The sequence below is a fragment of the Pistacia vera genome, unplaced genomic scaffold (genome assembly GCF_008641045.1).
Source record: "Pistacia vera cultivar Batoury unplaced genomic scaffold, PisVer_v2 Contig1002, whole genome shotgun sequence".
Lineage (NCBI taxonomy): Eukaryota > Viridiplantae > Streptophyta > Magnoliopsida > Sapindales > Anacardiaceae > Pistacia > Pistacia vera.
This window is the reverse complement of record NW_022195031.1, coordinates 378,906-450,994: the sequence shown is the minus strand read 5'-3', so window position 1 is coordinate 450,994 and position 72,089 is coordinate 378,906. Positions and strand designations below refer to the sequence as shown.

The 72,089-nt window shown below is 33.2% G+C and overlaps 7 protein-coding genes and 1 pseudogene across 7 annotated transcripts in view; 7 read left to right on the top strand and 1 right to left on the bottom strand.

The window, feature by feature from the left end:
- Positions 1–5,038, top strand: part of LOC116136064 (AMSH-like ubiquitin thioesterase 1) — a 6,171-nt gene extending 1,133 nt beyond the window's left edge. The window contains exons 3-14 of the mRNA XM_031421808.1: positions 1–6; positions 109–288; positions 539–633; positions 1,282–1,387; positions 1,473–1,519; positions 1,791–2,139; positions 2,363–2,452; positions 2,537–2,599; positions 2,693–2,767; positions 3,894–3,956; positions 4,146–4,198; positions 4,284–5,038. The exon at positions 1–6 is cut by the window's left edge and continues 70 nt beyond it. Coding sequence (XP_031277668.1) covers positions 1–6; positions 109–288; positions 539–633; positions 1,282–1,387; positions 1,473–1,519; positions 1,791–2,139; positions 2,363–2,452; positions 2,537–2,599; positions 2,693–2,767; positions 3,894–3,956; positions 4,146–4,198; positions 4,284–4,458 — 1,302 coding nt within the window. The 3' untranslated portion in view covers positions 4,459–5,038. The remainder of the gene's footprint in view (positions 7–108; positions 289–538; positions 634–1,281; positions 1,388–1,472; positions 1,520–1,790; positions 2,140–2,362; positions 2,453–2,536; positions 2,600–2,692; positions 2,768–3,893; positions 3,957–4,145; positions 4,199–4,283) is intronic.
- Positions 5,039–9,909: 4,871 nt separating this feature from the next.
- LOC116135506 lies at positions 9,910–10,650 on the top strand. The gene has a single exon (XM_031421238.1). It carries the CDS (start codon positions 9,910–9,912, stop codon positions 10,648–10,650), a length of 741 nt encoding a protein of 246 aa, XP_031277098.1.
- Positions 10,651–12,573: 1,923 nt separating this feature from the next.
- Positions 12,574–20,886, bottom strand: LOC116137003 (zinc finger protein BRUTUS). The gene is made up of 14 exons (XM_031422716.1): positions 20,499–20,886; positions 18,807–19,016; positions 18,239–18,433; positions 17,766–18,148; positions 17,360–17,588; positions 16,884–17,052; positions 15,546–16,784; positions 15,184–15,355; positions 14,486–14,707; positions 14,275–14,412; positions 13,823–14,057; positions 13,644–13,703; positions 13,443–13,514; positions 12,574–13,040 (listed from the first exon to the last, which is right to left on the bottom strand). The coding sequence occupies exons 1-14, from the start codon at positions 20,778–20,780 to the stop codon at positions 12,906–12,908; spliced, it is 3,741 nt and encodes a 1,246-aa protein (XP_031278576.1). The 5' UTR covers positions 20,781–20,886; the 3' UTR covers positions 12,574–12,905.
- A 6,597-nt stretch (positions 20,887–27,483) lies between these two features.
- On the top strand, positions 27,484–31,014 carry LOC116136829 (AP-3 complex subunit delta). The gene has a single exon (XM_031422524.1). It carries the CDS (start codon positions 27,666–27,668, stop codon positions 30,600–30,602), a length of 2,937 nt encoding a protein of 978 aa, XP_031278384.1. The 5' UTR covers positions 27,484–27,665; the 3' UTR covers positions 30,603–31,014.
- A 1,851-nt stretch (positions 31,015–32,865) lies between these two features.
- On the top strand, positions 32,866–34,717 carry LOC116135418 (glycosyltransferase BC10-like). Its single transcript, XM_031421153.1, has 2 exons — positions 32,866–33,566; positions 34,055–34,717. The coding sequence occupies exons 1-2, from the start codon at positions 32,991–32,993 to the stop codon at positions 34,715–34,717; spliced, it is 1,239 nt and encodes a 412-aa protein (XP_031277013.1). The 5' UTR covers positions 32,866–32,990.
- Positions 34,718–36,338: 1,621 nt separating this feature from the next.
- On the top strand, positions 36,339–39,780 carry LOC116136913 (glycosyltransferase BC10-like). The gene is made up of 2 exons (XM_031422620.1): positions 36,339–37,385; positions 39,098–39,780. The coding sequence occupies exons 1-2, from the start codon at positions 36,792–36,794 to the stop codon at positions 39,740–39,742; spliced, it is 1,239 nt and encodes a 412-aa protein (XP_031278480.1). The 5' UTR covers positions 36,339–36,791; the 3' UTR covers positions 39,743–39,780.
- Positions 39,781–42,288: 2,508 nt separating this feature from the next.
- Positions 42,289–46,783, top strand: LOC116137752 (protein SAR DEFICIENT 1). Its single transcript, XM_031423476.1, has 7 exons — positions 42,289–42,494; positions 42,625–42,700; positions 43,046–43,595; positions 45,130–45,290; positions 45,391–45,585; positions 45,691–45,787; positions 45,879–46,783. Exons 1-7 carry the CDS (start codon positions 42,406–42,408, stop codon positions 46,112–46,114), a joined length of 1,404 nt encoding a protein of 467 aa, XP_031279336.1. The 5' UTR covers positions 42,289–42,405; the 3' UTR covers positions 46,115–46,783.
- A 1,396-nt stretch (positions 46,784–48,179) lies between these two features.
- Positions 48,180–49,416, top strand: LOC116134010 (annotated as a pseudogene).
- Positions 49,417–72,089: the final 22,673 nt, after the last annotated feature.

The window sequence follows — 72,089 nt, the reverse complement described above, 5'->3', positions numbered from 1 at the left end:
AAAAAGGTACTTTTCTTTCTGTTATGTTTTTTGTTTTTAAATATATTATTTACGAGAAATCCATAGTTATGGGTTAAGGTTTTGGGTGCTATTTGATTCTTCTTGCAGAAATTATTGAGTGCAGTGACTGAATTAGAGGAGTTGCAGCCAGCTGTGCAGCAGAAGATCAATGAATTAAACAGAAAGCATACATATCAAACTAATGGCTGGGGCAATGTTGCTCAAAATGATTCACTAGAGTGGCCTTCTGTCAAAAAGCAGACTTTGACTAACTATAATGTAACAAAGGTATGATATTGCTCAATTATCCTGGTAAAAAAGGGTTCAGTATATTTGTAGAAGCTCCTAGTTCATTATATTTCTTGGTTCTCTGATTGATTAATTTCTTGGTGACAATTTGGTATTTAGTCGGTAGCATTTTCACTTCTAATAGCTTCTTAGAATTAGGTCCACCCTTTCTCTTCCAGTTGTCACTCCCATAATACATTTAATGTGAAGAAATGATAGTTCCATGTATATACTATTCTACGAATGACAGGCATTGAGACCACCTGCTCGAGAATTCACGTATCAAGGTTCAAGGACTCAACAACTTTCTTATGCCAGGCCAGTGGATGAGCAGTTTCGTAGAATGTAAGTGCTCTAATACTTTCAAGGTTCTTAAGTTGTTCCTCAGAGGTTAATGCCTTCTAGATTATAATGATAAAAGTAGGATAATGGTTGCTTTATATTTTTCTTCTATTTACTGTGGAATGTTGTTGTTTTAAAGTATTTTTGTGAATGTTCTATTTAGAGGCATATCATTAGAATAATGCAAATTTATTGGTAGACGAGCAGCATGCAGTTCAAGTTAGTCATTGCAATAAATTTTTTTATTGACATAACAACGCATAGAAAAGGAATATTAATGATATATGTATGTATGTATCTATTTATGTCTTTATGGATGTTTAAGATAGTGAAACAAGTTTTCTAGCTGAGAAAACGTGAAAATATTTTTTAGAATACAAAACTATTTTGGAAATAGGAAACAGACATGCTCTTATGTTGCACACAATTTTGTGAAAATGATGCCAGTCTTAGAAGCCCATGTGGGAGTTATGGACATTTGGCAATTATTAAAATGGATGTTTAGGTTTTCAGCCACTGTTATATGTTGGTTTCTTGATACTGAGTTACAGTTCCTGGATAGACATGACCATGAAGAAGAGCATTGATTCTGAATTATACATGTCATTAGTTGGCATCTTTGTTAAGCCTTTCCTTGTTTGCTTGTTGTAGGTCTCTAAATTTCCCTCGTCCAACGGCAGAAACCCTATCTAGACATTCTATTTTGGGCCCAAATGGTCTCCATGGCCGGTGGCAGCCACCAAAGAGCAATAAATTGGTATGATGGTTTAGCTTATTTTATTTTTCATGAAGTAATGATGCTGACCTTTGAGTTTTATTTTTTATCCTCTTTACGGCTGTAGGTCAAGTATCCAATCAACATAGACCTGACTCCAGTGGAATTCCCCAGGTTAGACTCCTTGTTAAGTTGTTGGAAATACTTTGTTTTTGTGCCTTGCTCGTGCAGCTCAAGATAGAATTTAATCTGGGAAGTCAATTAAAATGGTTTTCTCATGTCGGTCTGTGATTATATGTTGAGGACTTGAATTGTTTGAATTCTGGATCCACAAGGGTTCCTTGCCCTAAGATATTGTTATTATTTTTTCATTTTCTTTTTGCTTTATCTTTTGACACATTAATGTTTTGAATTAATTTCAAATGGTGGTTTTATGGGAAAGCAGCCTTCAGCAGCCTGTAGAAAGTGGAATCACAACAAAAACAGACAGTAGCAATGTTGCACCTGAAAAATCAAGTTTGGAGTCAATTACTATTCCAACTGATGAAATTGAGAAGCGTCCGGCTGAGGAACCTTGCTCCATGATTTCCTTTGAAACAGTTGAAACTCCTGTTTCTACAGTTGAAATCCCTGTTTCTACAGATATTATTAAACAACCTTCTCCTCCACCTGTACTTGCAGAAGTACAAGATTTGATTGCTGCAATGTCTCCACAAGTTACTGAGGCAGAATGCCGGAATGAGAATTTAATGTCCGATGGATTTGATCGAACTGAGCCCCTGCAGTTGCACATTGTAAGAGTTTTGAGAAAAAATATCTCTCAGAAATTATATATATATATTATTAGTTTCATTTGCATTTAACTGTTTTGTTGTGAATAATGTTGTGAGGCACTATCTTTCTAGTGATTCATGGTTTTAATGCATTATCATGTAATTTATTCTTAGGCGGTTCTAGTATCATCTTAAACTGTGAGGTGAGATGATCCTTTGTCCTGACAATCATTTTCCTTTGCAGTCAACCACATTGATGGATAACTTCATGAAGCTGGCAAAGTCAAATACTGAAAAAAATTTAGAAACTTGTGGTGTCCTTGCAGGTTCACTTGTAAGTGTTGTTGGTTTAAGACTACTGAAGTCAAATCTTAAAAGTGTTAATACTAATATGGGTAGCAATCTTTCTGTTCTGCAGAAAAACAGAAAATTCTATGTTACTGCTCTCATTATTCCAAAGCAGGAATCAACATCAGATTCAGTATGTCAATTTCTTTATGGGCAAAGTTTTCATTTCTCTTTCATTGGTTGCATTCTAATTATGCTTGCTTTAAATTTGTACCACATGAAACAGTGTCAGACCACAAATGAAGAAGAAATATTTGAAGTGCAGGATAAACAATCTCTTTTTCCACTTGGGTGGATTCATGTAAGTATTTTTGCTGTGATTTTTTTCATGTTAAATCCTGTATTTAGTGGATTGCTTGTTCATAAATGTTGTAGATTTCTTATAGAATTCTAATCAAATTTTTGTTTCTTATAAATAATGTTGACTTATCAATAATCACTGATCAAAATATTACTTGTCAATCTTTTGCTTGTATATGAACTGAATTGAACTAATTTTAAGCTTCATGCCACTTATATCTATAAGAAACATGTTAATTGGTTAGGAGAATTTTAAGTCTTATTCCATTACTATGAGGCTTGCAATAATGTGTTCTTGTTATATCTCCCACTCTTTCTTGTACATCACTTTTTTTTTTAACTGATTTTTGATTTTTTCTTGCTAATGATCGACAACTCACATCTATTTGATATCACCTTGCAAAGTTCTGTACAAATCTAATGATTAAATCAATTGTCCATATCAACCACCATCACACGTTGTGATCCTTGTTTCACACCTTTTTCTTGTCTTTACCTGCCTAGATCTTCATTCTCTTATTTTGATGGAATTTTAATTGTCGACTCTGGTGTTTTTAAGTTAATAAGCTTAAAGAGAAGTGTGACATTCTACTTAAATTTTGTGATTCACTAGTTTTCCACTCTTTCTTTTAAGATGGTATTGATTTATTTGACCCTTTTGAGTGATAAGTGATAATCAGCTTGGGATTGAGATTTCTTTTATATATCTGTAAAACAAATGTGATCACTGTGGAGGAATTTTGAATTGCCATGAAAGACTTGTGCTTTCTTTCTATTGCATGTATGTATGTTCGGATTTTACATGGCAGTAACCCAATGCTAAACCTTATCGTATATGAATGAACTTATATCTTTATTCTGTCAATAGAGAAACAAAGTGTAAAGAGAAAATGATATAAAGAAGGATTTTTTTTTTTTTTGTGAAAACTGATTTCTCTTAAAGAGAGTCATATACAGATGAATGTCAAGTGGGGATTGTTTCTGCATAGATCTGTTCCTCTCATGTAACTGATAATTATCCAAGTATGGTTACATGTGGTTCAATGCATAGATTTGTGATGTTTGAAGGAGCTTATATATTATGTAATCTTTGTGCTGATTAATTATTATTTACCATGCAATTTCAGACGCATCCTACACAGTCTTGTTTTATGTCTTCGATTGATGTTCACACCCATTACTCATATCAGGTATGTGCCTCATCCTGTTATTGTGAAAATTATGTGCTTCTTTACTTTGGGTTCATGATTAGTTTACAATTAATGCTTTTTGTCAGTTGAGTGGCTATATTATTTTATACTTTCTTATTTTCATTTATTCTTGCTATGATTCCTATTTTTACGTTAATTAGTTATAACTATGCCTCTTTTTTTTCTCAGATTATGCTGCCGGAATCTGTTGCTATTGTTATGGCACCCAGAGATAGTACAAAGTAGGAATAATTCTGAGAATGAAGTTTTCAGTTTTTGCTGTCATTTATTGTTGGATGACTTAATTTTTTTAATCCAAATCTGCAGAAAGCATGGAATTTTTCGGTTGACAACGCCAGGCGGCATGTCAGTAATAAGACAGTGTCAACAACGTGGCTTTCATCATCACGATCCACCTACTGATGGTGGACCCATTTACAAATCCTGTACAGATGTATATATGAATTCCAATCTAAAATTTGACATCATTGATCTTCGGTGATTACAGTCTTGCCATATGGACAGGTAATTTTTTTGCAATGCAATTATTTATTAATCATTGCTATACAATTAGTTTTGTGTTTACCTACCATTAGAATCAGCCCCTAAAATGCAAGACTACTTGTTTGTATTATTCTCTGGTCACTGTATATTCTATGCACTATTTCTTAAAACCACTTTGGTCATGACTTGGGACGGCTACCTGCATCTTGATGGAGTTTGGGAGTCGTATTTTTGTCATTCGTCGGTGTAACGGACGAGACTATTCCTATGTTCTAAATAATTCCAGATTATAATATTTTCAACAAACCCGTTATTTCGTGTCAAGGCATTGTAATTATCAATATATTGATGCTGTTGTTGGTGGATCCCCTTATTAATGGCATGATATTTAAAAATATGGGGTGATTAGAGCTCTATTTAGCTGTCATTTATATGCCGATGGTGTTTTCGAGTTCTTTCTCTATTGGGCAGATATCTCGTCAAATCAATGGTTTCTGAACTTTGTAAGCACAGGTATTAAGGATCAAGAAATTCTGTTTCTTTTTCCTGGTATGATAAAATTTGATACTTTCTTGATGTTTTTTTTTTTTTTTTTGCTTCAATAGATATAAAAGTTTAATTAATTGTCGATATATAAATTATGATCTCACATGAATAATGATATACATGAGATCATCAAATATCAAGTTTAGATTTTTTTTTTTTTTAAAAAAAAAGTCTACAATTCTTTCGTGTATTGCTCAAGTATTAACTCAATATGAAGAAAGTCTAGTTTAGAAAGTAGAAGCCGAACATGGAGAAATCATGAACGGATCAATTGCTTATCTCATCTTCCAAATAAGAGACAAACCCATCTAATCCTACATGAATGGGCTTTTGATTTTTCAAGGTGATGATAATGGGAGTGACGTTGAGAGTAGCTGTGTTTTTGTCATGTGGGGTTTGGTCAATAAGTAAGACTGAGTCAGAAAGAGTAGAGAAATACTAGTGTAATGATGAGACAGAATGAAACGAGAAGCAGTCTGAGTCTGCAACTCTACCTACTACTATCTGAATTTTTAATTTTACTTAATAGAAGATAGCGTGTGTGGTAGAAGCAACATCAACAAGAGACGGGGGCGCCCCTTGTTTTGCTGCTTTGAGATTGAGAGTGAGTAAGCAGCAACTTTTCTTTCATATGACTGACATGTACCTTCTCTGCTTTACATTATGTAGGCCGGTGTTTGTAAAGAAAAAGGATTTGTGACATTGTAACCCCTCCCTTTAGGTTTGGACTTTGGCGTGAAAATTTTTACCCCCAATTTTGAGAAAATAACACCCTCATCCCCAAATAGCATTTAAGTGTAAGCATAAAGATTAGTTCACAATCCAATCTTACAAATTTTCTTTTACAATCCCGACATAACGGTTCGTAATTAGGCAAGTGAGACTCATAGCGAGTAGGCAAAGATCTATTTGCGAGCTTTCATGTTGGGGTTTATATATTTTAAATAAATGGTTGGGATAAAGTTAGAAGTTTAAGGCAATAAAGGGTTATTTTAACTAAAACAACTTATTTCAAATGTTTTTTCTACATTTAATTACAAAATCTCCAATTCGGACTTGAAAGTGATAATATTAGTTTCTCAAAATTAGGTTTAAATTTTTTTACGTCAAACCTCAAGGTGATAGTGTAATTAATTATCTATAACAAAACCACCATTGGATGGTTCAGCTGTTAATTAGAACTCTTGAGTGTATTATTCAAAAAGTTATGAGTTTGATCCATTTGGATTGCTAATAGAGGTGATCATTGAAATAATTTATCTGACTTTATGACTCCGAATGATTAATTGAGGTGTATGTAAGCTAATCTGAACATCCCCAATTACCCCCCCAAAAAAAAAAAAAAAAAAAATTATCTGTTAACAAATCTTTTACTTAACTTGTTATAAAGTCACGTAAAGGTGGTACCTTACAAGTTACAACAACAACATCACACCACTAGATATTGCCGCAGACTTTAAGATTTGTTTTGCCACTACTTGCCCCATTTACAACACTACCTTTTTAACATTCACACCTAATAATTATACCACATTCCTTGTTAACCTTCACGCCTAAACACTTTCTTATGTTCTGGATGACATATTTTTGCCTATAGATTTCAACTACCCCTGAGAAACTTAAAGCCGAAGGTGACACTTTGAAAGTATCCTCTTAGATACATTCTCAACAACCTCAGGTTCCAACAAAATACCCAAGGGAGGATTCTGTGGCATTCTCTCAATATGAAAGAAAAACTAAATTTATATTAAGATATACTGTCATGTTTCTTGGTTTTGGCTACTGCCATTTGTTTGAAACAAGCAAGAGAAAAGACAAACCAAGGGTACATAAATGGGCAGGTGTCATGTGGGGTCAGGGGTGGTCTTGGTCGCAAAGAATTGACCTTTTATTTTTTTTAAAGTGATAATAATTTCTCTTTAGTATCTCCTATCCTTCTTTTAATACGTATGCAGAAGAGAAAGAAAATAATATTTAATAATACAATAAATTTACTTTTTATATATACATATATCTCAAGAGAAAAATGAGTTGAATAAAGAATAAAGTTTATTTCATGTTATTGTTTATAGCTTCTCTTTTTCAGTAACGGGATGCAAAATTGAGACCTCAAGAGTAATATCGGTTTGATTATAGGATGGTGAGATAAATAATATTGATATGACAACAGAAATTTCAACAATGTAAATATAACATCAACACTAACAATATATACAACAATATTTATTAACAAGAACCTTACATGAGGAATAAAAACCCCAAAATAGAAGTCAAAATCTAGATTTTCTACTAGATTTGAAAATGAATAAACAAATATTTTTAGTTTTTTTTTTTTTTTTAAATTCTAATCCCATTCCACTAAACCCAAACTTTTCATACTATTTATGTGATTGATTTCCTGTAATCTAATTTGAATTGATTAAACTTTTTTCATCCATCGCTATTATACTTTTTATGATTTCACCTAACTCTTATTAGATTATGAAATATAATCAAATTCTAAAATTTAAATAATTGTCAAACCTAATACAAGATCATATAATATCTGCCAATCATTCATCTTCTCTAAGATTTAGGTGAGTCAAATTCTACTAGTACTATAAATTCATTTAAAATTTGAAACTCATTATAAAATTTTCCCACTAATCACCTAAACATCAATAAAATTTTATTATTAACAAGAGAGCTAAGCTAAAATTTAAAAAATAAAAATAAAAAAAGGATTAAAAGAATCTTACAATTTTTTTAATGAAAATTTCAACATTATTATTGGAAGAAAACGGATGACATGTCCACAAATTGTCAAACTCTTTGTTAACTAATCCGATTTATGATTAATGATTAATTAAGAAACATCAAATCAAATTTAAAACCCACTACAGATTTCAGGGCCCCAGTTCAAAGAATTTAGTTCATTTGGGCAGTGTGATCCTTTTAATTCCAATTGATTAAGCTAATCCAATTGATATATCATACATTTTTATGTTAAATACATCATGGTATGTATTATGAATTACATTAGCTCATAGTATTTATTTATTATATAGTATAATAAGTGAGATTTGTAACTATGAAAATGAGCATTGACTTAATTTAACAAAATATGAAATATAATGTAAAATGGAAAGTATTACATAAATGCTCAAAATATTCCCTTAAAAATAAAAATAAAAAATATTCCTAAAAAGGATACTTAATAGATTTGAATGACTAGAAGTGTGATAACTATATATAGTTGTTTCATTAATATGATATTAAATTAAAAGCGTGTAATATGAAAATCTCTATCAAATTTAATTAAAGAGGGTTGGTTGATGGGTTTATATCAAATGATGTAATTCAATTTCAGTTATGTTTGGATTGATTTGATGGTTCTTAACCAATATCAATAATGGAGATAATTATTAACTTGCTCTTATTATATATACCTAACAAAATTTCCCTCTTTTTTTTGCCTTAATATTTATAAGCTGTCTGTACTTCATTAAGCATTGAGCAGTGAATTATTTTGAAAATTTACTCTACATTTCCCCTTTCTCATTAATCTCATTTAATTGGTTGTAAGGAGAATAATTTTTTTATTTTTTTATAAATCCGATAATGGTTAGCCATCCAACCACAAGGGATAAGTCAAGGAAAATAATTCTACTCACAAAAAGAGTCTCTTAATTTTGTTGAATTCTTTAATGAAGGGAAATCCCAAAGACCAAGTAGACTAATAGATTTGGATAATCCAATCCATATATTATAATTATGAAATTATGAGGTGACACATTCAAGCAAAAGATATATTAGAAAAATAGGGTTGATGATATCTAGAGCTTGAAAACAAAGGCAAACCAGAGAAAATAATGCATGTCATGTTTGCACGACAATATCATCTTCTATGAAAGGTGAAAATACAAATATTTTTATTTGAAAAAGTGAAAGATTTAATTGAAAATTTTATTACCCACCTCCACCTTACAAATTCTAAAACTTATAAACATTGAGTGGTTTGTTCAAATTAGTGCTGCTAGATTTGTTGTCCAACTCCAACCTTATTATTGTTGTTACTAAGGTGGTTGAGATGGCTGCCCATCCATCAAATAGTCAATTCTTTTTATTAAAGGATTAACTCCACTTTTTGATTCTATCCAATTTTCTATATTAAGGGTTAAGTCAAATGGACATTAGGTATTTTTCGGATTATTTCAACGGTTATTATTGATTCGATAACGTTATTAAGCTGATAAATATTATAAAATTTGTATTTTTTAGATTATTTCAACAGTTATTATTGATTCGATAACGTTATTAAACTGATAAATGTTATAAAATTTGTATTTTTTAGGTTATTTCAATGACTATTATTGGTTCGATAATGTTATGGAATTTTCGGATAATTTTCTTTTACTTGCCTTAACGCATATTTTAATATGCAGATTTTATGTGCCTGTCAATGGAGTTAACGCTTGAAACATTTTCAAGTTTCTCTTTTTCTTTGTCTTTATCTCTCTTTTATTTTTTATTTTTGGGTCTCATGTTTTCTTATTATCTTCTATGAATCCTGAAAAATTCCCACAGAACAATTTGCCTTGTAGTTCATCTCTCTTTCTCTCTGCAAATTCTGTTTGAAGACTTGTTTGTGTCTCTTCTTTAACAACACCGACAATTTTCCTCTGATCACCAAAATACTCGCCCATGAATCTTCAAAAAAGCTGCTCTTTACTGTTTTTGTCCTCTCTTTTTCCTTGAAATTCATCCATTCTCTTTTTTGACTCCCTTGTCCACGAAACTTGTCAATATTCAACCCTTCAACACTTTAATCTTCTTCTTTTGCCCATCAAATTTGAATATTTTTCCTCTGCTTTTCTCTCCAAGTTCTTGAATATTCAGCTTTCTTTTAATTGCTTTGGTTAATATGTGCTCGGAGACGAGTCCCAGGATATCATTTTCCCATGATCTTTGCCAGGCGGAAGTTGTAGAAATTAATGAAATGGAATCTCGAAGGGACACAATGCTTTTGGACTCGAATCCCGATTTTGAATTTAGCATTTCAAGTTGTTTTGATCGAGAATCGTCTTCAGCTGATGAGCTTTTCGCTAACGGTGTGATTCTTCCGGTACAAGTTCAAGACAACATCGGTGCTTCGAAAAAAGTCCTGACACGTTCGGCTCCACCTGCTGTTTCTCTTCCTCCTCTTCATCGTCCTCCTTCGAGTAATGACGCCGTGAAGAAAGGTATCAGTGTGAAGGAAATGTTGGTTGTGAAATGTGATTCCGAGGATCAAAAGCCTCAACAGGCTAAATCTTTCTGGGGTTTCAAGAGAAGTTGCAGCCTCAACCATGAAGCCAAGAAAAGTTTGATTTGTTCTTTACCTCTTCTGTCTCGAAGCAATTCAACTGGTTCAGTGCCTAACAATAAACGATCATCATCGTTAAAAGATAATCACAATCACAAGGCAAGGTCTTCATCAACTTCTACTGCATATCAAAAGCCTCCATTGAAGAAAAACTATGTGGGTTCTTACGGAAATGGTGTGAAAATTAGTCCTGTGTTGAATGTGCCGCCTCCTTATATTTCTAAAGGGACTGCAAATCTCTTTGGTTTAGGGTCTCTCTTACGCAGTGGATCAAAAGACAAGAAGAATAACAAGAAGTGATCTTTAATTGTTTGCTTTGAATTGATTTGAATTTCAATGTTCTTGTTCTTGGTGAGTCTCCAGAGTTTCACATAGTATAAATTCGTCTCACTCAGTCTAATAGATTAGTCTCGAATCGAGGTTGAATTATTATTGAGAAGAAGATCTAAGAAAGGTAATTTTATAGCTAAAATGTTGTGAATCAAGAAGAGGATGGAACTTGGAAGAAGGGTTCATGCATATCAAAATGTCGCAACCTGAGGGGACACATGGACAGGCACCCTTCATTCATGGTTTGTCCTATTCCATCTCTCAAATATTTTTATTTTTATTTTCTCCCTCGTTTATAGAAAAGCAACTTTTGGTCTTTGTTTCATTAATATATATATGTATATAATCTTTTGAAATGGTCGTTCATCTTTTAAGATATTTGTCTTTTGATTTGGAGGTTAGCTTTTGTTTGATATCCTTAAGATCAAGATAAAAGGCAATTGTTTTAAGGGATTTTGGATTTGAAAAATCTACACTAAAAATGTCTTTTACTTTGTTGATTCTTGTTTGCATTAGCCAATAGCCACCTATCTAATCTAAGCATAGCATAGGTCCCTCACTCTTCCCTTCTCTCGCCGTCAATATAAATACAAATGTCTCATACTTTACTGGCACTATCTCAACATCACCCACAGTCGACCAATAATTTGGCATCTTAGCAAGACTTATCGACAAAGAAAAACAAGTTTTTATTTTATCTTTGAGTATACATATGTTGAAATGATCTTATTATCACTTATGTCATTATCATCTTGATAATCATCATATTATTATTGTTATAATTATTTTAGAAGCAAATCATTTGGTAATGACCATAGGACACATACAATATCCCATAACCAACATCAGCAACATGAACACGGGTACATAATGTCTTCCATTTGTAACATTAATTGTCGAGTTTTATTACAATAATAATTCATTATCATGAGCAGTAATACTATACTCACAAACCCTTTTTATTAATTTTTTCTCACAAACGCGATATATCAGTTCGTAATTAGTTAACTTGCAATGAGTCCTATCTAACCAAATGCGAATCAACTAATTACAAATTGTCATATCAATGTTAGTGAAAGAAGTTTATGAGAAATATTTGTCAATTTATCTTTATTGTTATCGTAAAACTTGTGAATCACTAAGTTAAAACTCAATAATATGCATTTTTTTACATATATTATTAACAATAACCTAACCACGTAACACAATTTAATTTGCGTCAACCTAACAATTGTTTCCAAAGACTTTCAAACAGTAAAATTGACAATTTTGTTATGGGACTTGCTACCATATGAGCAAACATTACCGGCCATTAAATAGCACAAATTCAATGAATCATAATTACCCGATAATGTAAACGAGCTAGTGACAACAATGTTGCCCTTCGTTTCTGGTGCAGGTCGGCGGTCAATACAACTTCTCTTACAAATAATTTTGGTGTTACCCTACCAAAGGGCCAACGAACATTGGATGCTATCTAAGATTTTTTATCCCTACAAACTCTGAAAATCCTCTGGCTCCTATTTGAGTTGGAGAGATGCCAACCATTACATGAATTTTACAACTGTAACTATACAGACGTGGGGACTGGCAATAATTGTAGCCCACTACTAGGAAAAATGAGTAACTCCATAGTTCATGCTCCAATCTCCATTATTGATTTGTCTCATGGGATAGTGGTCCATTTCATTTCACTATCTTTAAGGGGAAATTGTTCCACTTCTGAAACTCAACGTCGTTTCCAATATATATATGTATACACAAGGATATTTGATCACATTTACTAAGGTGAATGAGTGTTTCTCAGTAACATTATTGGTGAATGAGAACCTTTTATATAAAGTGTAAAATTTGTAACCATAAAATTTCATACATCTTCTCTGTGAATTCTTACATTACAATTTACAACTATAAGTTTTATATTGTAATTCTTACTTTTTGTGTTTCGAATCTCTTGTACCAATATAGTTATCGGACCTAATAACATAGCAAAATTCATATTTTTCGACATTTCAATCCTCTGAAGCTTCTACTCTTCTCTCTGCTTCCACTGTTGTCTCTATCCTCTATAGTGAATTCAACCACAAAAATATAACAACCTATAAGGGCTCCTATATATAAAGGCTTCTGTAGGAGTAAGTAGGGGTACACTTGGGTTGCCTATACAAATATTTACAAGCTAAAGGATGCGAACATTTACAGAATAAAAGAACCTGTGGTTCGTGTTATGTAGAGCAGTCCGGAACTGTTGCCTCACTCTTGATCACCCGGGTGTTGTAAGATCCACAGGATCCACATTTATGATACAACCAATGGAAGCGTGCAGTGCCCTTTTTCTCACAATCATTGCAAAGTATATCCTGGATTCCCATATATGAATTAGAATAATTTAAAAGCGGAAACACGAGGACAAGATATTAGTATTACTGGATGATAGCAAACATGGCATACAACGGAGAAACCCACTTATTGAAAGTATGTAATGCCGATCAAATAGATTTTAAGATACAATGGTTTAGCAGTCTAAGCAAAGAAAGAAATCTTTTAAGCAAACATGTTTAACAACAATAGAGATTAATCCAATCATTGATTATTCTGCATGCTAAACATAAGAATATAAAGTTTCTCAGAGCTCCATTATAATTTTTTGTCTTACCAAAAAAATACGGCAGCAGCATTTTAACATTGTCAAAGTAAATAAAATAACAAATTAAAGAGTATTTAAAAGACTGAGACAGAATGAGAGGCAGAGGCAAATGCACCTGTAAACGATTCTTATATTCCTCTGGAAGCTCCTCCGCAGCCAAAAGAGAATCAAGCATGCCAAAATAGATCTGCGTAGGATAACAATAACAGAGAAATACAGACAACCAGGCTTCAGCTATACTTTAAATGTGGGTATGGAAGTAATACCATTTGTCCATGAGCAAACTGAGCTAAAAAATAACAAAAAGTTGTCTTACCGCCATATTTCCCAAGGATTTGCTGCAAATTGGGCAGGTGTAATGACTGCAAGTGTAGGCCTAACAAATGACAAAGAATAGTAAATCAAATTACTCCACAATTTTGAAATGGCTCATAAGCATAACAACACTATGTGAAAGGAATGGATTGAGAATGTAAGTATCACTAAATTCGAAACCTGAAAGCATGCCACATGCATATGATGGCTACAAGGTAAAGCTCTGACAACGTCACTTGATGTGAATAGAAAGTCACAGCAGATAGGGCAGTTTGTTTCTAGACATTTCTCAATGCACTTGTGGTTCACTATCTTCAACGGCAAGCAACAATTGCAGGTCATGCAATGAAAATAATCTTTGCCAAGACCCCTCCCAACACGGCATAAATTGCAAAATGGACAATGATACACAGTCCTGAGAGGATAAACAAAATTTGCAAATGAGTTAGCATATTTGGCATAAAGAATGCATACATGCATGAAGAAATTTAAGTCGCAAGAATAGCTAAAAGAGAAGTCTATTCCTTCAAATCAAAAGGCTTGATGAAACCAATGGAGGTTATCAAAATTTTGAAAATTCATAACCAAAAATACAGAATTTGGAGATTGAATTTTCTGTTAAAATCATGTACCTTTCATCATCAAAAAGTTTGCATATGTTGCAGTAGTATTTTGCCATAGATAGCCCATTGCATGAAGGAGTTGTGCAGGTTGGCCCAACAGCCTGAACTTTGAGGCAACGCATACACATCATTTCTGATGTTGCTTTTCTGCAACAAATGAACCAAACATCACATTTACAGAAGCCTAGCTTTAAATTACAGCAAGAACATAAGAAATTACCTATCCATTGAGTGATCACTCATTTTGTCATGACAAAATCTACAGGTAAATAACTTGCCACAGCAAGCTGCACGAATTTTGCAGTTTCTTTTGTAGTGCTCACATCCAAATACTAGTTTCTCTGGATCTCGAAATGATGGTGTGTAGCTCATTACATCTTCACCATCAGAAGTTTCCCCAGCTGTTGCTTGAGGCAACTTCTGCTGTGCAGCTATCCAGCGACTAAAAGAAATCATATATAGATTAAATATATAGAACTCATGATCAGCAAAGTTTCAACAAGAAACAAGATTGCAGCATACAGAACAAGTACTGATGTACGATATTTAAAGTAAAACGTATAACAGTCATTGAAACAAACCTTGTCATCAGATTTTGAACTAGATATGCTTGTCTCCTGGGATCAAGAGTTGAGTCCTTATAAACCTTCCTGATCTCAGCCTCAAGCTCATTTTGATTCATACGAAAGATATCTTTCCATCCAGGCTTAAACATTGAATCCCTTTGATCCAAGCTTTCTTGAAAATCATTATCTAGAAAGAATAAAGTATAGATTGATTCAAATATTTTGACCCAAAATTATGCACTCAAAATAAAATGAACTATCAGATGTATGATGACGTTTTATAGAGTCTGCAAACTTTTCAAACAGAACAATCATTGAAGTGAATAAAAACCACAACANCATTGAAACAAACCTTGTCATCAGATTTTGAACTAGATATGCTTGTCTCCTGGGATCAAGAGTTGAGTCCTTATAAACCTTCCTGATCTCAGCCTCAAGCTCATTTTGATTCATACGAAAGATATCTTTCCATCCAGGCTTAAACATTGAATCCCTTTGATCCAAGCTTTCTTGAAAATCATTATCTAGAAAGAATAGAGTATAGATTGATTCAAATATTTTGACCCAAAATTATGCACTCAAAATAAAATGAACTATCAGATGTATAATGATGTTTTATAGAGTCTGCAAACTTTTCAAACAGAACAATCATTGAAGTGAATAAAAACCACAACAGTCACTCATGGGACACAGCATTGAAAACATAGCAAATACCTGTCTGAGAAATTTTTGCATTTGATGTTTCAGTGTCAGAAGATGATTCTGGAGGTCCTTTCCAGCATTCATTAAGCCACTCATTGAACATTGTGTTTTTGGTTGCCTGCTTCCACGTGTCCATCAATTTATTCTGCTCATCTTGAGTAAGAGCAGAAGTTACCCATGGTAGCATAGATTGGAGCACTTCGGCACCTGTAGATCCAATTATGCGACCAACAATTTTGTCTTGCTCCTCTAGAGAGAAATGTCTACCAAACAATGGCCACAGCTCTAGTTCTTCTCTAAAAATATGATGATCCAGAGTAACTTTTATGGATTTACACATCCCTTGAAGTTTAGTAGTTAGCTCAATATACTTGGCCATTAAATCATCCCTATGGGCTGCAGAGAATTCAGTGTCACTCTGAGTTAAATTTTCTTCCAAATGGGCCTTTTGCAAGCTTTCATGTAGTTGTGAAATCTCAGAAAGAACAAATGAAATATCTTCAAACAGTTTTTCCTCCTGCTTATGGTCCAACGTATATGAGTGACTCACATTATGAAGTGCTTCTTTTGCTTCCAGTGCTGGAAAAACAATTTCATCCTCAGCATTACTGTGAGCTCTGTATAAGCCCCATAGGAGTTGAAATCTTCCAATGAACTGCCGAAGGAATGTCTCATCACAATCAATCAGCTTTCCAGATTCAACATCCAGATACTCCAAGTCTTTGCTAATAGCTTTATGAAATTTGAATATGGTATCAATTGGTCTTTCTGCACATCCAACATCATAAGAGCTACTACTATTTGTTTCCCAGATAAACAGACTAGAATTAAGAGATGGAGCAGAGGAGCTGAAAGACAAGGACCGCAAAGACTTAGCTGCAGAGTGAGAACTCAATCCCAGATTGTTTCCGTCTACTCCTAAACCTGGGACACAACAAGGCCAATCACTCAAAGACCGCTTGGGGGGATTTGCAGTTTCCAAGGGGTCCAGATTGTTGTTACTTTTACACAACAGCGGGACATTTCTTTTGACTCGCCTTTTCACTTTATCTTGAGATGACAATGGACTGGCATTAGTGCAAAACTTCGAAGAGCAAGCATGACATGACTGAGAAAAATTTTCTTCAATATCAGCAAACTTTTTAGCAGGACAGCAACCAACTACATTGGGAGACAAGCATTCACCCTGATTCCTACCCTTGCAAGACCATCCAGAAAACAGAGTGACAAGAGCCTTATCCATTGCCGGAGCTGAATCAAAGACACAGACAGTTTCAAATTCATGTACATAACAGAAATTTACTGGATGCTACTATGTTGCATGTTACTGAATGGCAGTGGTTATAATACCTGCAGATCGCATGTTCTTAAGGAAATTTCTGGCTTCTTTGTCAGTGAATGACCCCATCAGCCATGGCAGGACACGCTCAATCAATTTTAATGGCATAATGCACAAACTTTGGTACAAAACTTCCTGCTGCCTTTTGAAGCTGAAGTGCTTTCGAGCAAGCGGAAGAACCTACACATGCAAGAATTTAATACATATCTTTCAAGAAGCAAAGACGTTTTCATAGAATTCTTATCAAGCAACACTAATAGAGTTGTGAAAAGAAAAATCACATAAATTTTGTTAGAGTTTCTATCATTACAGAACCAGATATGAGATATTTATTAAAATCCTAATGCTCTTTCTTTACTTATCACACTGCTGTTTCCCCAAAAAGAGTCTGTTTCACAACAGCATTTAAAGGAAACTTGCAGCACAAATTGATTACAGCTGATAAACATCCCTAAAAAAGATTCCTACACAAACAAGGAAAGCTCACCTGAACTTCCTCATTGTGGAAGTGCCCTAGTATAGCTTCCACTATTTGATCAGTATGGATGCACAACTTTTCATAAAACTGAGCAGCAGAAGTAGAATTTGCTCCTGCACTTTGAATACTTTCAATCAAACGCCTAAAGTCATTAAATTGGCTTTCTTCTTCAGCATGCTCCTGTGAAAAAGAAAATTCTCCGTCTACTGCAGGGAATATGATCTTATCTTCAGCAATACTGCAACCAGGAAAAAAGTGCTCCAGATGAAGAGAGGAACTTGTAAACTACAGTAGGTTGCTAACTAACCTTTCCTAAACAAAAACTATTAAAACACAATCGAATATAGATAATTGGGGTCATTCAATATCACACGACGATGCTCATAACTTTATAGCACAATATTTTAGGAAATACCTATGAAAAATGCAAACTTCTGCAATGAATTGCAAACGTCCCTCGAAGGCTGATAAATTACTAAAATCACCAGAAAGTTGTATCTTCTTGGCCTCCTTAGCTATCTCATTCAGCTCCCTTCTTATAGCATTGTGCCAAAGTAGTATTTCATTAATTGGACATATCCCAGTGGTAGAAGGGACATCATTACTTGGCTCATCATTAGTTGGCTCTAAATATTTCCTTTTTTCAGTCTTGGATGACTCACATGCACACTTTCCTCCTTCCATTTGTTGAGTCCATCCATTACTGATAGAATCTAGAAGACCTCCGACCTCAGAACCATCTATGCAATTTTCAACAGTGTCAATATCATTTCTTCCTTCCATCCACGTGAAAATAACCTTCAATAAATGAGAGCTATAATCAGCTATATGCACTCAACAAAAGATATCCAAAAATAGTTTAACAATCTGACAGAAACTGAAACCTGCCTGCTGAAGAAGCTTTTCTTCTGGGACTATCTTGCTTAAGCACTTTTGCATATCCTGATATTCATCTAGTGAAATAGAAGATGAGAGCCATGGAAGGAACTTTGCCATCATATTCACGGGAATGCTGCACAAAAACTGCCAGAGAAGAGATGCCTGTTCTTCAGGTGAGAACTTCCCAATGAGCAAGGGAAAGACCTGAAATAACCAAAGAGAACTCAATAAAAAATATCTGCTTTAATGCAGAGAATCTGATTAAATAGCAATCAGGATTTGAATATAGCAGCAACACAAAAAAAGAACAAGTAAATTATTTGAATTATTTGTTCATTCATTTAACTTTTTATTTTGTGCGTAACAACCCAAGGATGAGCAATAGAAATGCAAATACCAATTGGTTCAAAATTAACCCTAGTACCAGATGTTGGAGACCATTTTATCTTGCGTTGCTATATTTAAATCTCTTTTCCTTTCTGTTCTTTGCAGCACATCCTCATTATGGTTAAAGTTCAGTCAATGAATTGCCTTAATACCTAGGTACAGATGCAAATAGCACCAACTGAAACATTACCTGCTCTTCTTCCTTTGCCAAGTGCTGGCTGATTGATGTAAGAAGGGCTCTTGTACAAGATGCTAACTCCTTGGGGAACCTTTCATCATTTTTCCTATAAGAGCTTAGCAGCTCGAAAAGATGGTCAAATAGATTGCTTTCATTCTCGTGTTCAAGAGAATATGTTTTTGCTACGTTTTTTACACGTATATCAAGAGCTGGAAAGATAACCTGCAGTTTTACAAAATAGCTGAATAAACTTGGATATATTAGAGCAGAAAACGTAAATAAGTCATGCTAAAAGATCCCTTCTAGAAACCAAGATAAAACCAATAGACACACAATATGCTTGGTGTTACCGTGAACCACAGGGACCTTTACTTAGTTCAATCTTTTAAATGTACAAGGAAGCAGCAGTTGCTGAAAACTTTGATTTCGTATATTTCAATTACAGAATACTATACAACATGAATTTAAATGTTGACAGCTTGTTGCAAGCCTTGCATTATGTATCATAATTTTGTTATTCGAATTCCTGTGATAGTTAAGTAGCTATTAACAAGCAGAAATAATCATAATTTTGTTATTCGAATTCCTGTGATGGTTAAGTAGCTATTAACAAGCAGAAATAATTTCGTTAACCAGTAGGATGTACCAAAGTGAAAAGTGGTGGCAAATGAAATGAACAACTAGGATTATGCTACACAATAGCACGTATATGTATTGTCAAGAACCATAACATCATGCAGGAAGAATAATTTAGCACCGCTGACGTCCAAAAATGAACACCTATAGGAAAGATTACCATTTTGAATTGGTTATGGCCCAATCAATCAAAAGGAAATTTGTTCCTTGTTTGACTAGAAATTACAAGGATGCCCTCCTATGTGTCTCAAATGATCCTAAATTTGAAAATCTTGTAGCTATTTCCTTAACAAATTACTACCGTTACAAGAAAACATAGTAGGCAATTTTTCAAAACAAATAAATAAATATGTGAAACATAGAGCTATCTACTAGTCACATTTATTTCAAATACCTACATTAAATTTTTGTTTCTGGTTTTCCAGTTCTCATCATGGAAATTACATAAATAGTATGAAATAAAAGAACAGAAGACTTACAATGGAAGAAAACAGAGTAGCCACAATAAAAGAAATTATAACTAAAGACTGATAACACATATAAATATAAATACTAATTATAATAATAATAACAACAAACAAAAGTAAGATATTTGTAAAGAAAATGAAGCAACGGAATTGTACTTCCTCTTTCATTTTTCTTTCCATAAATTCCATTTCAGAAAGGAAAAAAAAAAAAAAAAAAAAAAAAAACAAAAGTAGTTCATTCTTCCATTCTCAACAAGCTCAAAATTGAAACAAACACAATAACCAACTCAAAAAATCAGAAATCCCCTTCACACAACATGTTTCAACAAGAACTAAAGTAAAGCAACAACAAAATATAATTGATAGAACTAAGCCAGAATCAGTCGCTAGCACAACGACTATCACACTCATTACATATTCAATAGCTGATCAAAATAAATTCCAAAAAAAAAAAAAAATCGCACACAACTGGAATGAACAGCTCCAAACTTGTGATCATGACAACAAACAAACATAATTCAAAATCCGAAAATTATAATATAACAACATTCATAAAACACATTATGCATATTTATCCTTTGATAATGATTAGAGCTTGTACCTCATCCTCAGCATTGGAGTGGTGCTGATAAACGGAGCGCAAGAAACGGTACCGTTCAAACAAGGTGCAAATATCGACAGGGTGTCCAGTGGCGAACTTCATGGCCAAGCGGTGAAGCGCGTCGAGCTCATTGCGGACCGCTTTGTGAAAGAAGCAAAAGATCAAAATCGGTGAGTCACGCTCTAAGCTCATCTTTAAGCAACATGTGAGCGACGTCGTGTCAGCTGAATCCGACGGATGTACGGCCTCTCGCGGCTTCAATTCCGGTAACAACGTCGCCATCTCGTCTCTGTGTAAATCTTTTTGTTTTCTTTTATCGTTTTTGTATTTATGGTTTTTGTTCAACGTTGAAACTTGAAACGGAGAATGGCAGAGAAGAGTCAGAAGACTGAAGAGAAGGGGGGAGGGATTTGTTTTGTTTGTTGTTTAAATAGTTGACTTGGTGCCAGATGGAGTGGATTAGCCACGGAGGATGATGACGTGGTAGAAGAGGTGGTCACGCGAGGAAATAGGATGGCACGTGAGGGAATTACTGAAAAAGTTCGGGTTTTGTCGGTTTGCCTGCCTTGTCCCGGTATCATGAGACTGGATAAGAGGAAGAAAAAGTGAGTGAAAGCCCGGTGAAAACTGAAAAGCGTAATTATGAAAAAAGAAATGGGAAATGTTTTGCAAAAATTATAAGATGGGGAAAGAAATGGTATCCAACTTATAATTACATAAAAGTAAATATAAATCATATGAGTAAATAAATAACTTTATAATAAGTACATATTTTACCTTAGCAGAGCTACAGGATTGAATTCCACACACATCACATTTATAACTAATCACTAAGAACTCACATTTCGGTGGCTGCTTAGAGCGATAGAGACTATTGATTTTATTATTCAAAAGGTCTTTAGTCTATTTCCCTTGATTGTTAATAAGAATAGTTAATAGAGGGTTTACTCGATCGTTAACTTCAAGGCTTTGAAGAATAGTCGACATGTGTGAAAGTTATCTAGTATCTTTAGGGTCTCAAGAATATTAATCGAAGTGTGTGCAAGTTACCAAATAACTTTAGGGTTTTGAGAAATTGATCGAGGTGTGTACAAGTTGGCATATACACCCTTATCACAAAAAAAAAAAAAAAACAAAAAAACAAAAAAAACAAAAACAAAAACAAAAATAATCACTAAGAATAATGTTAGGGATTTGATTGCCCAACTGGCTGCCTTATTAAAAGTCACTTAAATGATTTATGATAATATATATATACTCCTACTTTTAAAAGTAATTAACATGAAATATACTATAGATTTGTTTTAATTTCATAAATTTTGAATCAATAATTGATATTATTAATCTAATCGTAAATGTGTAATATTTTTTTTTTTTTATTTTTTTTTTAAATTGTGAGTTATTTTCTGAAAATTAAAGGTGGAATAATTTTTATGAACATAAGTAAATGTTTGGAACAAGGAATAAATATGATTTAATTAAGTTAAAGTCATAATCAAATAAAGTCAATTTAAGAATTGACAAGAAAAAAGAAAGGTTGTTGTAACGTGAATGGCTAAAGGTTTGTGTGCGTGGAGCGTGTCACGAATTAGCTAGCACTAGATTTACTCACGCCCTCTGAAGCCTTAGCTCACGTCGTCGTTTGGATAACACATTCCTTCTTAATTGTCCTTCAAGTAATCTATGTATCTTTAAACAAACTATTTCGCCCTTGAAATTAACAATTTAACAGGTGGGTGCCGATAGGAATTAGGTCTCAAAACTACTATTTAACACGTGTTTGATGTAAACTGCAATATTCATATTTTCTTGAAATAAATGAGGGATTTAACTTAGTAATAATTACTACTAATACACACACTTATTATTATTATTTAACAAATTTATTTTAAAATAATAATATAAGATAAGATATTAATATACACTTGTAACACAACTGCTCCTATTGACTTATGGTATTTTTTTGGGTTTTTTATTGCTAAATTTCTACTTCATTTTCTAATTATTGAACAAGCATTTGATATATACTATTTGACAAAAATCATGGGACCCTATTTTGTGGGTAATAATTAATATTTAAAATTGATAGCAAACTACCCCAATGAACAACTTGTAAATGTTATTAATTAATTTATATCAAAGTTTCGGATGATATTACTTTGATATCTTAATTTACATAGACTCATCCCAAGACCAAAGGCTTAGTTAATTATGTCATGATTATGATAGCTTAACTAAGGATGAAATATATAATTAAATTGACCTTTAATCTATGCACAAGTGTTGATTTTTTATATTAAATAATGAGAATATTACCCTAAACCCCCTGAGGTTTGCCATAAGAAAACCCCACCATACCTTATCCAACATAACTCTCCACCTTCTGTCGTCTATTGACCGTTAAACACTTTGCTGTTAGTTTTAACAGTTCGAGGGTAAATAGGTAAATGACTCGTTATTTTAATTTTAATAAAAAATTCTTATTATAATTTCTAATTAATAAAAAATAAGAAAAATATATAACTCAACCCAAACCTTTCTCTCCCCCACTTTTCATCCATCACTCCAGGACTTGAACAAAAGATGGGTTTCTAAAGAAGAAAAAGAGGAAGACTAAGGCAAAAAAGCCAGTTGTGTTAAAAGACATGAAAATAAAGTGTGATCTGAGCATGAATACGATAATGGTTGGTAATGGTGATGAAAGATGCATTTAGAATCCAATTTCATATATGTTTCCAAATATTTTAGGGAGGTGACAGTCCAGTTTGGTAAGTTACTATTGCTATCAAATTGGGTTTGGGGTTAGGGTTACTGGTTAGTAACTGTCGAGATTTTGGGAAGGTGAATGGATGGCTACTACTAGGATTTGAAGGTAAAATATCAAATTTAAATGTATAACTTACATGGTTTCCGTTGTAATCACGCTCTATCATGTACCAAAATGCATACATTTTTTTTTTATTAGGATGTCTGACCCAGTTTACGTGTATCTCAATTAATTTTCCGAGACCTTAAAGTTGACAGTTGAGTAAATCTCTTCAGTGGATACCTTTATTAGCAACCCAGATAAATCAAATTTAAGACCTTTTGAGTAATATATCCAAGAGTCATAGTTGACCGTTGGACAACCCATGGTGGTTCAAAATGCATACAATTGTTTATACATTTTTTTTTCTTTATAAATTATATATAATTATTTATGCAATGTTTTTTATATATATATGGAATTTCCTAATCAACTTATAGCTTTCTTTCACTTTCTCTTATATTATCTCCTTTTTCTGAATATAAGTAAAAATAATTGACTTTATCATGAAGAAAGTTGTGCGAAATGGCTAGCCAATATGGTGGTGGACATGATAAAAATCAAAGTGTTTCCAAAGAGAATCAATATCTTCTTTCAAGTGACTAAGACACAATCTAGATGAACCAATTTTAGTGAAATTCTCGAAAGACACAACACAACAAGGCCACAATTGCTCAACTCTCCCCATTTTTTGTAATGGGATTCTGCTTTATTTTCTTATGGGCTTATGTGGCAGTTTGATTCAACTCCATTAGCTGACCCAAAGTCTGTCCATATTCCCTTTTGATTCTTCAATTAATTTGGATTATTGTTAGTGAGAGGACACCTTTACAACCAACACAAGATTTACACGCAATCATAATGATAAAGAATACAAGATGATTGTGATTCCAGTGTTCACCAATTTTATGTTCACGTTGAGTTTCATTCTAACCTCTCATGGCGTTGTTAAAGAAGAGAATACAATTACAGAAGATTTACACAACTCACTCACTAATTATAGAATATAGAGAAAACCCCAAGAGTATTCTTCACCATTGTTACTTCCCTAATCTCTTGACTAAACAAGCCAAGTTCCCCAACAAATACAAATGAAGTTTACTTTTGGATTTCGTATAATGGTAGTGTAATATTATGTTGAATGGAAGCATCATTGATTTTAAAACAACATGAAAATGTGATATTGGTTGCTTTAATTGGATTAAGATATCCCTTTATATCTAGATATTCAATCAAAGAATGCTTTTAAAGAGGGGAATTTTGACATAGACACATCAAATATGCCAAATTAAGATTCAAAAAAGAAGGTGAATAATGAAGCATTAAGTCGAGTCTGCCCTGCAAATATATATGAGATAAAGCTGAGACTTTGGCAGGTCCAATTAGAACCAGGATCACACTACCCATTACCATTACCAAGAAGAAAGAAAGTCACTTTTTTATGGAAACTTTGATCCATCTTTCTTCAGGAATTGGATTTCACTATTACTTTAGTGTATTCTTAGAAGGACCACCAATCATGTTCCTCTTTATTATAACATTTTTTAAGAGCAAAGATTTCTATTTACAGTAGATTGTTCATTTACACAATCCCATATAAGGATAAAACAAAAGAAAGTGCTTTTCTTTTTGGTCGAACATTGAAGTAGCATTATATTGATACTGAGAATCTCATATAAAATATCTTTCAATGTTGCATAAATTTATCTAAAAATTGAGATATCAAAGTTAAAAGATTAATTTATTCAATGGAATCATTCCAAGTAACTAAAAAACTATCCTATTAGTTAGAGTTATCATCCGATCCAGAAGATTGACATATTGGATCGAGCCACTATCCTCCTTATAAGCATTAGAGTTTCTCCTTTGAATACCTGAATCCATCTACTTCCAAAAATAATTTATTAAATGGAGTGACTTTTTGCTTTATAAGGTTCAAAACCCTCTTACTTAATTATCATCCAACGTGAAACTCGACAATAAAAAATTCTAGCTAAAGGGGATTTCAAATGTGTAAAACCCACAGTTTCAGGTTCGATTTCTTGTTTGTGTAAATGTAATATCTTTGTCCATGATTTATCTAGAGGGTCATGATGGTGGATTGTTGTGAGATAGCTCTCTTTGAAGATTAGTCATGGACTCATAATGCACGTAAACTAACTCGAACACCTCAGTTATTAAAAAAAAAAAAAATTCTGGGTATGGCATAAAAATGAAGGACCGCCCAAAAATTAATCCTCCTTCAAAAGGGCATCCATGCATTTATGCGCATGCTTTAAGCAACTTTAATTTGCAATTGCACAAGCATGCACTGGCCTCCTTCATGCCCTCCCTATATAAGGTGCAGAGCATGCTGTCAAAAGCTTATATATTCAGAGACTAAAACGACAAGACTAGCTAGTTAATTAAAACAAATTCAAATTAACCAATTTCCTTCTTGAAAAATGGTCTTTTTACACGATCAAAGGAACAATAACCAGATTCAAAGAAGTGATTTTCATTTTTTTTTTGTAGCTTTTGAGATTTAATTTAACATGATATTTGTCCACTTCAATCCCATTTAACTTTAGTTCTTTACAAAAGGCATTCAACCCTGATATGATTAGATCTTCTCATCTTTTTTGAAATGTTGCTTTCCATTAAATACATTATTAAAAGAACAAGATTAAGGATATTACAATTACCAGTTCATATTAATTTTATCTTAAAATAAATTTAAACAGTCTTCTTGTTGTCGAGCTTTGTAAAAGCATTTGGTATTGGTTATCTGAATCGCCATTGAAATATTTCAAGTCATAGGCTTCATCAGTGGAAGAACCAGGCAATATTTGTCAAGAAATAAATCAAAGTACGTGTTGATGGTATGAACAAAATGATGACCCACATCCTTTATACTAGTTCGAACAAATTGATATCCACTAAACAAATAACAATAATTTATGACTTGTATTTGTTTCCACTTATATAAGAGATAGAATCTCTTTGGTGTTGACAAGACAGAGTGGAAGAACTACCGTCGATAACCAGACTACTTGGTTTTGGAAATATTAGCGTCAGATTCCATAAGACTCACAAAACGACATCTTCATCTACTGATTTTGATTTCGATTTAATTTTTACTCATCAACAGCATTTAACTCCTATAGCCCCATATTATACTTCTCAAATCACTTTGGGACTATAGGGTGTTTCAAGGGCTGTTTATCCATTAAAGTGGTATGTAAACTGGTTCAAAATTACCTCCATTAAATGGTCAAATTTTATGGTCTCAGCCTCTCACTGTTTCTCTCGGTTCTCTAGTGCTGCCAATGCAAGGAAGTGCTACGCTAACTTTATGGGCATAAGTGCCCCAGCCCAAGAGGCTATAGGCCTTCGAACCAAAATCAGTGTCACTTGGGTTTCAAACCCAAAATCAAATGGCAAAAGCTCGGAAGGGAAAACAAGTTTCTGATCCTTATATTATACATGGAAATTGGTAGAGCAAAGATGTCTAAGTCACACAAATCACAATCTTCATTTTCTAAAAAATTCCTCATCCACTCTGTTTAATCCCTCATTTGATTATTATTTTGATTCAAGAACTAGATAAGAGGTGTTGATCGTTCATCCTAATTCTCTATCTTTTTGATAAATTTAAACACTTTTTCAAAGTTCTTTTTTTCATCTCTCACTTTTGATACTTATTTTTTTATTTTTTTTTTAATGACCGGAGTGTTTGGACTAGTTTTTGCGTATCTCGATTAATCCTCAGAACACCCTACAAGTAATGTGCCACAAATGTGACAAGTAGTCCTAGAATTCGAACACAAACCTCCTTAACGGCCATATCAACCCCTTGTGGTTAACTTGTGGTGCTAATTTTATAGGTCTCTTGTTTGTAGTTTGGTACACATTTCCAAAAAAAGCCATCTCTAACGTCCTTTTCCAATGAACTTGGGCCTGGCCATTCTACAATTTGAATATCGTTGATCCTAAATTAATCAAGTTGGGCCTCTTCTATTTTGTTTGTCGATGCCAAGGGAAACAATCTCCTTATTTATTTTGATTAAAATGGTCCACCTTCGTGAAATATATTAATAATTACATTTTGAAGAATAATTCTATATCATCATCACTTAATTCACATTTAATTAAATTCATAAAATTATAATCTTATTTCATTCTTTAATTCATCGTCATCAATCATCAAGCTCACCCTCGGAGTTTTCGACCCTTTCCGAAACAAACATACGTTTGCTTACAGACGAAACGAAACAAAACAAAACAAACTGAAATTTCTCCCTCAAATTCAGACAAATCTCTTCATCACCATCATCATTACTATGTAATCCTTCAATCCATAACAAAGACACTTCTCTAAAATGGCTTCTACTTCAATCATGGACACCCTTTTCCAGCGCAATCTCGATGACTTAATCAAGGGCTTCCGCCAACACCAAGTTAAAGAATCTGTATTCATCGCCAAAGCCCTCGAAGAGATTCGTCGCGAGATCAAATCAACCGACCTTCACACCAAATCCGCTGCTCTTCATAAACTCTCCTATCTCAACTCTCTCCACGGCATCGACATGTCGTTCGCTTCGTTTCACGCCATTGAAGTCATGTCGTCCCCGCAATTCCTCCACAAGAAAATTGGCTACCACGCCGTCACTCAATCGTTCCACGAAGACACCCCGGTAATGCTCTTGATTACCAACCAATTACGTAAAGATCTGAATAGTCATAATCAGTATGAAGTCAGTTTAGCTCTTGAATGTTTAGCGAGAATTGGGAATATTGATCTTTGTAGAGATTTAACTCCTGAAGTTTTTACTTTGTTGTCTAGTAGTAAAGCTTTTGTTAAGAAGAAAGCTGTGGCAGTTGTTTTGAGGGTTTTTGAGAAATACCCAGATGCGGTTAGGGTTTGTTTTAAGCGTTTAGTTGAGAATTTAGAGAGTTCGGATCCGTTTATTGTGTCTGCTGTTATTGGAGTGTTTTGTGAGCTTAGTTTGAAAGACCCCAGATCTTATTTACCATTGGCGCCGGAGTTTTATAAGATTTTAGTTGATTCGAAGAATAATTGGTTGTTGATTAAGGTGTTGAAGATATTTACTAAGTTGGCACAGTTAGAGCCTAGGTTGGCGAAGAGGGTTGTTGAGCCAATATGTGAGCATATGAGGAGGACTGGCGCGAAGTCTTTGCTGTTTGAGTGTATTAGGACTGTGGTGAGTAGTTTGAGTGAGTATGAATCCGCAGTGAAGCTTGCAGTTGCTAAGGTTCGGGAGTTTTTGGTTGATGATGATCCAAATTTGAAGTATCTTGGATTGCAAGCACTTTCAACTATTGCACCAAAACACTTGTGGGCAGTGTTGGAGAATAAGGATTTTGTGGTTAAGTCCTTGAGTGACGGGGATTTTAATATAAAGCTTGAGTCTTTGCGTCTTCTGATGGCAATGGTGTCTGAGAACAATGTAATTGAAATAACAAGGGTTTTAGTTAATTATGCACTTAAATCTGATCCTGAATTTTGTAATGAGATTCTTGGTTCAATTTTATCTACTTGTTCTAGAAATTTATATGAGGTAATTGTTGACTTTGATTGGTTTGCATCACTTCTTGGGGAAATGGCAAGAATCCCACATTGCCAAAAGGGTGAAGAAATCGAGAATCAGCTAATTGATATTGGTATGAGGGTCAAGGATGTTAGACCAGAGCTTGTTAGTGTCAGTCGAGATCTTCTGATTGATCCTGCATTACTTGGTAATCCTTTCTTACATCGGATATTATCAGCTGCTGCTTGGCTGTCGGGCGAGTATGTTGAGTTCTCTAGGAATCCATTTGAGCTTATGGAGGCATTATTGCAACCTCGTACTACTCTCTTGCCGCCCTCTATAAGGGCAGTGTATGTTCAGTCTGCTTTTAAAGTATTAATCTTTTGTATACACTCTTATCTCATAAGCAGGGGAAATGGTGCTTCCTCCTCGTGTCCTGAGAATCTGTCATCAGGAATTGCAGGAACAATCTCTGTAAGGAAGTTCCCTGAAAATTCAGGTTTAGCAACATTAGAATCTCCCGCCCATTATGAAGAGGATGAAGAGTTTGATCCGAGGGATATAACTCAACCATTTGAAGATCTTTCTATAGAAAATGGAAGGGATGCAACTTTTTCTATTGGTCAGGCATCTACTTCTGCTTCTCTACCCAAGAACATTTTCACCCAAGAATCTATTGTTAACCTGTTAAATCTAGTTGAATTGGCCTTAGGGCCACTCTCCGTGAACCATGATGTAGAAATACAAGAGAGAGCAGGGAATGTACTTGGTTTAATTGACTTGATAAAGCATGAAGTACTTAATCCAATAGTCCAAGGAGAAGAGATTTTGGCAAGGGAAGAAACTGTAGCCTCTAGTGTAGTGAAGTTGATGTATGATGCCTTTTCCAAGGAGCTTGGCCCAGTCTCATCCAGTGCTCAGGCAAGGGTTCCTGTACCAGAGGGGTTAATGCTTAATGAAGATCTTGCAGACTTGGAAATGGTCTGTGGCGATGTTCAATCACCTTTGTCAAGTTCATTTTCTCTTGACAGTGCTCAATATGGGGAAATCCTTGGTGTTTCCCCATCTAACATCCAGAGCAAAGATGAGTCGGAACCATCAAACGAGTCCACTTCTCTGCTTGCAGAACACCGTAAGCGGCATGGCTTATATTATCTTTCTTCAGAAAAGACTGAGACTGTATCAAATGATTATCCTCCTGCAAACGACCCAATGTCACAGGATAAACTCAATGACGATGCTGATGATCTAGTTAAGTTCACAGAGCAGTCATTGGCCCCAAAGAAAAAGCCTAACCATGCAAAGCCTAGGCCAGTGGTGCTAAAATTAGATGGAGATGAGATATCCATAGCAGCCAAGAAGCCTGAGCTGATGGGTGATTTACTGTCTGGTGCGGTGCGGGATGTTCTTTTAGGTAATGAAGCTGTACCTGCTTCATCACTAACTAACCAGTCTGATAAGCCATCTAGCAGGAGAAAAGGGAAGGAGAAGAATATTGATCTTCCTCTAGAATCAGAGAATATTGGTGGTGAGGAGATGGCTGGTCAGGGCAATACTAGCTCAAGAAGAAGCAAACACCACAGAAGTCATGGTAAAGAGAGAAGACACAAAGTTTCAGAGAAGAATGTTGAGGGAAAAGAAGATAATGTTCAGAAAGAAAAGAAGAAGAGTAATCATAGCCATCATAGGCATAAAGCTCGACAAAAAGCTGATGAGCCCTTAAATGTGGTTACACAAACAGCAGTGGTTCCTGATTTTCTTTTGTAGCACTAAATTTTCAGCTACTGCTGCAGAGAACTTGGTCAATGTTGTTTCCTGTATTCTAACACTATTGAGTTCTAAGGTTAGTGTTGCTGTAGATTTATACAATTTTTTTTGTCTTTCTTTCTTTTTGGTTGGGGGTTGTGATTTTCTTGAAGATTTACCTCTGGAATTGGTTTTACATCTTATACTTTGTGACTTTCATTTATGAAGTAAAAATTTTCAATGATTGAAAATGATTTGCCTTCTAAACTGCTTCTAAGATGGATATGATCCCATAGTCTCTGTGTAATACCTTCCCTTTTGATGATGTTTTAACACTGATAACGAAGCTAACAATGAGTAGTCTGAGTTTTTGGTTGAGGTAGAGCTTATTTTTCTCTATTGCTTCTATGTTCATGTTGGACAAGTGACCTTTTCCATGAGGAAACCATCATTATTGTCAATATTTGATCTATTAATAGAATTTTCAATGAAGCTCCTGAATGAGTTGCATCATAAATTTAGCAGACATTTGTATTGATAATGTTATATTTAATGTTAATGAGTTAATGCAATCGTTGTAAGAATTGTTGTGATGTACATGTTGTGGACCATATGTACAGGTTGAGAGCTTGAACTTTGTCTCCCTCCCCGGCCTCTGCCTAGCCAACCCAACAATGAACTGGGAGGCATTCATTCTTTATGCCCCTGTGTTGGAAAGAATTTGAAGCTATTTGACGATGAGTCCAATTCCCTGAAGCTTAATCTGATATGGGCCTAAATTGGACCAAGATATAGGGATGTAAAAAATACACAGTTCGGCCCGGGGTAACTGGTCTGGGCATAAATTATACCAGGCCCGCGCCTGAAAAATCAAGCCCAGGGTATATCATATGAAATTTTAAAAATTTCTGATAACCTCTAGCAAATTATAGATTACCCCTTTAAAACTACAAAACACCTTCTCTGAAGTAAATTTTGGAAAGCCCTTCGAAAGTTAACCTCCTAGAAAAGTAATCCAGCCACTTGCATAAGTAAAATTTTAAAAGATCCTTATCATTTCAACCAAATCTGAACAACCGGGTTTTAAACCGGGCGGGCTCAAAGTATTTAAAACCCTACCATGATCCTTCAAACAATCATTTTTATTCAAGAGATAAAGTAAGGTACTTGTCACTTGTCAGCTTCTTAATTGGTTGGCTTTTGATGTGCTTCCACTCCCAACCCACCAGGATGTATTAGCCAAACCCAATAAGTTTAAATATTTCTCGGCCAACCAAACCCAATAAGTTGAAATATTTATATGATATTCATGTTTTCATGAATAATTTAGATTAGGACTTTGACTCTTCTTCAACCTCCTGATTAGGCTTTGGTTTGTGCCTTTTCTTCAGTGTGTAATTCACCAATCATGTTGAAGCACTTGCGCTTTCATGCGATACAAAAAAAGGTGATTCACTAATTTTCATCCTAATCAAGAAAACTAAAACAATGTACAAAGACCCGTAATGTGTGCATTGAGAATCCAAATGTTTAATTGTCTCTTCTGACTTTCATTATTGTTTAATCAAACTTAATTAACACAACACTTCACACTGATCACAAGATTTTAAAACATTATTTTTTAAATTAAAGTTTAAAAAAGTCTAAGCATATATTATAAGTTGCCTGAACCATCTTCTTATAGTCAATGACTTTTTTCCACCCAAATAATGGCTTAACGACACTTTTTCATCCACAGACTTTTAAAATACCACTAAACTATCCAAATTTATACTTCGACGAATTGAGAGCAAACTCGGCCTAGGCTATTGGAGATTTTAAAAAGGGGAGGCCGATGAGTCTTTTGGTGATGCAATGTTGGATTTTGGTGGTATGGATCAATCAGAATTTGACTTCAGAGGGGCGGTTACACAAACCTTAATCACTCGATTGTTGACGACGATTGACAGGGTTGGCGGAAGTAGGGTTTGAGAGGTTTTGGTGAGTGATAATCGGGAAAGAGAATGGTGGTGGTGTGAGGTTGCAATGATGCCGGAATGGAAAAAAGAATTTAAATTTTTGTATCTAAAATGATGTTTTAAAAGTTTGTGGGTAGAAAAGTGTCATTAAGCCAAATATTTATTTGGGTGAAAAAAAGTCCATCTTCTTATTTCGCATTCAATTTCTTGTGCTGCAATGGATGTATAGATGGTTTATTTTATTCAAGTATTTGAGTAAAACATACAACTTTTTCAATATCCAATGTCGATTTAGACCAAAACACATGCATGCAATCTTAACTTTCGCTTCAATATTTCTTCCAACTTGTTCTACCCAGCATTGATCTAATAGCTAGCTAGAGTCTTCACCCTGCACATTCAGGACATCTCTTAATTCCCTTCTCTCTGTGAGATCAAGTAGAATCTAAAAATGGGCAATGAACATCAACATTCTCCAATTTCATTTGTCAAGCTTCTGAAATTTCACAGGCAATTAAGCTATTTATCTCATTTTGTGCTCTTTGTTACTGGTTTGTCCCTCGGAATCACGCTCTGTGTATTTTTCCAAACCTTCTCCTTCAATTTACAGTCTAATTTACTCTCTCTATCGCTGTCCTCGCCATCCTCTTCACTAACAAGATTGCGAGAAGAATTGTCGTCGCTATCACTATCAACACTACCGGAATCATCATCGCGGGCTCCTTCATTACCTCGTTGTAATAATTTGGAATCGAGTGATAAGTCATTAATCATGCACAATATGGATGATGATGAGTTGTTTTGGAGAGCATCGTTTGTGCCGAAAATTGAAGGATTTCCTCATCACCATGTCCCGAAAATTGCTTTCATGTTCTTGACAAAAGGGCCTTTACCTTTGGCTCTCTTGTGGGAGAAGTTCTTTGAGGGAAGTGAAGGCCTTTATTCCATTTATGTTCACCCTCATCCATCATATAATGATTCAGTGCCTACAAATTCTGTTTTTTATGGAAGAAGAATTCCTAGTAAGGTGAGTTCCTCCTAATTTTTTTTTTTTTAATTTTATTATTATTATTATTTTTTATCATATAAGTAAGTATACAAATAGAGAAAATGATACATACCATGATCCTACAAATATTTTGTGCCTTACACAAAATATTTGTTATGGTAACTAACGCTTGTTGGGAGCTAAAAGTTTCTACGTTAAAACTCTCTAAATATTTTAAAAAACAATAAAGAAAATATACATCTAAATTTGCACTTTTTAATCAAAGATTTTTCATATGAGACACTTGAGAGAATAAAATTAGGGTTACCCACAATCTATAGAATTGGAAAGGATAACCAATTGGATCAAACGATTAATTATAAAGATTAAATGTCTTATGTTCAAATCTCTTACTGTCACATCAATCCTCTAATAAAATTGGATCTACACCATGGATGATCAAATGGGTTCCGATTGGACAGTGACATGAAATATATGTGAATTTTCTATTCTTTGAGTTATTGCAGCCAGTGGAATGGGGAAAAGCGACAATGATGGATGCTACAAGGCGTCTTTTAGCTAATGCACTTCTTGATTTCACCAATCAAAGATTTGTGTTACTATCAGAAACTTGCATTCCTTTATTCAACTTCAAGACGACATACAACTACCTCATTAACACTAATGAAAGCTACATCGACTCCGATGTTACTCCAAGCAAAGAGAGCCGTGGCCGATACAATCCTCGTATGTTTCCCACCATCTCCATTTCTCAATGGCGCAAAGGCTCCCAATGGTTCGAGCTCAATCGAAAACTCGCCAATGAAATCGTCTCAGATAATACATATTACCCTGTTTTTCGAGAGCATTGCACCGCGCCATGTTACATGGATGAACATTACATTCCTACACTAGTTAATATTTTGAAACCTGAGGAAAATTTAAATAGAAGTATTACTTGGGTCGATTGGTCAAAGAGAGGTCCTCATCCTGGAAAATTCAGGAGGCAAGACATTTCCGATGAATTTTTGAATCGAATAAGGTTCGGTAGCCATTCTTGTACTTACAATGGCATCAATGCTTCGGTATGTTTTATGTTTGCTAGGAAATTTTTGCCAAATACTTTGCAACCTTTGTTACAAATGTTGCCAATTTTGTTCTATTTCAATCAATCTTTAACATCAATGTAATAGTTTATTCATTCATGAATTCAATTGTGATTTATTCTGTGTTTTGCATTTGTTTCTCATCAGATAATTAGGTTCAAATAATTAAAATGTGATAATTAATCTAATCGTATACTTGGGGTCTCAAATGACTTCATTTTCAAATGAGGAAAGGACCTGTTCCCACCCAAGGTTTGGCAAGATGGGAAGTTTCCACCACTAGTTCTATAAATTCTAGATTCTTACCTTCAATTAAGGGGAAATAAGGGTCAACTCCACAGCATTAAATATGAAATAAAAATAAAAATATTCTAAAACAACCTTTCCATCTCAAAATCGACAAAGTATCATGTCATCCGCGTGGAGATGATTCCAATCGGTTTCACCAAATGGCAGAAATCATCAACTTATCATTTCAAGTGTTTACCAGTCTTGCTAGCCCTAGGTTTCACAACCAGGTCATCACGCTAATAGCCATTTTTGGCTTTTGGCTATACCAACGTCGTGGCCTTCCCCGATACCACTATCTTTTCTCAACCCTTAGACAAACCCATGACACCTCACCGTTACTCTGTCAATCGTTGGCCACCGTCACCTTTTGGTCAGTGACTTCTCAAGCTTTTTCGTCAATCTTGTATCAGAATACCTTCGTCACACCCATCACTTCTCTGACATTGCTCTCCAAAACCCCTACAACCGAACTTGTTAGCCCGTCGGTCATATCCACCTCTCTTAGGTTTTGGTTTTTAATAAAAATTGAAGAAGAGGGGGTTATTAAAAATATTTGAAAGTAAGATGATTTTCTCTAATTCTATTAATTTGGGGTTAAAAAGTAATTTATTAATTTATTTGTTAAGGGTAGTATGGTAACAACACTTATATACTGGTCAAAACCCAAAAAATATTAGTAGTGTTAATTTAAGGGTGGGATTTGGAATTTATAAAACTATGGGTGGGAACAGATTCACCAAACCTTGGGTGGGTAGGTGTCGTTTTCTTTTTCAAATTGATTAAAGGCGCCGTGGGGACTTGGAAATTAGCCACCTACATTAATTGAGGAGAACGTTTTCCAGAGATTTTTAATAGAGTGATCCTAATCCAAATCAGCCTCACCTATGACCATTCCTGATTAAACCCATAGACATTTTAGGATTAGCACATCCTTTAAACAGTTGAAAACTTCTTTAATTCTTCGTGTTTTTTCAAATATCAATGGGATTAATATTGTAACCCGCACCATTTAAGTTTCACAGAAACTGAATTTGGTGGATTTAGTAATTAATAACATAAATGTGATTTATAACATTAAGTGTAACGTTTCATGTTATAATTAAAAAAAAAAAAAAACTATTCAATTATATATGTTATTTTAGTATATCAACTAATTAAAATATTAAAAATTCTTTTATCTCATTAAAAAAAAGGGATAAGGTTGTTTGAAATTTGAAATAAATTAAATATTTTTAGCATCTTATTATCACTAAGCTAGTGTGGTGCTGTATTCCATGCTTCTTTAACTTTGGCGTGAAACACATTTATTGACAATTTATAGCAATTAGAGGTATCACTTCAACCAGCTAAAAAAGAAATTAAAAAAAAAAAAAAAAATCTCTTCCTCTGGCTAAATTAGTGGCTTGACTCCTGAAAGTTTTACTGTACTTCTCTGTTTTGACCTCAGGTGTACGCTTTCCCAAATAAAGTCTCCCAGTAGGTTTATTCATCTCCGGCGTATTTTGAGCCTCATCCCACCTCTACTACTCTTCTTAAGTATTAAAGTTTTGTCTATATTTCCGTCTTCGTTTTTAATTAAAAGATCAATTTTGAGTTCCATTAGAACTGTGTATGTGTTTTTGAGAGAATTAATAGGGTATATATTTGTTTATTCTTCATTTTAATTATCCAATTATTTTATTATATTTTTTCATTACTCCAAAATTCTGTGAAGTTTATATATAGAGAGAGTAATACATAACGGTGGAGTGCTCAGATTGATGACTTCAAGTTTAGGAAACAACTTGAAGCTGTTCCTCTGATTTAAACCCAAAAAACTTCTTCATTCAGAAAACCAGAAAACTCTTCGTCTTTTCTTTCTTCAACAATGAAGAATGATCAGAAACATCACCTCCTACCATGGTCAATCCCCATGTTTTTCAATTCCCAAATGCATTTACCCAATTTCTTTTTCTCTTTTCTTCTGTTTGCCTGCGGTTTAGCCTTCGGAATCACCCTCAGTTTTCACCTCAAAGACATTTCCTTCAGTTTTCAGCTCAATCAACTCACCGACATCCCACTTTCCCCTCCAAATCTAATCACAATCCCTTCTCCACCACCGTCTTGTTCATCTTCCCAAGTTAATACATCAAATAATATTCAAACAAAAACTCCGGCTCCGACTCGAATCGGATTGGAAGACTACTTGAAACCTGCAGCTGATGCCATGCATGATATGGGAGAAGATGAGTTGTTATGGAGAGCTTCAATGGTTTCTCGCATTCAAGAATTTCCATTCAAGCGTGTCCCAAAAGTTGCATTCTTGTTCTTGACGAGAGGTGAGGTGACTTTTGCTCCTCTTTGGGAGATGTTCTTTAAAGGACATGAAGGGCTTTACTCCATTTACGTTCATTCAAGTCCTTCCTTCAATGGAACTGTTCCTGAAACGTCAGTTTTCCATGGCCGAAGAATCCCAAGCAAGGTTAGTACATAATCTTGTTAATTAATCTTTTTTCATAATTTTTATCGATTCATGACAAATTTTAAGTAAATAAAAACAAGGGATTTCTGTGGTTTTTGATTGTTTTACTATGTCTTTTCTATCTCCCATTTGCTAGCCGTACGTTGGTTAATATTTGTAATTTCAGATTATTTTCATTGCATATATAATAGTATCATTGTTGCCTTTGAAATATTGTTTAGATAATATAGAATTGAGTGATAGTAGGTATTAGTTGAAGTGGCAAAATCTTTTAAGTATTAAGAAGTTAGAAGTTTTGGATTGTCTCTCCTTAAAATCAGGGTTAATTAAGATGAGTTTAACTTAAATTTTAAGATAGGAAACAAAAATTAGGGTTAATTAATTAGGTTGAATTTCAATTAATCAAAATTTAACAGTTTAAAAAGATAGAAAAAATTAGGGTTAATTAGAAATAACAATCCTCTGTTTTCACCTTGAGTCAGTTTTCATTTTCATCTTATTATTATTATTTTTTTTTTGAAAATTTATTTATTTTAATATTCAGACTAAACAATAACAAAACCCATAGGAACGAATTTAGGATGTTCTCTTACAAAAAATATTTTATTAAGGCTTTATTCTGTATTTTTTATTTATTAAAAGTAAAATAAATAATTTACTTTTTACAACTAAATATAATTTTTAATTACAACTAGACTAGGAGAGGGACATGACATACTTAAAACCATTTAAAATAAAAAAACTTATTAGAACGATTTTACCTTCCATATTCTTGTTTAACTTTTGCTTAACCCCCCAGAAAATTATTGAAAAAAAAATATGAAAAAGATTGTGTTTGGTTTCATCTGTTGCACGTCTCCAAACTTGTATCTCTCCGAAGCCTGCCGAATATTTTGCTGCCGACAAATATACGTGTAGAAACCCTGTTGGCAACCAAGATTTAGTTAAGTTTTGTTAATTGAACCAAGGAAGCATTTGACGTAAAAGATTACCTATTTTAATGTTTGCCAATAACGTTGTGACAAATAATGGGTTTTTTTTTTTTTTTTGTACGAATTAATCATTGATCAACAATTAGCTGTAAAAGAAATGTGCTATTTTAAAAAAATTGTAATAGTAAAGAAGATGTGAAACACGAAGAGACGTACCAATAAAAAAATATTTGAACTAATCACAATCAGACAGTTCAAGAACTGTCTGATTGTTGTTGGTTTTTTAATACACATTTATTTTCTTTGCTAATGCCTAGGCACAACCTTTACCAAATAGCAACGGCATGTGTCATTTAATTTGTTTAATATATGCAAATGGCAATCCATGATTTAGTTTATCTAACTTTCATTAAAGTTTATAATAGGTATAGATGAATCTATCACCCATCTAATAAAATTCATATAATCAAATACATAGACAAGAGACTTTTTTTTTTTAAGTGATCAGGATGTCTGAGCCAACTTATGTGTAATCTTAAAACTACCAGATGAGTAAGAGTTCTAATGGTCATCTCAAGAGTCTCTATCGAACCATTTACCCACCCAACGGTTGTTTGTAGACAAGAACTTTCTTTATAAACATGTTATTAAGTTTTAATTCTTGTTGATTTTAACGAATGTTGACAAAGGATTTTTAATATTGGTGACTCTGGTAGAATATTAGAACCTTCCTGTAAATTTGTAGTCTCAATGCTAACATTTTTTCTTTCACAAATTTAGGAAGTGGAGTGGGGACAATTTAGCATGCTTGAAGCTGAGCGTCTCTTGCTAGCGAATGCCTTGCTTGACATCTCCAACGAACGTTTTGTTCTTCTCTCAGAATCATGTATTCCCTTATTCAATTTCTCCACAATTTACAATTATCTCATAAACTCCGAAAAAACTTATATTCAATCTTATGATTTACCCGGGCCGGTGGGCCGAGGCCGCTACCACACTCCAATGAGCCCAATAATCAAGCTCAAGCAATGGCGAAAGGGCTCCCAATGGTTTGAAATGGACCGGGCCCTCGCCGTTGAGATAGTCTCTGATACAACATACTTCCCCCTCTTTAGAAAATTTTGCAAGCCCATTTGCTATGTTGATGAACATTATTTGCCGACAATTGTGAGCATGAAGTTTTGGAAGAAGAACTCCAATAGGACTGTGACATGGGTCGATTGGTCCAAGGGTGGACCTCATCCAGTTAAGTTTCAAAGACAAGATGTGACAATTGAGCTTTTGAATAGGCTGAGGGATTCAAGGAAATTATGTGATTATAATGGCAAGAAGACTAAGATTTGCTTCTTGTTTGCAAGGAAGTTCATGCCAAATACTTTGGATAGATTGTTGAAGTTTGCTCCTAAGGTTATGAAATTCAATTGATTTGTATTGATATGTGTATATAATTATTTTTTCCTCTGAGGGTTTGCTTTGTGTGCAAAAGATATTTTTTCAAAGACATATTTCAATTGACAAATAGTTTTTTATTCCATTATTATATGACTTGGTTGTGTTTATGACATTAGTACTATAACAAAATGACATGAATACAAGCACAATCTAATGTTATGTCGAGTTTAAGATTTAATACCATGAAATTAAATCATTTTGTTTTCAATATAATGACCGATTTGACGCGTATTTTAGAATAGTCTCATTTTTTGTTTTTTTTTTTGTTCCATGTTTTATAATTTTATGCTTTGAGATCTAAAACTTTTGTTGACAACTACCCTTTCAATTGATTAAAGGTCTCATTTAATCAATTGAAACAAAAAGTCCCCAATGGGCAGGTAGATTCATAGTGGATGAGTCAAGCAGTGATTGAAAATAACGTGTAGCATGAAACAACAGAGTAAGCATGGTGTAACCTGCCGGGAAACCTTGCCATACTTTCCCGGAAAGTGTTATTTGCCTATTTGGTAATCACCCAGAAAATCATGATGGCTTTCTATTTATCATCACTTACTACTTTTTGTTTGTTCAAATCAAGCCCAGAAGAAGGGGATGTTTTATCAAAAGTCCCAATCTTTTTACATTTTTTCATAGACAAATTCAAAAAATATATTTATGGGGAATTTTTTTTTTTTGTCATTAGACATTAGGGAACATTATATTTGTTGAATTGAATAAAAATTAAAATATGAAAGTGTAAAGTTTAGGACACTTTATGTTTAAAAAGATGGTTATAATGAGAGACGGTTAGATGGGTACTAATTTTTTTATTTTTATAAAGTAAATGGTACTCCAACGTGACAGGGGAGTTAGGTAAATATTAAATACCCCTGAATTCTTAAATAATTCATAAAGGTAAAGTATTTTTGTAAAATTATCACAAATATTCTCACACTCTAGCCTATTTTCACAAAGTTACAAGGTCTCTCTTGCAATTTCACACTATTGACATTGGAACCAAATTAAAATACCATTATGTATATAAATAATGTAATTTTAAGGAATTGACTTAGTGGTCAAGGAGGTTTGCTCCCTTTATTAAGTTTTTTAATTTAAAATGTTCGATAAACTTTAGGGATTAATTGAGGTACTTGCAAACTAACTTGGACACCTCAATTATCAAAAAAAAAAAAAAAAAAAAATCTCAATACTTGTTTTATATATACATAAAATTTATAGTTACTTCTCATAAGTCATATCTTCATAATTCAAATTTCAAACAGTAATAATATAACTGTAAAAATCTGAATAATGTTTAGGGGTGTTTGTCTAAGCTTATAAGTTGGTCAAACTAGTTTATAAGCTCTAAAATTAAGTTGCCCTGTTTGTATTTTACTTTTTTGAGCTTATATACCAAAAAAAAAAAATAAGTTGAGAGAGGTACTTTTTTTTTTTGGCTTACAAGCACTCTGCTTATAAGCTAGTTTGACCAAATATATTACCACATTATCCTTATTTAATTTTAAAATTTTCATAGTATACTTCTATTTAACGTAGTATCTTTTTTAGTTATTTTATAATAAAATTTACTTATAAGTCATATTTTACCAAACACGTCAATTACTTATTAGTCACTTATAAATACTTTAATCAAATACATAAATGCTTAAAATTTTAAATGCTTATAAACTACTTATTATTTATAAGCTAATTTTTATAAACTCAGACAAACACTTTTTTAGTAAAGCGGTTAAAATGATGACGTTTTTCTTTATTTTCACGCAATTATGATGTCTGTTGAGAGTTTTTTTTTTTTTTTTTTTTTCCCTGAAGTGTCAGTCAATAATGATATGTCTACTATTATAAAAGCTTTTTCACTTGTCATTTTCCCATTTCTAAATTCAAACACTACAAAATAAATTTATTCCATTTCTTAAAGTACTAAATAACAACTAAGGACAAAAATCGTTAATGCACTTATTTATACGTTTAAGCCTTTAAGGGACATAATATAGACCTTCCAAAGCAATTTACACTAATCACGGCAAAACCCATTTTAAGAAAAGGTTAATGGAATGGAAATTGGAAACAGAATTTTGCAAACAATGTAAAAGTAGGGGTGTTTATGATAATTTTATAAATGATGGGATTTCTTCAAATTAATTCAAAGTATGGGACCCAAAATTTCTTTTGCGCCCAAACGATCTTTCCCGGAAATAAAGCATTAGACCAAATTAAACACGGTACATCGGTCCAACCTTTTCCATTTAGAGTAATCTCATCACGGAACACCATGATTCTCAACCGTCTGATTTGCATACATTTCACTGCCAATCACCCAGATCAAAGATCATCAATTCATGATGGTTGACTTTTGTTGTAGTGTTGACGTCAAAGTCGATGCATCATATGCATAGGTCACTACGGAGTGAGTTGCTCAGACCCTTCTCTTATCATTCCATGAACCTTCTCTTTATATTATTTTACTGATAAATTTTCAATATTTTGTCTGTCTTTATAGTCTTCGTTTTCATATAAATCAACCCATTCTATCCCTAACCCTAATTGCAACTTCCCAACAGTTCTCTCTCTCTTTGATCTTCAGTTACCTGGTAGATTTTTCGGGCTGATTCTTTACCAATAATTTCGCAAAAATGGCGGCTAAACGGTTTTTTAACGAATCTGGGGCCGACTCGGATCAACCACCCGAGAAAAAACCCAGAACTAGACCAACTTTTGCTTCGTATGTGTTCAAAAACTTACATGAAACTCTTTCTTTTACCTTTCTTGTTCTGATTTCATTAAGTTTTTGTCATGAAACTTGTTTTAGTTGAGATTTAACTGATGAAATGATTTCTTTTTTCTGTGGACAGTGTGATTGGAGAAGTGGTTATGGTGAATTCGATACAGAACCTCTTTTCGGCTATAGAGCCGATGCTTAGACGAGTGGTATGTTAATTTATTCATGCTCATGAAACTGTTTGATTCTTAAACTTAAATATATGCAACTACTTGAACAAGTTACACTTAAATATTCATGATTTTATGTATATATTTGTATGATAATACATACAATTGTTATTTTATGTATCCATAGAGCTGTCTATTAATCTTTTAAGTTTGTAATAATTCATTTCATCATCAGCAAATTGAAAGCTCTTTGACTGGTAAAATCTCAGCAAAACCCTATGGAAACACGTGATAATAATTAATACATAAGAAAAGAACACTAAGATATAATCAATTTGATTTATTCTAATGATTAATTATCTTCACGTCAATGATAATTATCAGGTGAATGAAGAAGTAGAGCGAGGTGTAAGGCAAAGTTTCCGTTCTTTAACTCGGTCTCCATCCCTGCGTATTCAAGCTCTTGAACCTTCAAGCCTGAAACTAATCTTCAGCAAGAAGCTATCTCTCCCAATATTCACCGGCAGCAAGATCACAGCCGTCGACAACAACCCACTGCAGGTCGTCCTCGTCGACACCAGAGGCGGCCACATGGTTCCGACCAGTCTCCCTCAGCCAATCAAAATAGATATCGTTGTTCTTGACGGAGACTTCGCCACAGGGGAGGGCGATAGCTGGACCAGTGAAGACTTTGAAAGTAAGATAGTGAAGGAGAGAACCGGCAAGCGGCCTTTGCTCACCGGAGAAGTGAGTAATATCACCATGAGAGACGGGTTTGCACCAATCGGAGATATTGAATTCACAGACAACTCGAGCTGGATTCGGAGCCGCAAATTCAGAATTGGTGTTAAAGTTGTAGCAGGAAATTCTCAGGGAATCAGAATCCGCGAAGCCATTACTGAAGCTTTTGTTGTGAAAGATCACCGTGGAGAATGTGAGTTTTTACTATTTCCTTTTTTAATTATTATTTGCAGTTAACTTGGAATAGAATCTCATACTTGCATAATTAATTGGAAGATAAATTAGGATAATCATTCATTATCAGATTACTTTGTCATTCTAGCTGGGGTTTATGTATAGATTACGCATATTTCTTATGTTAAAAGAAAGAGTTTGCTTTAGCTCAATGATGGGTTAATTATATATTAAATTAATGAACTGGGGGCATAAATTCCTACCAAACTAGAACATGTTTTTGTGTACTTGCATCTTGACCTTTTACATAATTTTATATTATCAATTTGTAATCTTAAAACTCGTTAATTGCATTTGTTTAATACTGGTTGGTGAGAACTGCTGGTCTAGTTTGAGTTCTTTCAATCATAGTTTAAGCGGGATCTATTCATTCAGTCAAACCCTTTCACTAAATCTAACAAAACCACCCCAACTTTCGCTTCAAAACTATTATAAAAACACATCACAATTTTCTTATTTAAAATAAAGATTCTAACTATGAGTTCATTAGTTTGGTAAGAAAAAAATCTTCCCTGAGATGACATTGTATGTTTCTGTAAATTACAATAAAACACATAACATATGTATTTTATGTGTATGTTGTAATTGGACGAACACACATAGACTTATATAGATTAAATATTTAAAATTCTAAAATTTATTCAAACAGCTAAACCAAACATATTGATGTTATTAAGTGATATTAAGGGATAGAATCTTTCAACTTAAAATTTTGATTAAATTTTTTACATAAATTTTCAATGGTGTATTAAATACAATCCAAATAGTACAGGAGTTCTTAGATAGCAAACATAATAATTATCTCCAAACTCTTTATTGGATTGTAAAATATCAAACGCTGAAGAATTGTGTCTCAATTTAAGTTAAAATTTTTTGTCTCGTTAATTATTTTGTGCATATTTAATTAATAGCTTTATATAAAAGATTTTGACTATTATTCCATCATTAGCTTTAAGTGAAATTAATAGTATAACCTTACAAATTTAGATTTAAAAGGGATTGATTTATGATTGAGTCCATTAATGGCTTTTGATGTGTGGTGACCGTAATACCACGTTTAATCGAATAGGTTAAACCTTAATTTCGCTTTCAAACTCTGCTCAAAACCCATTAATCAAACTTTGACTTTCCAGTCAAACAAAAGATAAAAAGATTTGTAAGTTCATTCAATAAGGCCAAAAACATGGTCCACAGCATGAGGCTACAACTTTAGAGCCACATGTTCAAACCCTGCTTGATGATTCTTACCGTCTGATGTAAAGAGACTTATTCTTTAGATTTGATATTCTCTTCATTTCTTTCACATCCGGCCGGCTCTCTCTGGTCTCTGGTCAATGGATTTAATAACTTTTAATATTTGGTCACAATCTCGCATTGACTAGAGAATTACAATACACATTATCATTGTCAATATTTATTTTTATTTTATTTATTGAATCATCAAATTTAGTTTCCTAATTTTATTTTTATTTATATATTTTTGCAATATGAAGTGTACAAGAAGCATCATCCACCAATGTTGCACGATGAAGTGTGGCGTCTTGAGAAAATTGGGAAAGATGGAGCTTTTCATAAGAAGCTTTCTACTGCAGGCATCAAGTCAGTTCAAGATTTCTTGAAATTTTCAATTGTGGATCCACGAGGGCTTAGAGCGGTAAATAATTTACTCATTAAAATGTCAAAATTTTATCTTATTGCTTCAATTTAAGTGTTATTATTAGAACTAATTAATTTCTTTCTATAATTTTTATCAGATTTTGGGTCCTGGAATGTCTGAGAAAATGTGGGAAGTGACATATAAGCATGCAACAACATGTGTTATGGGCAACAAACTTCATATTTATCGTGGAAACAATTGCACCATCACCTTAAATCCGATTTGTCAAGTTGTTAGGGCAGTGATTAATGGTCAAATATATCCTACTCGCGAACTGTCGACCTCTATTAGGGTATGATTTCTACTAAAATATAGATTGTTTTTTCAATTCTCAGGATGCAACTGTCAAAAGTGTTTTTATAGAAAACGTTGTAAAATTATTCTTTGGTTTTTGCAGCGCTATATAGAGAATTTGGTGAAAGAAGCATATATAAAGTGGCATTCACTAGAAGTGGTTGAAGGAGGTTTGAATGAGACAGCCCTTTTGACGCAAGGTACTCATAAATTCTCTATTGCCAACAGATTCACTACAATTGAATGCATAAATTTTTGTTCCCTCTTAACATATTTCTTGAAAATTCACAGGTGAACTTGTGGATCAATATCCCAATAACAATCTGGCCATGTTAAGATCTGTGGAACAAAATGTTTACTCAACTGACAGAGCTTTCGACCTTGCGTACCTCACGAGCATTTCACATCCAGGCTGTAATGACTGGCAAATTCAAACTACACATCCATCTATTGGATTTCCCATCTCTGAGTCATCGTCCGATGGTGATTTAACACCTACCTCGAGATCCTTCATCAATGGGAATTAATGGTATCGAAAAATCTAGTCGAAACAGGTCAATAATTTGTACGTTGATCGATGAAAATGATGTTCCGTATATATTTATTTTCTTTTTTTAACTATCTAACTAACGTTATAGTTAGTAGTATTGAAAATAAATATAGATGAAACAAATTTTTTTCAGATGTACATACGGATGAATGACCTGTTTGACCTAAAATTCACTAAGTGTGCAAAGAGATGTTGATGGGCTTGGATTGCAAATTCGGGACAACTTCTTTTTAGGGCAATAATATAGTAAGAAGTGTGCAATAATATAGGAAGAAGTGTTTTGGCATTGGGGTATGAAAATGTGATTTGCTTGAAGGCGAGTCCCCCCAATTGCAATCTTTTTAAGCTTTTCCTGCTTATTGCAATACGTTTGTGTATATAAAGAATGAAATGTAAAGGCAGATGAATTGCTGAAAAGGAAATTAGCCAGCGTTCTTAGAAGTATTTCTAATTATTTGCAATTTTCAATAGTAAACTAGCACTTAGCTATATTATATATATACATCTACCTTTGGGCGGGCTCATATTATAGGCTTAAAAGGACAGGGCTTAAGATAATTTTTGGGCCCCTATCTTCTGAGCCGGTTTTTGGGCCTAAATGAGCTGAATTAAAATTTGTAACATGCTAATTGACTTTGCTATCTTCTTCCCTTTCTTAATTGGACTATATGGAAGCCCAAATAAACTCGGACATAATATTGTTTTAGATTGTGACCAGAATATATTTAATTGATTTAGGAGATGCCATGAATCCCCAATGCCACTTCCCTGTTCTTTCCTAAATTATCAGTTTGATGTAAACTATTCACATTTTAATCAAACACCTCCAAAAATTAACGACAGTTCATCAATAACCGCCCTAGTCTTTAACTCTTTTATTTTGATCAGAGTAGTTCTTGATGAATTTTGGTAAACTTTTAGAATTGGTTGATTGAAACATGAATAGTTAGTTATCATCTGACTATGATATATCAAATAACAGGGAAGGTAATTGAGTTTTGGCCGATTATAAAATCTTTGTTATATATTTGGGGCTGTTACTGATTTGAATAAGTTAAAAATTTCTTCTTTAAAATGTTTCTCTGCTAATAGACTCTTGTGGGTTTACCGGTTTAGTAGGATGTTTAGAAAGGTGGTTTGTTCCCACAAAGCCTAAGACACAAGTCCCTTCATGGACATTTACTCGATCAAAAGTCATATGAGACGACTAATTGACACTTACATGATCAAAAGCCATATGACAAAGTTCGGTGGAGACTACAGTTTCAAACTCGAACTTGTAAAGTAAGTACATGAAATTTCTTGATTGTAAAAAAAAAAAATTGTTCCTCCGCCATTAACGCCATCAAATTTTTTCCACATTTTTTTCTCATGTGCGTCGTCGAATGTAGTATTGAATGTTTCATGTCCTTTCTGGGGAAACGACAGCCCTTCACTGTTCCCTCTGTGGTCGACAAGAATTCGAGCTCAAATGTCAAGGCACTGACACCCTGTAATAGAATCTCCACCTCAAAAGTTTCAGGTTTTAGACATCAATACAACTAATGGAACAATGACAAATTGACAATGGCAAGAGATGACCTGATTAATACGGTTAGTGTTTTTCCTGGAAGATTCGACAACACTACTTTCAACCAATTTCTCTTCAATTACAGTCCAAACGTTCGGAACCTCAGTTTATTCTAACATTGCAGCGATGAGTTGCTGCCGGCCGGGTTCAAATAATTATGGCTGTCAAGTGGAAGTGAAGAGAGGATAGGCTTTTACACAATCGATGACGAATTGGGATACTTTTCGAATTTTACAGGCACATGTACGGAGGTTATTGAAGTCCCAGTATTATTTACAGCTCTGGATATGATTAAACTTCTTGAGAACGGAAAATGGCTGAGACTCAAAGTTATATACAATTGCTAATAAACTGTGCTTTTGAGTTTGGTTGAGTATTAGTATCTGATTATTACACAATGCTAAAATCTCAAGTTATATACAAGTTGAAGTTCTACAAGAAATACTATAAAGATGTTAAGTTCTAACCAGATCATTACTTTGAATGGTACAGGTGCTAAATTGAACTGGAGGGTGAAGATGGTGGGTATGTTTTATGTTTTATATCTACAATGTTTCACTGCATTTTCTATTCAAATATAAAAAATCTTTACAGAAGAACAAAGATTGATTAATTACATGTTGTGACAGGCATTGGTGCTGCAATAATCGGAATGATCATCTGTTCTATCATTATGTGCTTATACCACAAGAAGAAAATCTCATCAAATATATCAAAATCCATTTTAAGAAATCGAACAAAGAACAATCAAGATATTGAGGCCTTCATTCGAGATTATGGACCTGAAGTTCCCAAACGGTGCAACTTTTCAGATGTAAAGAAAATGACCAACTTATTCAAAGATAAACTAGGCCAGGGAGGTTATGGTGGCGTGTACAAAGGTGAGTTATCGGATGGACATATTGTAGCTGTGAAGCTCCTAAATACAACCAAAGAGAATGGCCAACAATTCATTAAAGAAGTTCCAAGCATCAGTAGAACATCCCATGTTAATATTGTCACACTATTGGGGTTTTGTTTAGAGGGTGACAAGAGAGCTCTTATCTATGAATTCATGCCCAATGGATCACTTGAAAAATTTGTATACAAAGGGAAACTATGAAGGCTAATCAATATTTAGGATGGGAAAATATATATGAAATTGCAATAGGAATAGCCAGAGGATTAGAGTACTTACATCGTGGGTGCAACACAAAGATTTTGCATTTTGACATAGAACTTTATAACATTCTTTTTGACGAAATTTTTTGTCCCAAGATTTTTGATTTCGGTCTTGCAAAGCTATGCCATAAAAAAGAGAGTAATGTATCGATGTTGGAGGCTAGAGGGACAATTGGGTATATTGCTCTAGAACTATTTAGTAAGAACTTTAGAGAAGTTTCTCGACAGTCTAATGTTTACAGCTATAGAATGATGGTCGGAAGAAGGAAAACCCTTGATATTGAAGTGGTAGAGACTAGTGAAATATATTTTCCACATTGAATATACAAGCATGTGGAGCAGAGCAAATAATTAAAATGGCATGGTGTTAGTAGCAGCGAGGAGAATGAAATTGTAAGGAAGATGATTATGGTTGGTTTGTGGCGCATACTGAAGCTTTGCAAATTCTAACAAAGCTTTCTTATCTTCTCCTACAAGACTATCAATATATTCTTCCCATACACCTATATCATGACATAATCCTTAGAAAATACTTACAAGGGTTTCTTTGGCTCCGTTTGGTTGCCAATTGGGAATACTACTTTTAGTATTCCCAAAAAAGTTAAACAGTAAAATACCCAAAAACTCACAATATTATTCAACTTTATTCAACATTTTTTAAACCCCCTAAATTTGTTAATTCAATTAAATACCCCTAAATATTTTTAATGTTTTTTGTTTACAGCAACTCCGGCCCCCCTCCAGCAGTGGCGGCTGTCCGTATTTGACATTGGGTTGGGGTGTTTTTTGTTAACTTTTAAGATTTTATTATAGGGGATGTTTGTAAAGAACAAATATGGGGGTATTTTATTAATTTATAAATCCTACATCGTAATACCCGCCCAATTCAACTTTTTTTTTACTTTTTCAAAAAACTTTTCTCAAAAACACCCAATTGTAAACCAACGGAGCCTTTATTGTCTATATTTTTGAGATGGCAAATTCCACAGAGCCTCTCCTATCTTCTTCAAGACTACCAATAATTCTTCAACCACTTCATATAAGAGTATGCATCATCTTCATATCAATTTCAGTTACTACAGCGAGTCAAAGCTTAGTTTTAGGATAAAATTTTCTCATTTTTTATAAAAGATTATTTAGAATCAACAAACTTGTTAAATTGGTACTGAAATAATCGAATGAATCAAGCTCTTGAGATTCAAATCCTATGTCATTCTTATTGATCAAAGCCACAAGCTCAAACGAGAAACAAGCAAAAGAGTTGCCATGGATGAAGAGGATTCTCAATATATGTTCTGTTATGCCTGGGAAATCAAGGGCTGACGTGAGAAATCACGTGATGGGGGTGACCTGCTCCCGTCAGAATGGTAGCACACGTCAAGCCTGCAAGACGCCGTGGAGCTCCACGTGTCCATTTCCTGCTCCAAATCGCGTGAATCAGCTTAGAAGGTGGGCAATGTGACGTAAAGCCGGATTTAGTCCTGACATTCACACCAACCCACGGATTTAATATGATTATCTATACTCATCTCACTATAAAAAGGAAATACCCCTTCATTGAGGATTCGACCTTTTAACACTCGAACTAGCTTTCTCTCTCTTTGGTATCTTGTATTTACTTTTCCCTAATCATTTGTAAGTCAATCCGCTGTTGCGACCTGACCCGATTCTAATACAACTATCAGTGGACGTAGGATTTGCACCTGAGCATCCGAACCACTTTAAAAAGCTCTCATTGTTGCATTACTCTACATTTCATCCATAATCACGTGTGTCTCTTGATCAATACGTTACACACGTTCGATTAGTTGGTGTCAAAAATACCATCAACATGTCAAACCATCTTCTTGTGTTATCTGAAGAAGTTGTTACGGATTTAAAACAAGGTGCTTTATTAATTTTCTCTCCGCAACTTACTTGCCATTAATGCAAAAAATTGTGTCTTCCCTCTTAACATATTGTACAAAAATTCACAGCCGAACTGGTGGATCATATCTCAATAATGATCTCGTCATTGGAATTAATGGTACAGAAAAATCTCCAATTAAGAGTAAATTAAAATAGAATATAGGCGGATGAATTGCAAAATGATTGGACTTGAAGTACGCATACCAGTTGTATCATGCTATTGTCGGTAGCATACTTGCTATAAAATTTAATTTTTGTTGGCAGCCTATGAGCGGGCTAAATTACAGGCTCGAAGGACAGGCTTAAGATGTCCTCAGGCCTGTAACTTCTGGGCCAGGTTCTGGCCATTGGCCTGTAAATTGGCCCGACTTTTACTAGGAAAAAGGGACAAGAAATGAATGCGTATTTTTTTGACGAATTTCGTGAATTTTTCTTTTGATTTTTGAAAATATTGACAATGTTTGAAAAAATGAACACCGCTCAATATATTTGTTTCAAATTGTATTAAAAATGAGAAAAGTAAAAACGTATTTGGTATACTTGTCTAAAATAAAAAACAATTTTAACTTACACAATCGATTTAACCCATAATGTGTATATACCGTTCATTCCTTTTGTCAAAATATTTTTTAAAAGAAAACAAAGGAAAATACAAGGAAGATGTGATAAATAAATTTTATTTTTTTATATAAGTGGAGCCCACCTCTCTTTTCTAGTATAAAATTGGCAAAAATGCTAACCGAACAAATATTTGCGGTCTCCCATACAAGGAAGGTGAAAATAAAATGGAAAAACTATAATCGAAAACCATCCAATTTTTACTACACCAGATAAATTTTCATGAAAACTATTTAGGGTTGTGATTTTGCCCCATTCTTTTTTAATAAATATCATTTTTTTTTAATTTCCAATTTTGACAAGTTTAATCTTAAATTAAATTATTTTAGAAGACATTACAGTTATGAGGTATATATCAGTTTAGTTTTAATTAGCCACCCATATTTATCAATTCCTTTTGTAGATGACAATAACTCCATTTTTAAATGTACTACAAAGATATTTTGTTGGGATTTCAAATTTGTAATCAATGAATTTTATACTCTTTTAAATGTACTACAAAGGATATTTATGTAATGGACCAAAAGTCAGTCTTTCATAACTATCCAAAGAAATATATAATCAAGAGAGTTGTTAGGAAGATAACAAAATCCTAAGACTAATGATACAACTCAATATAAATATTAAAAATTAAATAACAAACCAAGTAAAGGATAATAGCAGTATAACAACTGTCATCTAATATGATCATAGGGGTAGCGGTTCCGGGTACCCTGCACTTTTCCGGGGAACCGAACCGGAACCGCACAGTACAGGTTCCCAAAAAAGGAACCGGAACCGGAACCGCACAGTACGGTTCTTCAATTCAAGGAACCGGAACCTAAAATGCAGGTTCCGGTTCCTTCCAGGGTACCCTGTAAAAAATCAATTACCCCCCTATTATTTTAAAATAACAAAAACACCTTATAATTTACAAATACACCCCTAACAAATTTTCGTTATTCATTCTTGGTGTCCAATGTAACTCATAACCTGTAATCTCTAAGCAACACTTGAATTCAATCAATTCATCACAATTCACATAAAATTCGTCAATCAAAACCAAAACACAAACATTATTCATCACAATTCACATAAAATAACTTCACCAAAATCATTTAACAAACAACATTCTTAATACTAATTACTAACATTGCCATTTGCCAGGGTCTATTTGATAAGTTAATAAATTATTAATATTTATTAATTTATTAATTTAATGTTATAATTGGTTAATTGGGTATTTATATATACCAAATATAATTTAGTAAATTTAATATTAGAAACAAGTAATGTTATAATTAAATAAGTATCATACTACAATGTAAATTGTAATGTATAATAATTAAGTGATCATACTACATGTAAATTGTAATGTTAATAATTAATTAAGTAATGTATTATTTAATTATAATGTAATATTAAATTAATTAAATTGTAATCATTTAATTAAGTATTATAATATTGTTTATAATGAATGTTATAATTAATTAATATCATATCATAAATTTATAATATAATGTTATAATTATAAAATTATAATAATTCGATTAAATATTGTGCAAATTAGCAAATTACTAATGTTTATAATATAATGTCATAATCAATTAAGTAATCTTAATTATGTAATGTTATATTAATTATATGATCATACTATAATATAATGTAATGTTATAAGAATTAAGTAATCATACTACAATCTATAATTTAATATTATAATTATTAAATTTCAAATCATTTATTAATATACTAATGTTTTAATGGAATGTTATAATTGATTAAGTAATCATATTACAATATATAAAGTAATGTTATAATTAATTAAATTTTAATCGTTTAATTAAGTAATGTAATAGTATATTAATTACTAATGTTTATAATGTAATGTTATAAATTCATAACTAATTAAGTAAAGCAATCATTTAACTATATAATGCTATAATTAAGTAAGTGATTATAATATAATGTAATATAATATATTATAATTATTGAGTAATTATTAACTATAATGTAATGCTTATTAATGTTTATAGGTAATGTTATAATTAATTAAATTTCTTATCATTTAATTAATATTGTGCTAATGTTTATGTAGTAATTAGTAATTACTAATGTTAAAATATAATATCATAACTTATAATCAATTAAGTAATTTTTAATTATGTATGTTATATTAATTATATGATCATCTATAATAGTATAATGTAATGTTATAATGAATTAAGTAATCATACTATAAATCTATAATTTATATTATAATTAATTAAATTTCAATCATTTATTAATATACTATGTTTATAATGAATGTTATAATTGATTAAGTAATCATATTACAATATATAAAGTAATGTTATAATTAATTAAATTTTTAATCGTTTATTAAGTAATTAATAGTATAGTAGATTACTAATGTTTATAAATAATGTTATAAATTCATAACTAATTAAGTAATTATGTAATCATTTAACTATATAATGCTATAATTAGTAAGGTGATCATAATATAATTTAATATATATATTATATTTATTGAGTATTATTTAACTATAATGTAATGCTTAATTAAGGTTTATAGGTAATGTTAATTAATTAAATTTCTTATCATTTAATTAAGTATTGTGCTAATGTTATGTAGTAAATTAGTAATTACTAATGTTTAAAATAATAATTCATAATTCATAATTAATTAGATTATTTAATTATGTATAATTATTTAATTATATGATCATACTATAAATAGTATAATGTATTTTTATAATGAATTAAGTAATCATACTACAAATCTATATTAATATTATAATTAATTAAATTTCAAATCATTTAATTATATACTAATGTTTATGGAATATTATAATTGATTAAGTAATCATATTACAAATATATAATAAGGTTATAATTAATTAAATTTTTAATCGTTTATTTATATGTAATAGTATAGTAAATTACTAATGTTTAAAATGTAATGTTATAATTCATAACTAATTAAGTAATTATATAATCTTTAACTATATATGCTATAATTAAGTAAGTAATCATATATAATGTAATATTAAATATTATAATTTAATTGAGTATATTTAACTATAATGTAATCTTAATTAATGTTTATATGAAATGTTTATAAGATATGTTATAAAATTAAATTCTTTCATTCAATTAAGTATTGTGCTAATGTTTATATAGTAAATTAGTAATTACTAATGTTTAAAATTAATATCATAACTCATAATCAATTAAGTATTATGTAATTATGTAATGTTATATTATTTTATTGATCATACTATAATAGTATAATGTAATGTTATAATGAATTAAATAATCATACTAAAATCTATAATTTAATATTATAATTAATAAATTTCAAATCATTTGATTATATACTAAGTTATAATAGAATGTTATAATTGTTAAGTAATTATATTATAAATATATAAGGTATGTTATAATTATTAAATTTTAATCGTTTAATTAAGTAATGTATAGTATAGTAAATTACTAATGTTTATAATGTATGTTATAAATCAACTAATTAAGTAATTATATAATCTTTAACTATAATGCTTATTAAGAAGTAATCATAATATAATGTAATATTATAATATTATAATTTAATTGAGTAATTATTTAACTATAATGTAATGCTTATTAATGTTATAATGAAATGTTTATAATAATGTTATAATTAATTAAATTTCTTACATTCTTAAGTATTGTGCTAATGTTTATATAGCAAATTTAATTACTAATGTTTAAAATATATATCATAACTCATAATCAATTAAGTAATTATTTAATTATGTAATTTATAATTAATTATATAATCATACTATAATGTAATGTTATAGTGAATTAACTATTAAATAATCATACTATAAATTTTTAATGTAATATTATAATATTAAATTTTTAATCATTTAATTAAGTTTGTACTATGTTTATAATAAAGTCAATATTAAGTGTAATCAATTAATGTAATCTTAATAATTATACTATAAATCAATTAAGTAATGTTATAAAATTATAATTAATTAGTAATCATTTAACTATAATGTAATGTTATAATTGATTAAGTATGATATTTAACTAGTAATTAAATTTATTAATGTTTATCAATTTATCAATATAATTAATTAATTACTATTTATTATAGATAACTTAGAACTTGTAATTGAAGTAATAACTAAATATATTTACTCAATCAAATATACTATTTTATTCAAAAATAATTCTTTTAATAACATAAAAATGTAAAACACTTTTAATTGGATCATAATTCCAATTATTCACTTAATTGACAAAACTTTAATATTAATGTATTATAATATATTAAAGCTTTTAATATGTGAATTTATATGTAATAGTATAATTGTATCGTATATTTATTAATTAGGTTATTCTAAAAATTTAACTTTTTCTATTTTAATTTTTTATATGTAAATATAAAACTCCCCTATTATTTACATCACAATATTCATTATAGTCCAGGTTCCAAAATAGGTTCTAAACGTCCAAAAACAGGTTCCAATATAGGTTCCAAAACAGGTTCCAAACAGGTTCTAAATCAGGTTCCAAAACAGGTTCCAAAACAGTTCCAAACAGGTTCCAAAACAGGTTCCAAACAGGTTCCAACAGGGTACCCTTTTACAGGTTCCGGTTCCGGTTCCTCCGGGGGTTAAGAACCGGAACCGGAACCGCACAGTAGCGGTTCCAAAATTGGAACCGGAACCTACCCCGCACAGTGCAGGTTCTGGGTGGTTCCAGTTCCGGTTCCAGTTCTTACCCTCGGTTCCGGTTCTACCCGCTACCCGTGCTCACCCATATATCATCGCTTCTATTATTGTGCTTTATCAAAAAAGAAGAAAATTTCATCAGTATGTTCAAAATCCATTTTAAGGAATCGAACTCTTCATTCGGTATTTGGATCCCAATCTCAAAAGGTGCAACTTTTCAGATGTCAGAAAATGACCAACTTATTCAAAGATAAACGGCCAAGGGGTTATGGTGGATTGTACAAAGTAAGTTATCAGATGGACATATTGTAGAACTGAAGCTCCTAAATAACACCCAAGGGAATGGCCAAGAATTCATTAATGAAGTTGCAGCATCAGTAGAACCCCATGTTAATATTGTCACACTATTGGTTTTGTTTAGTGGGTGACAGAGAGCTCTTATCCATGATTCATGCCCATAAATCACTTGAGAAATTTGTATACAAAGAGAAAATATGAAGGCTAATCAATATTTAGGACGAAAATTATTGAAATTCAATAGGGTAGCAAGAGAATTAGAATACTTACATTGTGGTGCAACACATAAATTTTGCATTTTGACATTAACCCATAACATTCTTCTTGACGAAATTTTGTTCCAATTTCTGTTTCTATCTTGCAAAGCTATGCCTTAAAAAGGAGAGTAATGTGTCGATGTTGGAGACTAAGAGACAATTGGGTATATTGCTCCAGAAGTATTTAGTAGGAACTTTAGAGAAGTTTCTCATAAGTTCAATCACTGTTACTTCCTCTTCTACTGATGATTTGCCTATTATCTTGACCATAGAACCTCATTCCTCACACCTTACTTCATTAATAGACCAGCCTGTTAACTTTCACCAAACTAGAATGTTTCTTCTCTACCTATTAGAGATCTAGTCAAGCTACTAGACCTCCAATTTGGACATCAGATTTTGTTTGTCCTTAATTCCCTACTTTTTCAGCCAACTTCACTCATTATCCCATTCCAACTTTGTTTCTTATGCTTACATTTCCCCTACTTACAAAGTCTATTTGTCACATCTATCCTTGGTGGAACCTACTAGGTCTTCTCAAGCCTTTCAGGATTAAATTGGGTGGCTGCTATGTAATAAAAATTCAAGCTTTGCACACTAATACCTGGTCATTATTTTCCCTACCTCTTGTAAAACTCCTATAGGTTTAAGTGAGTGTATAAGCTTAAGTATAAAGCTGATGGTTCTTTGAAATGTGTAAGAATAGGTTAGTTGCCAAGGGATACATCAGCAAGCTGGTGTAGATATGTCGAGACATTTTCCCCTGTTATCAAGATGGTTACGTTAGACTATTTTGACATTGGCTTCATTGCATGATTGGCCCTTTATCAAGGATGTGGACAATGCCTTTCTACAGGGGATTTACAAGAGAATTTTACATGACTTTGACTCAAGGATTTACAAAGGGGGGGGGGGGGGGGGGGGGGGGGGTGGGGGTTTGTAAAATACTGATTGTAGGCTTCACAAATCCCTTTATGTTTGAAACAGGCTTCTAGAGCCTGGAATTATAACTTACAAAGCTCTTCTTGTTGGAGGTTTTAGCCAATCTCTAAGTTAGATTATTCTTTGTATACAAGAGAGCAGATTTCTACATTGTCATGTTATTAGTGCATGTGGATGATATAGTATTCATAGGAGACAACATTGATTGATCCATCAACACCAAACAGATGTTGCATTCTAATTTCAAATTGGAGATTTGGGGTTGTTGAGAAATTTCTTGGGTTTTTGAGGTTGCTAGATCCTCTAAGGGCGTCAGCTTAAGTCAAAAAGTATGCATTGGAGCTTATTTCTGAATCTGGACTATTTGTTCGAAGCCTTCCTTATTCCTATGGACTCTAATTTGAAGCTCACATCTACTGCCTATGATGCTCTATTTCCCCTTGCAGTGATCCTACTCTTTCTGACCCAAGTATCTATCAAAGATTGGTTGGAAACTGCTATATTTATGTATGACGGTACCTGATTTAAGCTACTCTGCCAACTTGTTAAACCAGTTCATGCATAAACCCAAGGAGTCTCATATGGCTACTACACTTAAAGTAGTCAATTATATTAATTAGCTCCAGGATTGGGATAGTTTTTCCTTGCTGAGAATACTAGTATATGTTAGCCTATTGTGATTCTGATTAGGCCCTTGCCTCATGACAAAGAAATCAGTCGCATGATATTATGTTTCCTTGTTAAGTCTTTGATCTCCTAGAAATCCAAGCGGTTAAGCAACTATTTCCAATTCATCTTCTAAGCTGAATATAGGGTGAGGACTTCCATTATATGTGAATCATTTGGTTGGTGCAACTCCTTACTGAACTTGGCCTTCCTAAGTTCATTCTTGTTCCTCTCCTGTGACAATCAAGCTGCAAATCACATTGCCTCCAATCCCATATTTCTGAGAAGACAAAGCATATTGACATTGGCTATCATATTTTTCAGGAACGAATCAAACTTGGCCTGATTAACTGTTTATATTCCTTCTTCGGACCAGCCAACTGATATGCTAACCAAAGCTCTTGGTAGCAATCTTCATTCCAATTGTTGCAAAGTTGGGTGTTCTTGATCTTTATCACCCTCTACTTGAAAAGGGGGGGGGGGGGGGGGGGGGGGGGGGGGGGGGAGAGAGGGTATATAATGTTCAGTTTACATAACATTTGGTACAGTTAATTAGTTAGTTTGTATAGATGGTCAGTTAGCTATTAGTTTTTTTTAGTTGTAACTAGAGTTAGTAGTTAACCAGAGTAAGTTGTAATTATAAGTGAGAAATGAATACAGAAGCAGTACAAATTTATCCCAAATTTCTTCCTCTACACTGGTTCCATTATCTTCAACACAAACAAAGCAAATAATGGAACCCATATGCATTTTCATAACTTTGGGGAAGATAAACCATAGCACACAATTTATTAAAGTGAAATATAGAATATTTTCCTTGAGCTACTCATGATTTTTATGACTTCCTAGCAGATATGAATGTATGCATTATGGATGTGGTCAAGCTGTGTACTATGTTTAGTTGTTTATAAATATTTTTGTTTTTCTCATTGGATTCATAGTCGAGCATGATTCACATATCTTGTGAAAAAGTGGAGTCTTTTCTGAAAATAGTGAAGTCTTCTAATCAAGCAAATTGATTTATTGAGATGATGAGAGTGTTGGGGACAAATTTGATGGAAAGGTAACAATTAATGAAAGTGCATAGCAATGGCATATATGCTTTTTTAAAGATTTGCTCATCTTTTTTAAAGACCTGCTTTACATATAAAGGTGTTAACAACTTTCTCCCACCGGGAAAAAAAAAAAAAAAAAAAAAGCGCTTAATGACACTTTCCCACACTCACACTTTTAAAATACACTTTTTTTTATCAAAATATTATGGCTCCGTTTGGTTCAAAATTTAGGGTTTTGGAAAAAGTTTTTTGAAAAAAGTTAAAAAAAAATTAAATTGGGCGTGTATTACGATGTAGGATTTTAAATTATAAAATACCCTATATTTTATTTTTTACAAAATACCCCCTATAATAAAACATTAAAGTTAACAAAAATACCCATACCCACCCTCAAACACCCCCAGTCGGCCACCACCACCGGATGTGGCGAAGTCGCCTTATGGGCGCATGACCGGCTGGATCTTGCCTGTCATGCGCCGATATGGCCTTTTCCGGCCAGATCCACGGTGGATCTGGCCGGCAAAGGCCAGATCTACGGTCAGATCTGGCCGCAACCGCCAGATCTGCCGTATTGCTCTCAACGACGGCCAACAAATCGTCGTTGATGGTCAATGATGACCGTTGTTGCCGTCGTGACCGACTGTTACGGTCAAAGATCTGGCCATCAACGACCAGATCTTTGGCCTTAGATCTGGCCTTTTCGGCCAGATCCACCGTGGATCTGGCCGAAAAGGCTAGATCGCGCACTACCGGCCAGATTCAGCCAGTAGTGGCGCCATCCTATCAGATTCCGGTCATTTTCGGCGGTGGTGGCCGGAATCTGGTAAATGTGGATTGTTGGGGTGTTTTTGTAATTTAAAAAAAATATTTAGGGGTATTTAATTAAATAACAAATTTAGAGGGTTTAAAAAAATTGAATAATATTAAAAATATATTCCCAAAATGAGAGTTTTTGAGTATTTTACTGTTTAACTTTTTTGGGAATGCTACTCTTAGTATTCCCAATCTTGAACCAAACGAAGCCTATGTTTTTCACTAATTTAGGTGGGAAATACAGTAATTTATGAAAAAAACCCATCTGCACCCTCTGTTTGCCAGAAAACAACCTCGTGGTTTGTGTTTTCTCCCTCCTTTGCCGCCCATTCTGGCTGTTTTCTCAGTAAAAATTTACCCCAAAGCCACAACTCAAACCAGGGGCGGATCCAAAGTGTATTATGGCCCACCCTCAATTTTTAAAAAACAAAATTAAATACATTATTCCATTTAGTTTGACTTTGGCCCACCTTAATTTTTATTGTCAAATATTAAAAAATTGTGGCCCACTCTCAATTTTAGAACTAAAAATTTTTGTTTGGCCCACCCTAATAAAGATTTCTGGATCCGCCCCTGACTCAAACCCCTTCATCCCACTACAAAATATGTATATATATATATAGATATATATATATATATATAATATTATATATATTATATATATATATACATTCTAATCTGTAATTTTTTTTTGTTAAAAATCTTTATTCAAAGTGATTTTTTTTTTTTTTTTTTTTTTTAAGAAGAAAAGGAGGAATATAAAGCAAGATGTGAATAAATAATTTTTATGTTTTCATATGAAAAGTGGAGCCCATTTCTCTCTCCTAAGTCCCCTTTCCTCTCTTTTCTATTAAAAATGGGGCAAAAATCCTATACATATATATAGCAAATCTATAAATTTCGATTAGAGTGGGTCAAAATAAAAACTAATTGTATATCAATATTTTTGTTCATTAATATTTTTGTTAAGATTAACAAAATTCAAAAATTGTACATATTAATATTTATTTTTTTTAAATTGAGAGTGGTCAACAAGTGCTGAATCCACCTCTATATATATATTATATATATATATATATATATATATATATATATATAAAATCAAGTCACAAACCTACGGTCATGACCCTTTAGATGAATCATAGCAAATATATCTTTTTGCCCAACGAGGGAATTGAACCTAGGACTATGGATTGGATAATTTACTGCCCCCTTGATTCTTTCTCACCGCTGGAGTACCTTGGAATTTGCGTTGCCCATACAGAAATTGAAAATAAAAAGGAAAAACCATAACGAAAATCACCCACACGTACTAGTAGTTTATAAATTTTCATGAAAACTAATTTAGGTTGTGATTTAGCCCTCCATTTTTTTTTTTTTTTGTAATATATCCCGTTTAAAATTTCCAAGTTTGACAGTTTAATCTTAAATTAATTATTTTAGAGGATATTCAGTGTATGAGGTGACATATCAATATCATTCTAGTTTTAGTTAGCCACCCAATAATATAAATATAATTTTAATTTATTTTTTTAAGACAATAGGCCTTCTTAAATGTACTACAAAGGATATTATTTGGGATTTCAAATTTGTAATCAATGAATTTTATCTCTGTATTTATTTACATTTTGAGACTTTCCCCATGTCTTTTTGTTTCATAAAATCTCAATCCTTTTTTTTTTTTTTTTTTTTTTATCTAGTAAGAATTACTCTCAAATCTTAATATACAGTATGTAGAATTAAAAATTAAAATTTATAATTTTAAGTATGACAATTTTACACTTTTAGAACAACAAATATATATTTTCTATTTAATAATTTATTAGGGATTCAAAATCCTAATTTTGATAATATGTGACCATGTAGAGGCGTGGATTGAGTAGCAACGAGGAAACACAAACTGCAGAAAAAATGGTTGTTGTGGTGTCCACAAACTTACCTATCAGGTGTCGTCCATTAATAAGGAATAGATATTTTGGAAGGAATATTCCTTACAAATTCCACCAAATCTCTTACAAGATTGCCAATAAATCTTCCACTACATCCGGACCATTGACATAGCCATAGAAAAAATACGTAGTTTTACTTTATGGTCTATATATTGAGAGTGGAAACTTGATGCTTAAGGAATTTATGGTTCATGCAAATGACCTCTCATCCAAGGCCGTCAAAACGAAGTGATAGAATGATAAAGCAAGGCTTAATCAATGGCTTGAATCAAACAATGCTTGATGAATGACTTGAATCAAACAAAGCTTGTTTTTAGCTATTGGGATAATTTATTAGTATGATTCTAGTATGTATTGTAATGTATAAATAGAAAGCTCTTGTACATGGAAAAACACACATTTAAAAATATACAATTTCATTGTTTGCCTTTCTATGGAATTCTACCAAATTTCTTAAGCATCAAAATTTTTTTTTTTTTTGGTAATTTGCTAAACATTATTTCGTCTAAATTCTAGGACAAGTCATATTCTGTAGTTTCAGAATGAAACATGGTCTTTTTGCCATTGTTTTGTTCAATTTCAGATGGGATATTTGTATAGGCAAAAAATCGTATTGCGCATGACGAGGCCTAATAACAGAATAAACATTTTACGGCTCTGTGCCTTAGCCCAATTCTGTTTAGGCTTATGCTTAAATTAACCTTGTAAACTGCCCTCTCTATGAGTTGGGTTATCCTACAAGTTAAGCTAAGTTGGGTCAAGCCTACTATCCCATAAATAATAAACAAAATCCTATTCTGTATCCACTTCTGTCAAGATCCTATATTTCATTTAGAATGTTAAGCTTAAGAGATCATATCTTTTTCCTAATTAGAACTGCTCTACTAAGTAGGATTGAGAGTCCTACTAGGATTTGAACCCCTTGGATTCACTATATAAACAGGGGAAAACCCCTTCATTATGCATTCAGAAATCACCCACAACTCCTAGCTCTCAAAGTTCTTGCCCCTAAGAACAACTGCATTATTTTGGTAATCCTTCTCGTCCTTAGCCCTCACTAAATACCTTTAGCCTCTTTGATTTGAGCATCGGAGTGCCTATTACAGATACCATACTGGTGTTATTTAAGCCTTCACATTCTCTTTTGCTTTTTGTGCAGGTATACCAGATTGTGAGTGACTCGTTTCACACAAGATTCATCCCTCTCAACTTGACTGTAGATTTTACCATCTACAATATTTAATGTACATTGGAAGTCCATGCATGACTTAATTAGCTACTTATCCTAATTCCGAAATCTTAATCACAAAACTACGACATAATTCAATTAACAAAAGAGATGAAAGCACTCCATATGTAGTTTAGTAATCGGAAAGAATAAAAAAGATCATCAGCATAGCTGTTCTTTCTTAATTTAATAGCACCAACGTATCGGTTTTTTCCTTCTTAATTACACGTATTTATTTGATGTTGCTGAAGTCATGATTCCTCAATATTGTATTAGAAATATGTGTCATTTTAAGTTTCAACCCACTTGTGCGCACTTCTTCTTGTTCTCTTTTGTTTATTCAATTCGTGTATTGTAACGGTTCTTTATTACTATTTTTTTCACCTGATCAGCTGAGGGTGGCCAAAAGAATCATATAATCAAAGTCAAAACTAGAATTAATCGATGATGTATACCCGTAAGTCTAATAGTTTGAACAAATCAAAGTCTACTAGAGAAGAAGAAGCAGAAGAAGCAGTTAGGCCGGTAGGCCATTGATAGTTCTGTTCTACTTCCCATTTGCTTAATATAAATATCAATATGCCGTCAAATTTCCTCCATCACTTTTATTTTCTTCTTCTCCTTTGAAACTTTCCTCTACCATAATACAAAATTCTCTGGTAACCGTCCACTTACGGCAAGCTCTAGCACCATACAATATTTGTTCACAGTTGATGATTGGATGACATCATACACATGTACTGTTTTCACATGAATTTAACATAACGTATGAGACCTTATTTTTCCAATTCTACATGACCTTGAACATGAACAACCAAGTTTATTTGGAGGTATTATAATTATATTTTTCTTTTTCTTTTTAATCTATATAAATACTGCCATATGTATTATAATTATATTTTTCTTTTTCTTTTTAATCTATCTAAATACTGCCATATATACTTGGTAGTTTTGAAAATATACATATATATGTAACAAAAGTTTATTATACACAGACGAGAGACTTGTTAGACCTAAATTTGGCAAGGACTACGACCACTGGACAGTTTAGTAGTCAATTAAGACTCTTAGATGTATTACTCAAGATGTTATAAGTTGAGCTGGACATTTAGGACCGGGCCCAAAAGCCCAGCTCGAAAACCCGGTCCTAGGACTGGTCTTCGAGAGGACCGGATCTAGGAGGCCTGGTCCCAAAACGGGACTAGGCCTAAGGAGGAGGGCCCGGGCCCAAAAAAATTTATATTTTTTTCAATATAGTCCCCCACCAAATTTCATAAAACCCCCTATTAATTTGAAAATAAATATAAATTAAGAGGGCTAAAATGATAATTTATAAAATTTATATAAAAAAAGAATCTTACAGGTTTAAGAAATTTATAAATTTTACCCCTAAAAAATACTAAAAACCCCCCATAAAATTTTATTTTGCCCCTAAAATATAAAAAAATTTGAGGGAAAAAAAATTAATTATTTAAGCCGCATGGGACTGGTCCTAGGATCGGTCCCAGACCCATGAGTGACTGGTCCCATTTGAGACTAGTTCGAAATAGGCCCAGGCCTGGGCCTGCTTGGGACCGGTCCTGCTCACCTCTAGCTCTGAGTTTGACTCACATGAGTTGCAAATAAAGGTAGCTACTAAGAGAATTTACTTGAACATCAATTTTAAAATCCCAAAAAATTAGTTAATGTACGTATAAGTTATCTCAGATACTTTTTTTTTATCCAAAAAAAAAAAAAAAGAAAAGAAAAAAAATGTTTATAAAATTACTTCCGGGAATAAAGCCGGATATACAAATGAATACAAATAAATACAAGTGGGTATCAAATAAAGCTTTCTGAAGATTCTTCTAGACAATAGATAATTCTATTGTGAGACTGGGAAAAACTTGATGCTTAAGGAATTTATGGTTCATGCAAATGACCTCTCATCCAAGGCGTCAGAACGAAGTGATGAATGATAAAGCAAGGTAATCAATGGTTGAATCAAACAATGCTTGATGAATGACTTGAATCAAACAAAGCTTGTTTTTAGCTATTGGGATAATTTATTAGTATGATTCTAGTATGTATTGAATGTATAAATAGAAAGCTCTTGTACATGGAAAAACACACATTTAAAAATATACAATTTCATGTTTGCCTTTCTATGGAATTCTAACAAAATATTCTTAAGCAATCAAAATTTTTTTTTTTTTGGATTTGCTAAACATTGTTTCGTGTAAATTCTAGGCAAGTCATACTCCGTAGTTCGAATGAACATGGTCTTTTTGCTATTGTTTGTTCAATTTCGATGGGGAAGATTTTGACTATGGATTGGATAATTTACAGCCCCCTTGATTCTTCCTCACCGCTGGAGTACCTTGGGAAATTTTGCGTTTGCCCATACAAGAAAATTGAAAATAAAAAGGAAAAACCATAAACGAAAATCACCCACACGTTACTAGTAGTTTATAAATTTTCATGAAAACTAATTTAGGGTTGTGATTTAGCCCTCCATTTTTTTTTTTTTTTTGTAATATATCCCGTTTAAAAATTTCCAAGTTTGACAAGTTTAATCTTAAATTAAATTATTTTAGAGGATATTACAGGTTATGAGGTGATATATCAATATCATTCTAGTTTTAGTTAGCCACCCAATAATTATAAATATAAATTTTAATTCATTTTTTTAAGATGACAATAGGTCCATTCTTAAATGTACTACAAAGGATATTTATTTTGGGATTTCAAATTTGTAATCAATGAATTTTATACTCTGTATTTATTTTACATTTTGAGACTTTCCCCATGTCTTTTTGTTTCATAAAATCTCAAATCCTTTTTTTTTTTTTTTTTTTTTTTTTTATCTAGTAAGAATTTACTCTCAAATCTTAATATACAGTATGTAGAATTAAAAATTAAAATTTATAATTTTAAGTATGACAATTTTACACTTTTAGAACAACAAATATATATTTTCTATTTAATAATTTATTAGGGATTCAAAATCCTAATTTTGATAATATGTGACCATGTAGAGGGCGTGGATTGAGTAGCAACGAGGAACACGAAACTGCAGAAAAAATGGTTGTTGTGGTGTCCACAAACTTACCTATCAGGTTGGTCGTCCATTAATAAGGAAATAGATATTTTGGAAGGAATATTCCTTACAAATTCCACCAAATCCCTTAAAAGATTGCCAATAAAATCTTCCACTACATCCGGACCATTGACATGAGCCATAGAAAAAATACGTAGTTTTACTTTATGGTCTATATATTTGGGATGGGAAAACTTNGGCCATAAGCAGTAAGTCATTTGATAAAAGTCAAAAAGTGAATACATCATCATGACTAATGAGGTTAGTGTTTTGATGAAGAAATCAAAGCCTGCGAAAGTGACCTTGGCTAGGAATCTGCCTTTTGATGGCTCTTTATTCCGCCCGGCCCATAAAACTAATGCACGTATTTACATGTGTTTAATAAAAATCCCATATCACTTTTCTTCATTGTCTCCTTTGAAATTTCAACCCAACATCATTTCAGATTGTGTCCCTTTCCAATTATAGGGTGCCACATATTTGTTTAAATCAAGCAAGGCATGTGTTTGTACACCGCTGGAAACCTTCTTAGTCTCCTTTGAAATTTTACTCAATTATTATTTACCTAATAGAGTAATTCATAGGTCCCAAGTGTGTTATCTCCTGGTGCATCTTGCACAAAATGAACAACCATCTCTTCCTACACTTCATTCTAATTATCTTCTGCAACTTGATCCCCATTCCAACACCTTAATTTCTCCGGTGAAGATGATTGGTGTCTGACATGCAGTCACCCTTCTCAAATTCTCATGTGGGTCTATCCTATTGAATATTTTGTATCCTTTCTGGGGAAACAATAGGCCTCCCCACCGCTGTGAACAAGAATTCGGGCTAAAATGTCGAGACAGTCTGGATGCTATAATAGAATTTGCAACTCAACCGTTTCAAGTAGGCATCAGTATGTTGGATATAGGAATGACATTTTTGAAAGAAGAAAATAGAATTTGTTATTGCAGATCTACAGAGGAGAAAACAGAGTATTTCTGATTTTCTTGAATTTCATAACAAAAACGTTACATCCTTTTATGGAAATTAATTTTCGTGGAGATGCTGAAAGACATCTAGATTATAAGACATGGCTAAAAGATTTTACATAAATTTTACCTGCGATAATAAATGCTACTGTTGCAAGTTATAAAACTGTTATATATAGATGTCGTTAACTTTATCATATTACATTGAATGATACAGGTACTGCAGTGGCCATCGAAAGGAACACTATAAGGAATGTTAGTATTGGTAATATATCTCCTCCAATTGTCTTTATGTTTTGTATCTAAAGTACTTCACAGCATTTTCTATTCCCCAGTCAACACTCAAAGAGGTCTAGGTCAATAAAGTTACAGTCTCTCTCTTGCTCTCCCCTAAAATTTAGAGGATGTTCCTTTTTGTTTAAAACTAATAACTTCATTGCGCAGGTAACCAACTCATTTGAAATATTGATACTCCTCAATCCATCTTTCCATGAACTTTCACAAAATGAGGCCAACTCCTTTCAATCTCTCATTCTTCCCTTCACCATCACAGCCTTCTGTATCTTGATCGCCATCCCTTCGTGTTTCTCTGCGGACGATTATCGGTACTCGACTTGCAGAACTAGTATTCCTGTGAGTCATGGGGATATTGATTATCCTTTCTGGGGAGAACAGGTCTCCGTATTGCGGTCTGAAGGTTCCACTCGGCTGTGAAGATAATCAGTTCCCAACCTTACGTTCTGGATTCAAAGGATTCAATGTTTCAAGAATCAATCGTAAACTTCAACTCATGACCATCTTTCGAAATGTTCTTTTTCCCTCTTCTTGCTCTCAGTTTTTGGAAAGGATGCTTTCAACGAAACACTCTTCAGCTACGGTCAAGAGTTAGGAACCTCAGCTTGTTCTATTTGCAGTGGAAATTTTCGCATCAGATGAGAATAAGTTCACTTGTCATGTAAAGGAAATGAAGTGAGAACAGGGTTTTACACATTTGAGGGAAGGGATCTGCTGAGAAACTTAGCAACATTGTAGCAAGGTTACCAGAGTCCAATTGCATTGAATGATCTAACGAGAATCGTCTTGTAGCCGGACAACTGGAGAGCCCTAAATGAAGATATTGATATGAAGTTAATGCAGACAATGAATCATGTTCTGCATGTATGATCTGAAGGGTATGCGGATCAAATCCGTCAAATTCCGACCCTTTTCTGTGCTTTTGCCGTGATCGACCTCGCGATCAACCTGTCCTGGTATGCCTTTCATCTTAGCAATTTTTTACATTACTCTCCATCTTTCTGATTGGTCATTGGTTTCACTTCCCCTCACTCAGAATGACTTGTTTTTAGGAGAAATATTTTAGTGGTGTTTAGACTGTGCCGTCAAATTTCCTCCATCACTTTTATTTTCTTCTTCTCCTTTGAAACTTTCCTCTACCATAATACAAAATTCTCTGGTAACCGTCCACTTACGGCAAGCTCTAGCACCATACAATATTTGTTCACAGTTGATGATTGGATGACATCATACACATGTACTGTTTTCACATGAATTTAACATAACGTATGAGACCTTATTTTTCCAATTCTACATGACCTTGAACATGAACAACCAAGTTTATTTGGAGGTATTATAATTATATTTTTCTTTTTCTTTTTAATCTATCTAAATACTGCCATATGTATTATAATTATATTTTTCTTTTTCTTTTTAATCTATCTAAATACTGCCATATATACTTGGTAGTTTTGAAAACATACATATATATGTAACAAAAGTTTATTATACACAGAAGAGAGACTTGTCAGACCTAAATTTGGCAAGGATTACGACCACTGGACAGTTTAGTAGTCAATTAAGACTTTTAGGTCTATTACTCAAGATGTTCTGAGTTGAGCTGGATATTTAGGATCGGGCCCAAAAGCCCAGCTCGAAAACCCTGTCCTAGGATCGGTCCTCGAGAGGACCGGACTTAGGAGGTCTGGTCCCAAAACGGGACCAGGCCTAAGGAGGAAGGCCCGGGCCTGGGCCCAAAAAAATGTGTATTTTTTCAATATAGTCCCCTGCCAAATTTCATAAAACCCCCTATTAATTTGAAATAAAATAAATTAAGAGGGCTAAAATGACATTTTACAAAATTTATATAAAAAAAGAATCTTACATGTCTAAAAAATTTATAAATTTTACCCCTAAAATATATTAAAAACCCCCCATAAAATTTCATTTTGCCCCAAAATATAAAAAAAATTGAGGGAAAAAAAATTAATTATCCAAGCCCCATGGGACTGGTCCTAGGATCGGTCCTGGGCCTATAGGACAGGCCTAAGGCCTGATTTGGGTCTTAATTTTTCTCATGGGCCTGGGATCGATCTTAGGTCTATGAGTGATTAGTCCCATTTGAGACCAGTCCCAAACGGGCCCAAGCTTAGGCCTACTTGGGATCGGTCCCTGCTCACCTCTAGTTCTGAGTTTGACTCACGTGAGTTACAAATAAGGGTAGCCACTAAGAGAATTTACTTGAACATCAATTTTAAGATCCCAAAAAATTAGTCAAGGTAAATATAAGTTAGTTCAGGCACTCCTTTTTACCAAAAAAAAAAAGAAAAGAAAAAAAAATGTTTATAAAATTACTTCCGGGAATAAAGCCGGATATACAAATAAATACAAATAAATACAAGTGGGTATCAAATAAAGCTTTCTGAAGATTCTTCTGGACAATAGATAAAGTCCCTAAATTATTTGCTTTTAACAACACAATAAATGCCCAGTCACACTCAAAGAGGTCTAGGTCAATAAAGTTAACAAGTCATCTTCCTTGCTCTCTCCCCTAAATTTTAGAGGATGTTCCTTTTTGTTTAAAACTATAACTTCATTGCGGAGGTAACCAATCATTTGAAATATGATACGTCCTCCTAATCCATCTTTCATGAACTTCAACAAATGAAGGGCCATCTCTTTCAATCTCTCATCTTCCTCACCATCACAGCCTTCTGTATCTTGATCGGCCATCCCTTCTGTGTTTCTCTGCGGACGATTATCGGTACTCGACTTGCAGAACTATGTATTCCTGTGGAGTCATAGGGGATATGATTAATCCTTCTGGGGAGATGACAGGTCTCCGTATTTGCGGTCGGAAGGGTTCCATCTCGGCTGTGAAGAGAATCAGTTCCCAACCTTACGTTCTGGATTCAAAGGATTCAATGTTTCAAGAATCAATCTAAACTTCAACTCATGACCATCTTTCGAAATGTTCTTTTCCCTCTTTGCTCTCAGTTATTTCAGGAAGGATTGCTTTCAACGAAAACACTCTTCAGTTACGGTCAAGAAGTTAGGAACCTCAGCTTGTTCTATGTGCAGTGGAAATTTGCGCAATCAGATGAGAATAAGTGTCACTTGTCGATGTAGAAGGAATGAAGTGAGAACAGGGTTTTACACATTGAGGAACGGGATCTGCTGAGAAACCTTAGCAACAATTGTAGCAAGGTTACCAGAGTCCTAATGAATGAATGATCTAAAACGAGAATCGTCTGTAGCCGGACAACTGGGAGAGGGCCTAAATGAAGATATTGATATGAAGTTTAATGCAGACAATGAATCATGTTCTGCATGTATGGATTTGAAGGGGTAGCGGATCAAATCCGTCAAATTCCGACCCTTTTCTGGGCTTTTGCCGTGATCGACCTCGCGATCGAACTGTCCGGTATGCCTTTCATCTTGGTAGCCAATTTTTTACAGTACTCCATTCTTCTGATGGTCATTGGTTTAATTACCCATTCACCAGAATGGACTGTTGTTTTAGGAGAAATATTTTAGTGGTGTTAGACTGTAAGCGGCGGTCATTGATTAAAAAGTCAAAAAATGAATAGATCATCTTGACTAATGCGTAATGAGTAAATAATGATGTGAGTGTTTTGATGAAGTCAAGTCTATGAGACAATGACCTTAGCAGGAATCTGCCTTTGATGGCTTTTATTCCACCCGGCCTATAAACTATGCACGTATTTACATGGTGTTTAATATCCACATCACTTTCTTCATTTGTTCCTTTGAAAATTTGTACCCAAAAATCTTCAGATGTGACCTTTCCGATTATAGGAGCCCGACATTTGTTTAAATCAAGCAGGCATGTGTTTGTACCACCGCTGGAAACCTCTTAGTCTCCTTTGAAAATTTTACTCATTATTATTTACCTAATAGATAATAACTAGTTCCATCTCTTGGTGCATCTTGCCAAAATGAACCACCATCTCTTCCTACACTTCTTCTAATTGTCTTCTACACTTGATCCCCTTCCAACATCTGAAATACTCCGTGAAGAGGAGTGGTGTCTGACATGCAGTCAGCCTTTCAAATTCTCATGGGGGTCTATTCTTTGATATTTTGAATCCCTTCTGGGGGACAATAGCTCCCCACCATGTTGAACAAGAATTCGCGCTCAAATGTCAGTTTTCGTAGGATCAGTTGTTGGATATAGAAATGATATCGTGAAGAGAATGATTTGTTAGTACAGATGGCAGACAGAGGAACAGCAGTATTCTGATTTCTAGATTTCCTCCACCAACGTTACATCCTGGAGATGCTAAAGACTATCGTAGATTATAAGACATCCTAAAAGATTTTACATAACACTACTGTTGACAAGTTATAAATCTGTTATTTTAGATGCTTGTTAAGTTGTTAACTTATCATTATTACAGTGGAATGATACAGGGACTGTAGCGGCCACCGGA

Bases quoted from the DNA above. Each gene is read 5' to 3' on its own strand.
- LOC116135506 (XM_031421238.1), top strand. From the start codon at position 9,910: ATGTGCTCGGAGACGAGTCCCAGGATATCATTTTCCCATGATCTTTGC.
- LOC116137003 (XM_031422716.1), bottom strand. From the start codon at position 20,780: ATGGCGACGTTGTTACCGGAATTGAAGCCGCGAGAGGCCGTACATCCG. The intron at 17,053-17,359 runs GTGAGCTTTCCT...TTGCATGTGTAG, and splicing joins TCCACAATGAGGAAGTTCAG to GTTCTTCCGCTTGCTCGAAA. The intron at 16,785-16,883 runs GTATTATAACCA...TCTTTGATTCAG, and splicing joins TAAGAACATGCGATCTGCAG to CTCCGGCAATGGATAAGGCT.
- LOC116136829 (XM_031422524.1), top strand. From the start codon at position 27,666: ATGGCTTCTACTTCAATCATGGACACCCTTTTCCAGCGCAATCTCGAT.
- LOC116135418 (XM_031421153.1), top strand. From the start codon at position 32,991: ATGGGCAATGAACATCAACATTCTCCAATTTCATTTGTCAAGCTTCTG. The intron at 33,567-34,054 runs GTGAGTTCCTCC...GAGTTATTGCAG, and splicing joins GAAGAAGAATTCCTAGTAAG to CCAGTGGAATGGGGAAAAGC.
- LOC116136913 (XM_031422620.1), top strand. From the start codon at position 36,792: ATGAAGAATGATCAGAAACATCACCTCCTACCATGGTCAATCCCCATG. The intron at 37,386-39,097 runs GTTAGTACATAA...TCACAAATTTAG, and splicing joins GCCGAAGAATCCCAAGCAAG to GAAGTGGAGTGGGGACAATT.
- LOC116137752 (XM_031423476.1), top strand. From the start codon at position 42,406: ATGGCGGCTAAACGGTTTTTTAACGAATCTGGGGCCGACTCGGATCAA. The intron at 42,701-43,045 runs GTATGTTAATTT...GATAATTATCAG, and splicing joins AGCCGATGCTTAGACGAGTG to GTGAATGAAGAAGTAGAGCG. The intron at 45,586-45,690 runs GTATGATTTCTA...TGGTTTTTGCAG, and splicing joins AACTGTCGACCTCTATTAGG to CGCTATATAGAGAATTTGGT.